The sequence below is a fragment of the Polistes fuscatus genome, unplaced genomic scaffold (genome assembly GCF_010416935.1).
Source record: "Polistes fuscatus isolate 324 unplaced genomic scaffold, CU_Pfus_HIC Scaffold7, whole genome shotgun sequence".
Lineage (NCBI taxonomy): Eukaryota > Metazoa > Arthropoda > Insecta > Hymenoptera > Vespidae > Polistes > Polistes fuscatus.
In genome coordinates, this window is record NW_025113151.1 from 8442458 (window position 1) to 8503405 (window position 60948).

Sequence of the window (60948 nt, forward strand, 5' to 3'; positions counted from 1 at the left end):
ACGGCGGCAGGTATTCCGCAATTAAGTATCTTTCTCTCTCTCTTTCTCTCCCTCTCTTTCTCCCTCTTTCACTCTTTCTCTCTTTCTCTCTCACACCTATACATCGTATATATATATTATGGTACTTACTTACATGCACGACGTTCTCGAGATAGCACGTGCATCGTAATACACACAACTTGCTTCGAAACATCTTTCTAACGCCACTGAGAAACATCTTAAAATAAATATTAATAGATGTTGTGATTGAGAAAAAGAATGATTACGAAAAAAGAAAAAAAAAAGAAATATAAGATAACCTAAAATATTTATTAGGATGAATTTATAAAAGGTTCGCGAGAGTTTGTAAAATTAATATTTCATTTGCGCGTGTAAAGTAATTTTTATTGACTTTCAAACAACAACAAAAAATTGCACTACGATGAAAGAAGATAATAAACGCAGGAACTTTTGATTAACCCTAATAAAAGGGGGGAATGGGGAAAGATAAGAAATAATAGAAAAAGAGGGGAGCAAGAAAAGGAAACGAATGAAGAATGAAGTGATATGAGGGGGGAAAATAAAGGAAAGAGAAAGAAAAAGGAAAGAAACATATACCTATGGTTTGAATCTTGATCACGATGTTAAAAACAAGATTATTATTGCGTCGTTCCACCTTTGGCGGAACGGTTTCTACACGTGGTCGAGATAAATGATAACCGCTTTAAATACCAGTTTAGCGCGTGTCCCGATCAGAGCATCCTTCTCTTTCTAGCACATTCCTTGTCTCTTTTACGCCTTCCGAAGATTCTTACGTGTCGTTATATTACTTCGTTATACTCTTTAGAAAGAGAAAGAAAGAGAAAGAGAGAGAGAGAAAGAAACTGTGTAAGAAAGAAGAGGAGGAGGAGGAGGAGGAGGAGGCAGGTGCAAGCGATTAATAATAATCGATCGAGACTATACGGATCGGTGGTTTAAAGATATTCACGATTTTAAAAAACTCCCGCGCAAAATATAAATGTATATATATAATAGTAAGAATGAGAGAGAGAGAAGGAGAAATAAAAAAAAAAGAAAAAGAAAAAAGAAAAGAGAAAGATAGGTTCGTAATTTCTTGAAATGACTTGCATCTCCGTTTTTCATGCTCCTCCTCATCATTCTCATCCTCGAGCTCTCTCAGCTTCTCATCTCAGTCAGTGCTCATCTCTGAACCTCTCTTCTGCTCTGCTTTTGAACGAAGAGGGGCGTGTAGATCGACTTCAGAACAGGATGTAGATATTCTTAATCGCGTTAACGGTTCGTTCGGGATCCCTTTATGGTCATTAGTCCGGTTTTATACTTACTAATATTATCCTCTCGATGACTCTTTATGATGCATTTTCCGTTCATCTTCAAATAAGAAAGAGAGAGATAGAAACGTATTTATTTATGTGTTATTTTTTATCTTTTTTTTACTATTTATATAATTCTTTAATTAGATTTTATTTAATATTAGATATATGTTTTATCTTCGGATTAATGTTTTTCTTACGAATTAGAATTGATTGTATTTTTTTGTATCCCTTATTTTCTAACATTTTGCATAACAATTTGATTAAATTTGTCAAGAAATATAATACGATATTAATTATATTATTCTTGATAAGTTTATTTCACAGATCAAAAACGACGTTTACGAAGAAGAAACGAAAATGTTTTTTATGACGATGGGATTAATTTCATTTCATTTCAATATATTCGTCTTTTGGATTATGTTTACCGGACACGTTTGAAATATATGTATCATGTGTATATATATATATATTTTCTCTTTCTCTTGCATACTTTCTTAAGATCTTTATCGCATAAGGCACGTTAACGATCGAACATACCTATATGAGATATAAGTATTTAAAAGAGAGATATATTCTCACGAATTTTTTACTCCAGTTTCTCACGGACTCGGGATGATCGATATCTCGTAAAAAAAATATATAGAGAAAATAATAAAAACAAAAAATAATTTCAAATTAATAACAAGAATAAATCATCCGTGTACTACTAATAGAATAAAAATAAAACCAAACAAAAAAAATATATATATAACTGGAACGAATGGTTAAAAAGAAAAAGAAAAACAAAATTGACAAAAAAAAATTGAAAAGAAATAAAAGAGAAAAAGAAAAAATATTGAAGTTTTGATCGAATTTGAAATAATGGATTTTAATGATCGAGAAGAATGAACTCGATTTCTATATTTAAATAAGTAAGCAGATTAAAATTAATTGACGTGCATACGTAATAAGAATACATTTGAAAACCGTTAAGAGTAGCAAGAAATGTGGAGCACGAGAGTTTACTCCCGTGCGCTTTAATTACGCACGATTGGGAGAGCTTCATTACTGATTTAGTTTTTTTCTTCTCGATCAAATGAAGAAGAAAAAGAAGAGGAAGGAAAAACAATGTTTCTACAATTTTCTTTTCGAAATCGCATAAATACGAATACCTGTAAATATATGTGTGTGTGTGTATTTTTTGTATAATACACGCATCAATTATATTTCGTATGTATGCATTATTAGTGTATGTAAATGTTTGTAATTTAATTAAATAAATAATTGTTAATGAAAATATATCGAAGACAATAAACGCGATTTATTCGTAAAACGAAAGTAGGTAATAAAATAATTATTAACAAGATTAATTATCATTCATCTCGTTAACACGAAAGGTCGTTACTATACTTCGGCCTTAGGATTTTAGATAAATTAACTAGCTAGACATTAATTAGAGCTTATAATCATAACGTGAAGTTGTCAAGTGGGACGAGAAACGGGAGGTAATTACTATGTCAAGAAGCCTCATTGAGAATACAATGAAGTCGACAAAAAAACATCTCGAATTAAAAGTGCAAATAGTATGATGGAAGTTTCTCCATGTGTCGATTATAATATTATCGTTAACGATTTAAATGTATATCAACGATAACAACAACAACAACAACGATATTATTCAAAATATTTCTCTCAAAAAAGAAAAAGAAAAAGACAAATCAACGTGTATCCAATTGTTCGTTAAAAGTTAACAAATAAAATAAAAAAAACATATCTTTACTATAAAACAACGAGACGAAAGAAAAACAAACGATTCCTCTACGCTCGTACTTATTTTTCTTACGAATAAAAACAACAGAAAAACAGAAAAACAAAAATAAAATAAAATAAAAGACAAAAGTTAAAATAAAGTATTTCCGGGGTGTAAAAAAAAGAAAAAGAAAAAGCTTCCTGAAAATCCTGACGAGAACTACCGGAGTGTGACCACGTCGAAGCAGGTGCAACAGGTGAGTCCAGGAGCCTTGGTAGACAGCAATACTGTCTGTCCTACCCGCCAACTCGAGTCAACCAATCATCGAGCGAGACCTACATACGCGTTACCCCCACCAGTTTTAACTCTTAGGAACATCCGACTTGAGATATCTTTGACTCGACTAAAGTTCCAATACCGTTAAGAACATCTTTAATTTCTTCATTTAAACTAAACTTCGGTTAAACAAATTTTCATCTATAGATAATTCTTCTTCTTATATATATATTACTCTTTCTCTCACCTTTTTCTATATTTCTCGTTGCTGTTCTCCGCCGCAGCATCCTCTTCTCCTCCTCCTTCTCCTCCTCCTCCTCCTCCTTCTCCTTTCATCCCTCCACGTAACGCTCCGTTTTTTCTCTCCCCTTCTTTGTGTCAGCCGACGCTATTTCTCCATGCTTGGGTGATTACCTGCAACAGGAGCGTCGGTTATTGCGGATGAAAACTCGCGTAGGTATATCGTGTACGTTGTTATTACATGTTAATATACATACTTATGTCTGTACGTAAGTATGTATGTTAAAAAGAAAGAGAAAGAAAGATTAGTCTAACGCAAGAAGAGGAGGAGGAGGAGGAGGAGGAGGAGAAGGAGGCGTTTTAAGTCGGTTCTCTTTATGAGTTTAAAGATTTTTCTCAATAATCATACTTATGAGACAAGGTCGTAAATTTATTACCTTTACTCTATCATTCCTATTTATTTATTTATTTATTTATTTATTTATTTCTTTTAATTTTTTTTTTTATTCTAAATCATAAGTCAATAATGATCATTTAATGTACTATCTGATGTTTAATGAATTACATGCAATGTTGTCATTATATAATTAATGAACGTGTAAAAGATAAGATATACATGAGATTCGTGTTTTAAACAAATGTGAAAAATGTGTGTGTGTATTGGAATTGTTGTTTGTTTGTTCAATTGAAATTGTTAGGGAAAATTGTTTAGAAAAGAGTTATAGCTTTGGTATAAGAGTGAAGGAACTAAAAAAAAAAAAGGAATAAAAGGTTAGTGTTCTTCGATGGAAGCATCCAATTAAAGGAAAGAACTTTAATTGCGTCGCTTAATTGGCCGGATAAACCCTAACGCGAAATTATTCGATCGGAGGTCGAATACACGAGTCGGGCGTTTTGCGTGGGTGGAAAATTGCGAGGGCGTGTGCGTGACTAGAAATCTCGGCGATTCGAAACGTGTTCTCTTCTTTGAGTTTATGTATTTATATGTATATATGTATATATATATTTGTGCGTATGTGTGCATTTGCAGCTGTCAATGGGTAAACTCAACCTGTTGGTAGATTTTGTACTAAAAGCACGGAAGATCAACGGTGGCCCCCGTTGTAATCGATTTCTTTTCAATATAGGCGTGTATACTGGCCAGAAAATACACAAGAAATTCTCAACTGGACGTGAACAAGGTCTACGTTACTAATAGTTGCCGTTATACTGTCAGGAAATACTTATCTTATTGCTTGAATAGTCTTTCTCTGGTTATTTTCTATCTTTCTCTTGCTCACTTGGAATTAGGAATAAATATCTGGAATATCGTTTAACATTCGAAACTTTCGAATGATTTCTTTCGATGTTTAGAAAATTCTTCACCTGAGGGTGGAAGGGGGAGGGTGGGATATCCAATAACATTGTTTTAGAAATGTATATGAACGAATTATTGTTCTCGATGTTTGTTGAAAATAAATGCACGATAAATTCGATTGTTTCAATGCACTCGTTTAACTGAAATATTTTTTGTAAAAAAAAAAAAGAAGTAATTAAAATACTAATTAGAAAGTTTCGAATGATTTGTATTAAAAAGAAATTAAAGTATTCATTCTTCGACAAAATGATTTTCAAATTTGTCGATGAATCGATCATAGAATTTTCCTCGAAATTAATTAAATCGCGTATTATAGAAAATTTCATATAATTTCTATACCTGGATGATTAAGAAACAAACTTTAAAGAATAAATTTGTCGTTTGAAGTTAGTCAAAAAATACATTTAATAATAAACTCGAATAATATTGATATATTCAATCGTGAGAAAGAAAATATATATATAAATATTCAATAACATCATTAACAAATATATAATAAACGAACGAGAAAAAATTGTAATTGAAGGAACTCACGTTAAACGTATAAGAAAAATTCAACGACAAAATAGTGAAAATGAAAGGAGGAAGATGGGAAACCATAAATCAGTCTTATCAAATCCTTTACTAAATAAATGATATTCCCAATAAAAGTTTGTTCATAATCATCAAAAGAGAAGTATTAATTATCTATAATTTCTTATAGAAGCATATCTATGGTTTTTTTTTATGTTTCCTTTTACGTTCTCGACCAAAGAGAAATAGAATAAAAATAATAACAACAACAACAACAACAACAAGATGAAGAAAAAGAAGAAAAATAAAAAGAAGAAGAAGAAGAAGAAAAAGAAGATGAGAACACGTTAGATCGTCTGTCGTGATAATTCCATTCTAAGCAGAAGAGTATTACCGATCCATGAAACTCTGGAAGGTCCATAAATCGAAGTAACGCATACACACACATTGCGAAAGTTTTCCCATAATGAATGTTCAGTACCCAACAACGACCTACTACATAATTGATAGGGAACCGAACACGCTAGTTGCTCTTCTTAAGAGAAACGAATTAAAGGCGCGTCACGAGCAACGTCGTTTAAAATGCCGGCCGGTTTCGTGGCTCACGGTTTGTAACAATTTGCCTATTTATCTTGAGAAAATCACGATCACGGTGCTTCCTTCAATTCCCTACTTTTTTCTTTTTTTCTTTCTTTTTGTTTCTTTTCTCCTATTTTTCTTCTTCTTCTTCTTCTTCTTCTTGGAATATGAACTAACTAATCCGACGAATATGGAAACCTCGTTGTTGAAGTCTCAATGGTGTTTTAATTTTAATATTGAAAAAAAATAAAAAAAAAAAAAAGAAGATAAAAACTTCCACTAATTATAATTGTAAATTTAATCGAAGAAAAAGCAAACGCATCGGTGGAATTTTTGCAAATCTCTTTTTTTGTCTGAATTTAAAACCGGTCCCGGTAAGTTTTATAAATGTTAATTTATATCTCAATCTGTCTTGTTCAACAACTATAATTCTTTTTTTTCTTCTTTTTTTTTACAATATCCAAATGATAAATATCTATAGCTCCGAACACCTGGCCTTCAAATAAACGTATTAATCAGAATATTTCAATTTTTCATATATGTATATATATATATCATTAATCATGGTTGAGAATAATAACTAACGAGTATGACCAAAAAAAGTGTGTGCAAAAATTGTTAGAATGAAAATTATGCATCGAAGATGATTCAGCAAATAACATTGTGCGCTCTACAAAGTTTCTCTCTTACGGTTGCGCTCTACAAAATTGTTCATTTAAGCCACTTGAAGTTTGATCCGTAACGCGATGTGCGATATATAGGGATACAACAATATAATTATTAATCAAATATATTTTCTTGTTTTAAAAAAAAAAAGTCACGTACAATAAGTATATCACGTATATAAATCTTCTTTTTTTTTTTTACGAACAAGAAGAAATATCTCTTTCTAAATTGTTCGCTTATCAAATAATAAATATAATAATCTCACGATTTATAATACGAGAGAAGATATGTTTTTATACCGATGTTCGTGCACCAAGCCGTTTATTTTGAAGCGTTTAAAAACGATACATAAATGCATACATTGTGATATCTTGTTTTAATAAAAAGAAATCGTACTGTACGTACGAATGCACAAGATATAAAGTGTAAGTCACGATTGCAAGCCTTAGACCAGTGAAATATTTTCTTCTAAGTATTTTCTACTCTATTCCTTGTATTAGATGAGAGAAAAAGTAGAAAATAAAAAAAGTAAAAAACAAAATGGAAACAAAAAAAAACAGGATTATGGTCGAACACGTTACGAGATAGCAGTAGTTATCTCTGTTTATTTATCTTTTTACCTTTCTTCCTATTTCTCTTTCTTCTTTTTCTATGTTTGTTTCTACAAGGTAGAATTCATAGGAACGCGAACAGGTGTTTCGTCGTGGCATATCTTACCTTTGACTATCGAAAGTTAACGCGTGTACGATTAATTTGCGACTCGTATCCCTCGTAGTCATCTAATCGATACGAGTTTTAGGTATACTAAAGTGTTGAAAAGTATACTTCATGAATGAATTACTCATTTCAAACTTACAAATTCGTTAACGTGTTATTGCTTAATATTAAAGTAATTAATAATTCGACTGTTCAATTTTATATTTTTGTCACACTTTTATTATAATTATATATTGAATTATTTATATTATATATCTTATTCTTTATATATGAGTTTATAGATTAAAGATTATATCTAGAATAATAATTATATTATGATGGTGATATGTTCAATAAATTATATTTAACTTTCTTTTAATTAAATCCACATTATTATATACATTGAATTGTTATGTTAAATTATTTATTACATTTTATATATGTTATTTTTTTCAAATTGATACATTTTCTTTATTATTCTATTATCTTGTATTTAATGTAAATTTTAGAAATTAAAGATTAGACAGAGATAATATTAGAAGTAATGAAAATTTCTTAACAAATTATTTCTGATAAATGATAATAATTATTATAACTTGTACTTTGTAATCAATTTAATTTATATTATAATTTTTCTTTCTTATTTTTTCTATAATCAAATGAAAGAACTTTTAATTATTTTTATTTTTCATCATTTGATGTGCGTTTGAAGTTTGAAATTAGACACGAAAATCCACGAAACGGATAGATTTATACTTTCATCACAGATACCACCGACGTAATCGAGTATTGCATTAATACACCATTGTTCCGTCAAATGATAGACGCATACGAATATGTTTCGTATTGGTAACTGCAAACTTACGTTTACGACGTAACGTATAACATTCTTTATCGATGTGTCAAACTTTGAACTTTTCTATCAGTTTCTAATATCTATCCGTGACCCGATTCGTAAACATTCAACATATTTCATCTATTTCTCGGATTATCTATATAATAAATATTTATTAATGTATTTATTAAAAAAAGAAATAACTAGATAAGAAAATTCAATGATAACCGAGCAAATGGAATGCAACACGGAAATCACACGTGCGTTTGCAGCTGTCGTTCATACTGCGTTAATAAATTTCTATATATATCGTATAAATCAGCATAAAATAAATATTGAGATACATGATGATGATATATTAAACTATTGAAATATTCTACTTCTTATGTATCGCATAAACCTATACTTTAAATGCATACATATGTTTTTCTACGTATACATATGTATACATGTGTGTACACACATATATATTAGAATGATACGCGTATAGCAAGTGTATTGAAATCTTAGAATAAGAAAGATATCGATTGGATTATGTTAGAAAGAGCCCAGTTAAAGACACATCGAGAATGTTAGCTTTGAGGATTCAGAAGTTGGTGTTAAAATATAACACGATAGTATCTAACATAAGCTAATAGCATTTATCTCATCGAATACATATCGATACAATCGTTGATCGTTATCGATAGTATCCAATCGACGGCTCCTATCATTGAGGGAATTAAATCGATTTATCTGAAAACCATCCTCGAAGGTTACTATTATGAGCTGTTAACTCGTGAGATGAAATTATATAGAGAGATAGGAAATGAGAAAAAAAAATAAAAATACGATAGAAATGTACAATATTTTATACGATGTGTATAGTCGATTTGTCTAACAATTTGTAGAAAGATTTCTTTTTTTTTTTTGATCGGATAAAACTAAAGACATATCGTTTGCGTTTAAAAAAAAAAGAAAAAAGTTGTATAATTATTCGTGTATTAATGTAAAAAAAATTAACGATAAAACAAACTACAAGGAATTTGAAACCGTTCGAATGACACCTGTACTGTGTCTCACTTACAATTACAAGATTTTTATTTAATATATTGTATTAAAAAAAAATATAATTACCGAGACAATAAACGAAATTATGATATTCTAAAAATAAAAATAAAAAATACACAAAAACAATTTTAACAATATAATAAAACGATTATAAATCATCGCGAGAAATCGATAATCTATTTTTACCTAATAGAAAAAAGGAAAAAAAAATCAATGAATTAAACGTATGCAGTCGTAGAATAGTAGTATTACGTAATCAACGTGGAAACCAGAGAGAACCGAGTATTTAATTGGCAATTAACGTTTCGACCTTTGTCTCCGGCGTGAGTAAAGAGACGTCAAAATTTTCTAGAGTAAAATGCTTAAACCGATATAATCGAGAAGATCGTGGTTTACAGTGGTCATGAATATTCATTGGGTGTGCGAAGTTGGATCTGTTAGTGGAAGGTGGAAGGGAAAATATTATGCGAACTTTTAAGAAGACGAGCACCCGATAATAAGAAAAAATAAACAAAACAAAAAATAAAAAAAAATAAAAAAATAAAAAAATAAATAAATAAATAAATAAAGAATGAAAGAGAAAGAGAAGCCCATTCTATACGCTCGGGTAAATATATTCATCCGTAGAAGGTGCCTCTGCACAGATAGCGATATCTTTGAATGCAATGCCGTGCAAGATACGTCCAGGTTAATATATTTATCCTGCCTTACACTTAATGTGGATCGCCGTCATGCGGTCATGCTCGGCTCGAGGTAACAAATATGCTTGCGGGAAGAATTTCGAAAAAGAAAAGAATAAAAAAAGACAACAAAAAATATTAGATTTTCTCTTTCTCTTCTATCAACCGTGTATACAGCAGGATGATCTTAAAAGTATGATTTTTCATCAAATAATTCTAAATTTTATCACGAGAGATCGTGTGATACGTTATTTAAGATTTTGATTTTTAAAAGTTTGTTTTTTCGTCAAATAATTCTAAATTTTATCACGAGAGATCGTGTGATACGTTATTTAAGATTTTGATTTTTAAAAGTTTGTTTTTTCGTCAAATAATTCTAAATTTTATCACGAGAGATCGTGTGATACCTTATCGAAGATTTTTTCCAACCAAACATTTGTATACGTAATTTTGAAGAAGATTCTTTCGATGACACGAATATCGCGTATTTTATTTTTTTTTTTTTATTTTGATAATATTTTAACATACGTATATTTATGTTAGATGATATTAGAAATAAGTATATAAATAATATGATAAGTAAAAGATAGGATATAAAATATAGTATTGATCGAACAAACAATATGATCAATTTTTCTCTTAAATCTTACGTAAAACATCGTCGCGGAAGTTAATTAAAAGCAGCGAATTCACAACCAATTAGCTCAGCATAGTATACTCGTTAGGATTCGATATGATAATGCTCTTGCATAAATTATCTGAAAAACGTAGCAATTCCCTAAAGATCGACTGGCAAGATGAACTCGCTTTTAAACGATTAGAAATCTTACGTGCGGCACACGTGATACACACACATATATACACACACACACACATATATGTCCCCGCGAGTTTGTATTATTTTAAATTTAAAAGCCGGAGTGATCATGATCCTGATTTTCCATATCCGTTTGTGAACGAAGATTAATATGGTTGAATTCTGAGTGACAAGTCGATAACAACTTGCGATACGTTGTTAGATATTAACTATTTCAATCTTTTTACAAATAAATTACTCAATTATATAACTTCTCGATCGTCCGCGCAAATTACTAGATCTCTATTTTAACTATAGATTGTAAATCTTTTCTAATAATATATTCTTAAACGAGAAAAAAAAAAGAAAAAAATTATATCTCGGAAATGTTATTCCAACTCGTCAACTTTTAATAAATTGGCTTTAGATTTGAATTTTTTTCCTTTTTTTTCTTGTAACAAATATTTTTCTTTCTTTTCAATTGAAATCAACGAATAATTGCGTGTCAATTTTCTGACATTATTTTTGATTTTCTTTAATAAATATATATATTATAGAAAAACTTATTCAACCATAAATCGTGGTTGATATACATAAATCTTTCAACAGATTTTAAACCGAGGATATTTATTTTCAAATGAAAATCTCGACTATTAGGATGGAGATGAACATGATCGTTTCGCTTTCTTGGCACGATTTATATCATCGTGAGTTAGCCGTTAACTCGAAAAGACAGGTATACGAAAAATAAAAAAAAATATAATCAAATAAAAACAAAGATAATGAATAAAACCTGTGTAATATATAAAATCACGTATCTTAAAAATATTCACTAGGGAGATTTATACGAATCATACGTAATTTGATCTGTTATTATACTTACAATTGTTTCATACTAATCGTGGAATTTGGTACGCGTAACGTTATCGGATCATAATCGATAAGCTCGTATTTATCTTAAACGCGATCGAATATAAATTGTAACTAGTGTTTCTCATAAGAGACCACAATTACGTTTGTAAATCGATTAATTAAACGAGTTACAGGGCACGGCTTCATTATATTGATTTTTCTAAAGTATTTCTTTCTTTCTTTCTTTCTTTCTTTCTTTTTTTCTTCCTATTCATGCTTTTAGATTTGAAGATAGAAAGTAAACTTAGTTACTGTGTCTACGTAAATACTTGAAAATCTATTTAACATTGTTTACTATAGTTTCAAGTTACCAACATTTGAATCTATTCTTTCTCTTTAGATTTTTATTTTCATTTCTATCCAAAGATAGTTATTCTCTTTATCATAGCACGTAATTAATCACGAGGCATAAAAAAACAAACGTAGGATCTAATTTCGTTTTAGAGAAAAGGCCAGGAGGATAGGTCAAGATTATTATTTCAAATTTCTTTCATCTCTTATTGTGTTTAGTCGAAATAAATAGGAGGAAAACACTTTTCAGTAGATCCTTTCACGTTCCGACAGGTGTGGAGTAATTATGAAAAATAATTAAACGCTTATAAGTCAGTCGGATAGATCTATCGATCTTTTCTATCCGTTAAATTCATTACGTGTAACGGGGATAAAATACAATTTTACGAATTTAAATGTAAGTGATTGCATTCAAATAAAAATAGTCGAGTAAATAAATAAACACATATTAATAAACGGTCAGTATCATAAACATATACAAATAAATGAATATATTATCGTTCAGGATAGGTGTGTTATGTATAAATACTTAATACTTGCAATTGTATATATTTGTCGGCTACTTGCTAGTATTTCAACAAAAGAACTATGATATTCCGTGCGAATAACATAAACTTTGTGTACATACATAGATACTTTATGTACATAATCTATGTACCTTAAGTACACCTCGTGTGTGGAAACAAGAGCGGGGATTAATGTACTCTCATTATAAACTTATCTACAACGGTGTAATAAACGGCTCGCGTGATCTTATGGCCTTTCATTATAATTATAGTGATTTTTCAAATGCTGGATGATCGTACGTACCTCTACTACTCCCAGTAATTGCCGAAAGGTTTAAACTTAACTTTAGTAATATTTACCGATCGTTTATATATATATCTACTTTCTTATTACGCTAAATCTTTATATATATATATGTAGATGTGTGTGTATTTGTGTGTATATGTATGTACAGATGATCCATGTCAACTTGATAGACGAGAAACGATTTTCTTTACGTTTTATTTAACTTTGAAAAAAAAAAAAATTATTTGACCTGGCAGGATCGACTATCTTCCGAGAATTCTGATATCGGAAGAACCTAACGGAATTATGTTCAAAGAGAGGGAGAGAGAGAGAGAGAGAAAGAAAATCATAGTATCATTCCGTTCACGAAGTAATCATCACCTTGGCCCTTGATCGATACTCCTGGAAATCATTCCGATAGTTCTCTCCTAGAAAATAGATTACGTTCTAACGCGTATCCAACGTATACATCGTTTCGATAAAATCATTTTTATGAATCGTCATATTTTTTCAAGGAGAAAAATTAATCGTGAAACGTTGATTTTCATGATTGTTAATACTAGTTTTGATGTTTTATTTGAATTATTATTATTATTATTGTAAATATTCGAGGTTGATTCTATATTATTTCAATATTTCTATTAATCGTTCATTTTGATTTGCAATCATTTATTTCGTTTCATTATATTCAAAATTAATTATTTACGTATTGTAAACAAGAAAATATTCACTTTCGTTAACATAAATTATCGTAATAAATTTTTTTCTAAATCGTTGTATATTTTCTGTTTATAAAAAAAGAAAATTAACATAGAATAAGAGAATTTAACAGTTTTCTTTTCTTAGTAAATTTATAACAATCGATATAATTTTTGCGTTAGGATCGTATCATTATGCACGAATCTTAAAAGATATTAGAAAATGGGTATATTCGTGAGATCATTATAAACGAGAAATGCGTAGAAAGGTAGCAGCTTCTGAAAAGAGGACTCGCGAGTGTTTTGAAAATGACGACAGGTCGATTCGATCGATCGAATGCAACGGCGGACTTGTTGCACGTAGTTGGATTGCAAGGTAGAAAGAGAATTAAGTGAGAGAGAGAGAGAGAGAAAGAGTTAGACGACGTGGATCTCGCGTGGTTAAACCGTACGAGCACGAGCACGAGCACGAGCACGGAACTTTCTAATGCCTGCATTAATATTTTTGTGCCTTCGAGCTAAAGCCGTTGCGTCAAAAGGTCGGCTCGCACTGTTTCTTCTCGTAGACGGCGTGAAACCACCGGATATATGGACAAATATTTGGACATTATTATAATTCCAATTATTTTATTTTTATATATATTAAATATTTCATTTATTATATTTAATTATTATAATTATACAATATTATATATATATATATTTAAAATATAATATTTATATTTAATATATACATTAAATATTTACTATACAAAAGAAAAATGTAGAACAGAAATATTCTCTAGGGAAAATCTAGGGATATATCTAGAATATATATAATTTTGCTTTATGTATTAATAATAAATATATAATAAGCTAAAGCAATGTATTTTGTGTCGAATTATATTGCATAACACACAAATAATTTCTAATTAATAATAACATTAATATATATTCATATAAAAATATGAATTTTGACAATAGTATAATTTTTAAGTATTTTAATTTATATATAAAATATATTATAAACGAACAAATAGAAAACCTATTATCCTATTATATATTGTAATTTTTAGTTAACACAAATCCTACTACTACTAATAATAACAATAACGTTAATATACACATTTAATTTAATACCATGGAAGATGATATTTCGCTGAATAACGTTGTACCGATCGTAGTTACAATGATGCCCCATGACCTCAACTTTACATTGTCATTATTCTCAAATCTATTCTATCTCTAATCTATTCCAACGATTTCTATTTCGAATGTGAAACAACTCAACAATATTTTCTTTTTTTTTTCTTTTTTTCCAATTGCAAACTTCATATTACATTTATCAAGAAAATAAATTATTTATTACAAACAAAATAAACTATAGAAATATATCGTGAAAAATTACATATGGATTCGTTGTAAGTAATGGATCGTCGTCGTAACATTCGAAATACATTTATTCGGTAGTATGTATCAACCATTTACGAATGAATTACGAGAATAGATATCCGATTTGCCGATTGGATCGTCACGAACGAATGAACGAACGAGCGAAGGAAGTTCCACTTTAACGCAATCTCAGTTTGGAGATCATCTTTGTAGTTTGCATCTAGTATGGCAAATAAATAACTTCTTCGAGTTAATATTTCCTTCTCTCTCTCTCTCTCTCTCTATTTATTTCTCTTTTACTATTCTCAGATAGATATATATATACATAAAATCGAAACACGAACTTTGTACCAGATAACTCTTGATCGGTATTACTACTTTAAAATATACATTGAAACTCGCGGTTAGGATGATTTCAAAGCTCGATGGATATACACATACACACATACATATATATATAAACATGCATACATAAACATATATTTGTAATATTGCGAGTTAAGATTCTTAAGAATCAAGAATCGGATGAAAAAAGCCGATTGTTCCGCAAGAAACTCGAGAAAGAGCCTAACCGAGATCGAGATGAAACGAGTAGATCTCATTCGCATTTGTTCAGCCCCGCGATCATGCTAGGTTGAGTTAAACCCAAGCCGAACCGAACCGAGCTGAGCTGAGCTGAGCTGAGCTGAGTTGAATCGAGTTGAGCGAAATCTCTTTGCGAGTAACCATTGAATTAACAGAGAGAAGAAGAAGAAGAAGAAGGTGGGAGAGAAAATTACACGCTTCTTGGTACCTATACTTGGTACCAACACTATTACAACGATAGAAGAAGAAGAAGAAGAAAATGAAGAAAACGAAGATGACGACAAAGACGACGAGTAGGACGTTTCGCGAGCTTAGATGAGGAAGGTCGTTGTTAGAAAGAGTTAGAAAAGAGGGAGAGGGAAAAAGAGTGAGAAGGAGAGGGGGTACGAGGGAGAGGGAGAGTCAAACTCTTCTCAAGAACGATCGTTTCATTTCAGATATATATCTATCGGTCTACACATAATTGTCCTTGATAACGGTACACGATGCACCTACATAACGGCACGTTACTATAATATATATATATATGTATATATATATATTTATACTTACGTCTAGCTTTTTAACATATTATCGCTTTGTTTTGCCCATGACGACTTCCTCTTGATATCTTGTTCCGTTTCGATTAACTATGTTTAGATTCGCCTTTTTTTTTTCTTTTCTCTCCTATTGGTTTTTTTTTTTTTTTATTTTTTTTTTTACATCATATCGGTAAACATCGATGATGTAAAATTAATTGCAACAGATATAACTGGTGATGATTTTTCCTCGTAGTATATCGTTCTTTACAGTTTCCTGATTCTAATTAAAGAATATATTGTACGAGAAATTTGTCTTCATTATTACATCATACACGAGTGATATAAATAAAGTGATTGTTTTTTTTTATTTAGACAGTAATTTGCGTTACGTTTCTTTTACGATTTATTTTTCTACGTAAAATCATCCCCTTTTACGGATGTATGTGTTTATAGAAAAAAATATCTAAAATATACAATGTATCGTAATAACGACAGTTGAATAATTTCGAAAATTCGAGAAAACAAAAACATTTATTCGAATAATAATATAAAAAATAATTTCAATATCAAATATCAATCGTCGAATACATTAAATTTAAATATTTCTTACTTTATCCACTGTCATAATTAACGTCACATATAATATATTACATTATATATAATTTTTCGTTAATTAAGCATACACGCTACTGAAATTTGACAATGATGGTGAAAGAGAGAAAAAAAAAAAAGGAAATAAGCAAAAAGTAAATCGTATATATACCTTACCGAACGTTTAATTAACACAAGAAGAGTCGATAACGTTTCACCTTTCGGACAAGGCAAACACGTTTCTGAAGCTGCTAAAGTTACCTGCCTCGTTATTAATCCTCGAGAAATGTGACTCTCCTACGCTTTAATTCACGATGTATTTGAACTCATGATCATTAATTATTAACATCGATTCCAATTTACATTTCAATATTATTACCATCGGAAGCTAAAAGTTTTTCAATTATGATCATCGATGTGTCGTCGTCGTCGTCCCGCTTCCGTTTCTTATTTTTCTCTCTTCTCTTTTTTTATTTCTTTCTTTCTTGCTGCATGAAACTCGTAATATTCTTTAACTATTCTCGAATATCAGAGAGGTGTACGGTGATTTGAACGAGCGAACAGGAGACACGCTTCGACGGATCTTACGAACAAGTCTTGCTTCTACATTGTGGAATCCGAACAAAGTCGATTCTTTCGAACCTTTAAAAACTTTTACTTACTTTATTCTTATTTCTATTAATTTTTCTATTTTTCTTTTTTTTTGTGACAGACAGTTAAAAGAATCGAGCGGTTAAATTTTCTATATCGTTGTATTTTTATCATTTATTTATTTATTTATTTATTGTTTTTTTCTATTTTCATTTCTCAGATCTGTAATAGGAATATCGTACATTTTATAATTACTGAAAGGTCACCAATAAACCACCACTGCAACTACTATTTTATTAAATAAAAATAAATATATTATTTTCATTGAAATGATATCATTGTGAATAAATAATTCAATGCATGGATGATAATTACAAAACAATTTTTCTTTCAAAGTAACTTTCGATTTAATATCATCATTTAATATGATAATCATTAATAAATGTCATCATTTATTAATATCATATTCATCTTTTGTATATTTTGATATTAAGTCTCTTTTCTTTCCTTTTTTCAAATTTCTCGTTACATTAATAAAGATATTTCCGATGAGAAAAACGTCGTGTACACTTATGTAAATGAAAAATAATCAAATATATAAAATCAATATATCGTAAAATAAATATAACATATACGTGTATGCATATAAATATAATTCAAATGGTATAGTTTCAGAAAAATTACGCGTGGAAAGATCACAAATTATGGGACAGTATTCCTTATCAGTAATTTTGATTTTTATATCACTCATCTCTCTCGTTTTCTTTCTCTTTCGCACTAACATTAACTCTTACTCTCTCGTCATCCGAACGTTTATATCTTTAGCAAAAGAAAATACGATATAAAATGAAGATAAAAAGAAAGAAAGAAAGAGAAAGAGAGAAGGAGAGAGAGAAGGATAGAGACTTAATTTATTTACTTCTGTTTACATGCAAACGTACAACGCGTATTCGCATACTAATCGAGCAAGTATCGTTGGTCCGTAACGATTTTACTTCTTTGCTGTATTGCCGCAACCGTGGTGAAGAAGAAGCAAGCAAGCAAGCAAGCAAGCAAGCAAGCAACTGACGTGCAGTTCTCTTCTTGGTGAAATGAAGGGAAGACAAGAAACAACAAAACCAAAAAACCAAAAAAACCAAAAAAACCAAAAAAACCAAATTGAAGGAAAAAAGAGAGAAAAAAAAACAAGAAAATCAACAAGAGAAAGAAATGGAAGAAAAGATAAAAAGGATTCAAACGGAGAAAGAGAAAGAAAGAAATAGAGAGAGGGGCAGGGGGGAAGGAGGGGGAGAGAGTGAGAGAGAGAGAGAGAGGAACAAGTTACCAAGTTACGTTCTCGTTGTAATTTCGATATCGTCGATAAATTTCTCACCTTGAATCACGATCGTACTTCGAGACTGCAACTTGTACGTCGATAACGAAACGAGCCGAAAAAGATAGGGGAAAGGGGGTGAAGGGGGAAGAAACGAAGTTCACGATCACGTGCGTATTATTATAAACGAGAAGAGAACTATTTTTTTCTATATAAATATAATATAATATAATATATAATGTTATAATATATAATTATTATAATATAATAAATATAATAATTTGTTGTTTGTTTTAATGTTTTTTCTCTAGTTTAATAATAATCGATTATAGAATAATTAATTAATTAAATCTCAAATGTATTGTTTCTTATGCGTTATCTTTTAAAAAATATAATTTGTTTTGTTGTTTTAATTGGCTTTCTTTTGTTCGAACGAAAACAAGATTTTCTTGTTTGTCTTATCACTTTTTCATTTGATTTTTGTTTTTTATTTCACAGAAAAACTTACGATAATCCATGCGATTAAGAGAGAGAATTGTTCGTGCGTGTGATCATTATGTTTATTTAAAAATATTATTCTCTAGAAGATTAGCGACATATATTTTAATCATAAAAAAAAGATATATATTTATTTGTAATAAATAATAATCACATGTGCACATCATAATTATGATTTCTCAGGCTTATAAGTATGATATATGAATTAACGTGTAACTCGACGATTTCATGTTTCCGATAGATGTTTAATCGATATCTTTGTCGATAACTTCGATTGGACCACCTGCGGATGTTGCACATCGAATCGTCGATCTATCGAACGATTTCATACCATCTTGTAAATACACAGACACATATACAGACACATATACAGGTACACGCATTAATACAAGAGAGGAACTTGTAATCTCAAAGTTTTCATCACAGTTTAATAATTTATCATAAATTTCTCTAAGATTAAAAACAATACGAGAAAATGAAAAAAAAGAAAAAGATTATTGCAAAATAGAAAATTTCAACATGAAGCAATAAAATAAATGTGAGCCCGGTGAAATCTTATAAAATACATTTAAAAAGACGAAAAATTAATAAAAAAATAAAAAAGACATTGTAGATTAACACACTGGTTAGAAATAAAGCGAGAAAGAAAGTGAAGGAATAATAAAAAAATAAAAAACAAAAGAACAACGTCGAGAAGATATAGAAAATTTAATAAAAAAAAAATGTGATCGGTGAAATCACAAAATAAATTATTTACAAAAAAATCAAATAAAATTAAGATTAACTTATAAAAGATGTATATATACAGAAAGAGAGTGAGAGAGAGAGAGAGAGAGATATTTGATGATACTTCGTCGTCGATAAATTATGTCAATTTCATTTGATTCCTCGTCTCTTTAAATAACCGTAATTATACTTGTGTTCTTTATCGTTTGTTTAGTATCGTGGCTCTTACAGCAACGATCATCGAGAAAACCGCAGAATCTTCTTTCTCTCTCTCTCTCTCTCTCTCTTTCTCTCTCACACACACATACACTGTTAGCCACTATTTCTTACTCTCTCGATTATGCAGCATCTCTCCGCACCTTCTTCATCGTCTTCTCGCTTAATGTTTTTTATCGGTGCTCCTTTTTTCTTAACGCGAGATGGCAATGACTATAATCGTAGAAAAAGGAAAAAAGAAAATGAGAGAAATAGAGAGAGAGAGAGAGAGAGAGAGATGAACGATCGAACGATCAACTTTTTGCAATACCGGCAAATGTCTTCTCTTCTACAACAATGTCACGAATCTCATGAAACTCCCACGTGAATACATACGTGTATATACAAGGTGTCCCAAAAAGTCTCTTCACAAAAAAAGATTTTTTTTCTGGAAAAAAGATAAGAAAAGAAAAGAGAAAAATAAAACGAAAAAGATGGTGAAGAAATTAACACATTTTTTTTATTAATTTATCGTTAAAATGATAATACTTTAATTTTTATTTCAACGTAGTGAGTCTCCGTTTTAAACGATATTATTCAACAAAAATAGATTATCACGAGATATAACTAATAATTAATAATTAATAAAATTATAACTAAAAATTAATTGTAACTAATAATTAAAAGTGTAAAGAAAACATTTAAAAAAAAAGAACAAAACAAAAAAGAAATAATAATTTTTCTATTGGTTAAAGCGACTTTTGGCACATCCTGTACACGTGTGCATATATATATATATATACAGATGATACACACATTCAAAGATACGTTCGCGAATCTATCGATTTCTCTAGGAGTTACGGAAGATGCTTTTAACGGCTCGATCCAAAGCATTTTGCTCTCTTGGCAACACTGTTGGGTGAAAGAAAGAAAGAGAGAGAGAGAGAGACGCATAGCGAGCTAGAAAGTTCGTCGATGCTACAAAGCAACTTTTACGAGATCGCTATCTCACCGACCTAATAACAACAATTTCGTCAAATCGATAAAAGAGGTCGATATAATCGGATCAATCTATCGATTGTCTCAAACTTACCTTTATACATACATATATATATATACATTTGTATATACGTATATGTACGTGCATAGTTTGTGTTTGTGTGTGTGTGTTTATACGTTAAGGAGAAGCTGCACTATAGTTCGTCAATTATCTCGAAACGAAGCAATCTTCGTGAAGGTCGTTAATGAGCCGATAACAGGGACTTCATTTTGCACCAATTCTTAACCGATCTCGAACACGATCATCATTTTTCTTTTTGTTTTGTTTTGTCAGATATTTTCTTTCTAATACACATTAGTTTTGATCTATATCTAATAAGACGAGGTATATATTTTTTTGGTTTTTTTTTGTTTTTCTTTTCTTTCTATTCTAACGAATTTTTACTCTTTAATCGTTTCAAATCGAACGAACGTACGATCATTTTTCATTTTTGTGATGATCGTTCTTGGATATAAGTAACACGTTGCTTATCAAGTTGATAATACGATCGTTCTACTAGATGATTTTTTTTAACGCGATCGAGATTTCGTAATTACCTGTTTTCTGTAACATACACACACACTCACATATATATATATATTATATTTTGATTTATATTTAATAAGATCAGGTGTTTTCCTGAGTTTCTACTTTGTATTATTTCAAATCAGGATGATTGCTTTTTTCTTTCTTTTTTTTTTGCAACAAGTAACGTTGCCAATCAGGTTGATGATTTTTTTAACACGATCAAAATTTCATAATTACCTACTTTCTATAATATATATATATATATATATTTTTAATTATGTTCAGTAAGATTCATATCTTGTGTTCTCTTTGAATTTCTACTTTGTATTACTTTCAATCAGGATAATAGTTTATTGTATAAAACAACATTGTCAATCGAAATAATATACAAGTGATCATTATATAAATGATATTAGTAAAGAATGAAAATTTTCTAAAACATATTTCGATCAAGTATAATATTAATAAGACCAGCTCGCATAGATATATATATATATTACTTGTTCTCGTACATTTCTATTATTTTCTATCAGTCGAAATCAATCGATCATTTTTATTGCGACGATCGTTCATTGTAACAGTTAACGTTGTTAATCGGGTGATCACTCGTTCGATGATATTTGATACAATAATGTTCTAATTATAGTAAACGTCAGATTAAATTGGTAGTTGGTTGTTAACTTGAAACGATATTGACGGGAATAAAACGTTATAATATTAAATAATGTATCCTAATTTGTTCCAGAAGATACATTACTCATTACGCGAATGTATTCACGTAAGTGTACGTGTATGTGTATGTATATGTTTATTCTGCGTATTCGAATGTGTGAAAGAAATTAAAGAAACAAGAAGCTCCAGTACCTTTCTCTTTCTTACTCGTTAAAAAAGAAAAAAGAAAAAAGAAAAAAGAAAAAATAAAAGAAAAGAAATAACGTGTAATATACTAATCTTGAGTAGAATTTTACGAGCGAGTAAGAATTAGCGAGAGCGTTTAAAGGCATGAGATCTAATCGCGAGGAAAGTGATGATGAAGTGGACACTCGCCGAGCTAGGGAATTACGATCATCGGGTCATACAATCACGAGCACCGGTGCATCGCGATGAAAGAAACAGAGTGAAAGATTCAGAGAAGGAAATTGGGATTGGGTGGGGGAGAAAGAAAGAGGGAAGTTAAGATAGATTGTACGAGATGATCGTTAAATCTTGAAACGCGAAACCAGTCTTATTTCAATTGTAAAATTAAAAAACAAGAAAATAATAGATAAATAATCTAATTCTATTCTCGAATCTCGAAGATTAAAGAAAAAGAAAAATAAAAAATACGCGCGTTATTGTAAACAATTTAAAACGCTCGTTTCCCATTCGTTCGTGTATTTTTATTCGAAGTAAATCCAGACAAGACGACTGTCATTATACTATTTTTACGCTTTTACGCGCAATTTATTGAAATGAATATGCGAATAAAAATAAAAAATAAAAATAAAAATGAAAAAGAAAAAACGGAAGAGAAGAAGAAAAAAAAAAATATATCCATCGGCGCGATATAACGTAAGCGTTATAAAGTATTCGATTTAATAATTGTAATTAAAAATCCAATGAAATGTTCTCACGCGGTTCTCATTAGATACTTGACCAACACAAACCAAATGTGTTTACAACATTATCAAGTTGGAAGATTTTCTATTCGTTTTCTTATTAAAGGTCGTGAAGAATATGAAATGTCCTCACAAATTTGTCAAACTTTCAAGAGAATTTCCGAAATTTTTCTCACTTTCTAAAGAATATTTTATAGTCGTCCACGGAATATCTAATAATAATAATAATTAGACGAGTTGGATAGTAGTTAACAAATATATATATATATATATGGATAAAGAAAGAGAGAAGGATTCTCGAATTACGGACAATATTTTGTCCTTACGAAACAGTTATACACCGTGTAAACACGCTCACGTTAGCTCGTGGACAAACGAAAATTGCAATATGTGCACCGTGGAGACCGCGAGGGTCAAACGCGATTATTAGTCGAATTTATAACCCAAGGATCGGCGTGAATATGTTAGCGATGTTCGAATGAAGAAAACTCTGCTTGCAATCATCCTAAGAAGAAGTTCCTAAAGTTACTATTACTAACGATTCTTACGTGTGTAGCCTGGTAGCATGAGAGAACATTTGAAACAAGTAAAAAAAACGAACTCTATAAGGAAAAGAAAATTCCGCGCTAGCGCGAACGTCACTTCAATTCAATTATCTAACTTTTATTTTGTATCTTTAACTTATTTATTAGACGGGTATTCGGTAAATCGATTTTATCCTTTTGTTCACATTTTTTTTTCTACTTTTTTTCAAAAATTCAATTTATTTATATTTTATCGTCCCGGTGTCTCTTGATTTTGTTAAATTATATTTTATTTATTCGACGAGTATCGGTAAATGGGATTATTTTATTTTCTTTTTCTTTTTCTTTCTTTCATTCAATTTGTTTCGTGCAATTTTTTGTTTTTAAATTCGATCGGTTCGGTTTTCCTTCTTTTCTTTTTTTTTTTCTTTCTTTTTCTCTTTTAAATTGTGAAACAGGAACGTGTTTCTTCCGTACTTCTGAGATAACCGCTTTCTCTGACCTAAAGGAACGAGGGAATACAAAAACGAGGGGGCTAACGAGCTCACGCAAAATTCGACCTTTGTCTAAGAAGAGAAGAAAAGGTAGGAGGGAGAAGGAAAATAAAAAGAAAAAAAGGGTTTTTTGTCGGAGAAGATCGATAGAGATCCTTCCTCGAAGTTTTTTAGCCTCGGGTTTAAACTCACGAGGTGGTACCACCTCGTTGATTGTGTGTTAAGCGAGAAAAAGACAGGGAAGGAAAGAGTGAAGAAGGGGAGGAGGAGGAGGAGGGGGAGGGGGAGGGTGAAAGAGGGTATATACGGAAGAGAAGCATTACCCCACCCAGATGCGAGTTGGTAGAATCGTGGGCCCCCGAGAATATCCAGTTAACAGGGTCGCCGACCGTATAGGCCACTTAGGTGGCCTAAGCACATTTCTTAAGGACAAAAGAAAGAAAAATTCGAGAAGAAGAGGGTCACTCATTTCTTTCTCTTGTCTCTTCTTCTTCTTCTTCTTCTTCTTCTTTAGTTTTCTAAGAAAAATAATAAGAATGAAAAGAAATTTGCTTAAGTCTACCAACAGGTAAACAAGAAAACGTGAAGCGAGCAACAACAACGCAAAATAAAAACGTAGTCATCAGAAACTATTCTGAAACTAGTTATGATCATTAATTACATTGTCATACAACCGCGATTTTCATTTGTTATTTAATATAAAATCTAATTGAACATTTTTGTAAATTAATCGTCAAAAAAAAACGAAATCAAATTTATCCGACTTTATTATTATAAATAAAGAAAAATTGTGTCCACGCGATTTAGATTATTATTCAAATTTATTATACTACCACGATATACCGTGTTCATAAATTAACGATAAATATAAAAATGATTGAATTATTGACAATATATAATGATTAAAGGACTTATTATTTAAACGAATCCAAGTAAAACAATTCAGCCGAGCGTATACTAACTTAGATAGCCTAAGCGCATTTCTGAGGGATTAAAAGGGGATAAAAAAGTCAAATAACAGAGTCACTCTCTTTCCTCTCCCCCCCTGTTCCCCTTCTTTCTCTTATTCTAAGAAAAAGGAATAAGAGTAAAAAAAAGATTTGCTAAGGTGAAACAGCAGGAGCAACAGCAGCAGCAGCAACGAGCAGTTGGATTCCTGGTCACCAGGAACATCCTGAATCAGTTAAGTGTGACCGCACGACCGCTATCGATGCTTCTCCTTGCGTTTTCGATTGTTCAAGTTAGTTCATGCTTGATATCAAAGGCCCAGATACTACTCGAAACACAATGGCAAAAGACCGTTCCTTTTTCCCGTCACTGTCTTCTTCTAAATATTTTTTTTATTTTTTATTTATATATATATATGTATGTATACTATATCCTTTTTAATTTTTTAAAATTATTTTTTCAATGTTTTTTTTTCGCTACTATTATTACCATTATGATTAATCTTATTTGTGTTGTACTATCTCTATTATTTATTTATCTTTCAAACAGGTTAATGGTATTGTGCTATTAACGATCGAAATCGAAGGCTTTTACAAGTTGTATGTGTATGTGTGTGTGTGTGTATGTAAATTGATGTAGTTTAGAAAAGGAGACTTCAACAAGTCACCATGTTGCCATTGGCGCCAACTTCATTGCAAGGTGCACACACAACATGTCTAGATTAACTTAGGTAGATTATAATCGAACTAGAACTGCTTCAAGCTGTTTACAAGATTTTTTTCTTCTTCCTCTTCTTCTTCCTTCTTTATTTTTTTTTGTTTAAATTATTTCGTTAAGTAGTAGGAGAGAAAGATTCGAAGTGTATTCGTGTATTCTGATTGATTGTACAATTTGATTTGTCTTCTTTTGTCTGATTTTTTTTTTTTTTTATAAATATACTCGAAATTATAATAATACTTTCTATTTATTATTTATGTTCGTATAGTATTTACATGCATATATATATATATACATGAGTTGCTAAAGAAATTAAATAGAATGAAGAAACGATAAAAAAAAAATGAAATGAAAGAGAGGATGGGGAACGGGGAAGAGAGGATAAAAATGTGTATAACCGAGTGGACCAGAAGATTAGCATAATTTTGTCATGGTCGATGAGCAAACCCGACGTTAACCAATGAAGTTTAACGTTCGACCAGTTAGTATCAAGTTCCTTATATAAAATCTCGTTGATTTTAATTCGAACGACAGTTTACGATTAATTATTAATTCGAGATAACGTCATACCTATGAATAAGTAGCCACGATTAATCGATAATATATTGAGTTTGTGTTAAAATCATTATAGCTTAGTAAACATTTCATGGTATTTTCGATGTAATTCATATTACATTTATTACATGTTTAAATGTATTTAAAGATTTGTATGATTTAAGTCTGAAATAACATTAATATTTGTAATACCAATGTTATAAATGATCATATAATTACCAACAAAAAAATAACTAGACAATTATTTTCACTATCAACGTACTAGTATAGAAACCTTCTAAAATTCTATGAAAATTATAATTATAATATTTATTCAATATTTTGAACCAAACCTTCATTCCTAAATATATTTATTTATTGAAATTAATAAAACCACACATACTCGATAAAATCGATTGCATTCCAAACGTATTTTTAGAGTAATCCAGAAAAATAAAAAGAAAAATGATAAGATTTGTAATTCGATCCGTTAATAATTCGAATAACGTTCAAGTTCTTCCTTCTTGGTACAAAATAACCATGGTGTACAACCATGCTCGCTGAAGGAAAACGAAAAAGAAAATAAAAAAAAAAATAAAATGAAATAATAGAAACGGAAGATGAAGTAGCAAAGAAGAAATCTCGATAAACGTTTATGCAAGAAGTTCCCGTTTACCAAAGCATTCGATTTGTTGCTGCCGCCTATGGATGAGACGGCCAATATATGGGGTTTATAGAAACGATCGGATTAGGCAAAGCTAGCAAACTCATTCTCTTGGAGCATTACTCGATTCTCAGGCGTGGCTGAACAAACACAAAAGAGTCTTCCAAAGGTTGAATAAATAAATATAATATTGAAGAGACAAACTTACATACAAAACGACGTTTGTATTCGATTCCGTTCAAGAGAAAGAGAAAAAGGAGACGAAAAATTCATGGGGGGAATTTTTAGAATTTTTTTCGTTTTTCTTTTTTTTTTTTGTTTTTAATCGTTTATACCATTTCAGGATAACTAGAACGTTTAGTATTGCATTGTAACGTCATTCGTGGTAACCTGATATGTTCTAGTTTTTCGAAAGAACAACGAACTATTAAGAAAAGTATTTCGAATAAATCAAAGTTATTTATTGTGCAAATGATTATTAATTGAATCTTACTTTTAGATTTTTCGTAATATTTAAATGAAACCGAAGTTGCAGTAAAAAAAAAAAAAAACAAGTACTCCAATAAGAAATTGGAGTCTATAAGTAATTCTAAGTTTTGTTTTGTAACATTTAATGGTTAAGTTGTACAAATTGACAAGTGACAACAAAAAACTGTTCATATGCACAAACTCTTACGTAAACATATTCAAGCACAATTATTGGTTTCTTGGAAATATTAAACAAATTATACAGAAAATATATTTGAAATTATAATTGCATATCGACAACACTTTACAATTTGCATTGATAATTATGACATTAGACTAAGTACAAGAATTGATCAATATTTGAGTCTTTTATTTGTAAAGTGGTATGAATATCCATTTGTTTAATCTTTCTTATTTCTTGTTAAAAGTGAACATAGATCACCTAATCAGCTAACACTTTTCCTAATTTTGATTGAAATTATTTATAAATTAAACAGTTCATACATAACTATTTCTAGTTAAGTAATTAGTTATGCAGTTTTATGATATTAATACGAAAAAGGAATAAAAATAATCGAATTCTTATATCACGCAAAAAAGTAATCAAGTTTACTCTCTCTCTGTGTTTATATTCATCTTTACACATTCCTCCCACGTGAAATCGATTTTGATATTAAATAAATTATCAATCTACACCTACATTTCATAATTTCTTACCCTTACAAACTATCAATTTAAAAGATGATAAGAGAAAGTTGTGATAGCCTGAAAGAAGAAGAAAGAAAGAAAAAAAAACAACAAATAAAAGTGAGGATAAAATATATTTAAAATCAACTGCGCGTGTTCGAACCGTTCATTACGAAACGCTCTTGGGAGGAGGGGGGGGGAGAAGCTAGGGTTAGGGGAATAAAAATAAATACAAGTCAAAAAAAGAGAAGAAAATAAATCAAAATGAATAAAAATCAAAGCATCAACCGTTCATTACGAAACGCTCTTGGGAGGTAAGGGGAGGAGAAGTTAGGGTTAGGGTAATAAAAATAAATACAAGTCAAAAAAAGAGAAGAAAATAAATCAAAATGAATAAAAAATCAAAGCATCGGGGAAAGGTTCATAAATCGAATAAGTGGAAATAAGTTGAAGACTAGAAATAAAAGTTAAAAAAAAAAAAGAAAGGCTAAAGAAGAAGTAGAAGTAGAAGTAGATGTTAGAAATAAAAGAAAAAGGAAAAAGTAACAGAGAAGTAAAAGTAGAAGCAGAAGAGAAGAAGCAGAAGAAGAAGAAGAAGAAGCAACGTCGACAAACGTAAATTTACGTTGGTCTATGTTCTATACGCGCGTTTCCTAATTAACATGCGTGAGCTGGCTGCCTATATACCCTGTATAAATTCGCTTTACGATAGAGAAAGTCGGAATGCGTCTCTGATAAACGTCTCTCCTATCTTGGCTTATATCGAACGAACTCGCTTAGCTTCTCGTTCGGCTATAAAATCGAGAATGCCCCCAGGGAGGATCGTTTTTCACGTGACTCTCAAGCTTTTCTTCTTTCGTATCGCATTCGGTTATCTATCTCTCTCTCTCTCTCTTTCTGACTCTAGCACGTAAGTATATATCTTTCTCTTTCTCTATCTCATTCTATTTGAAATGTAATTCCTTAATGTGTTCACTCGAAGGATCGGCCGGCCCCCGGTTGCTTCCGATCAGCCAAGAAGTAGCAATGAATTAGTAAAACTGCAGTTTGAAAACGCACCGATAATTCGCGTTCCCGCTATTCATTTATTTTCTTTATTCCCTGACTTATTTATTTATTTCTCTAATATTCCATCTCTCTCTCTCTCTCTGTCTCCTTTTTTATTTGGATTTTTTGTTGTTCCTTTATTCGCGTATTTCTCTTTCTCTTTCTGTTAGCGAGTAGTCTCTGTGAAATCTGCGAAGACGACGAGTATTTATGGGAACGAAGAAACTCGCTGACGGCGATCTCCTTCGGTTCTCTCGTTACCGTAAACTCATATCATTACCGCATCTCGTAATTATGCCGGCGAGGTAAACGTCTCTAACGAACGGCCGAACGTACAGACTTCGATTACGACAGCACCGTGGAAATAACGCGCGTGCGAGAGAGAAAGATAGATAGAGAAAGAAAGAAAGAAAGAGAGAGAGAGAGTGAGTGAGTGAGAAGATGGACGATGAGCTTTCGCGTCTGCCTTCGGATTATTTTATTTTTTTTTTGTTTTTTGTTTTTTTGCACTTTGTTGTCGGTTCAAATACCCAGACTTTGCAATACATCGTTTATATACACTTTCCAATATCTTTTAACCTAAACAACTATGATATTCGATATCTTGACTTGTACTATTAAAGTCAAGAATTTTCGAAAAAGTTTCATTGATAATTAATCGTTATTTGTTATTTCATTGTTGTTATTATTATTAAATTTGTCTGGAGAAATTTTCAAATAATATTTCATTATTTTCCTTTTTTCTAATAAAATTAATTTAAATTCTCGCAAGAACATTATATGGGAAATATCGGTTTGTGGGTTTAAGATGATACGATGATTCGATCGTTGAAAAGAATTGTTGACAATATTTTTAAGTAAAATTATATAATTATCGTTATTGCTTTTATTTCCCTTCAACGATCTAATCAAAATTATACCAATATACTTCGTTCGTTATTTACAAATTCGCTATATAAAATATCAAAAATAATAATCTATGATTAACAATTAATATGAAAAATTTCTTATAAAAATTTACAATTAAAATCACACCATATACATATATATATAAATAAAATTAAAAAAAATAAAATAAAAATAAAAATAAAAAATAAAAAATAAAAATAAAATATATATAAATAAAAAAAAAATATATATATAATATATATTATTTTTCACTTATCAATACCTATAACTATACTTTATACTCCAAATAGGTTCGATCTGAATGATTAGAAATTATTCGTATTTCTAAAAAAAAAAAATATTTGACGAGATGACGTACTGTAAGGGTGGGGGAAGGGGGAAAGAGGAGGAGAAGGAGGTAAAGAAAGTAGGTTATTTTAACTAAAATATTTAAACGTTCGTATCATCGAAATGTCTTGGCCTTTTGAAAAAAATAAAAATAAAAAATAAAAAATAAAAATCCCTAGCTTGTTTTCAAGAGCACGATCTATAATCCGAGTCTTATCGAGATTCCATATCGACGTGCGATCCGATAAGCGATCACTTTCGAGAAGTCGAAGAATCGGTAGGAGACCATCCGGAAGAGGTCGACCTCTATCTCACCATTTCATTCTTTCTCTCTCTCTCTCTCTCTCTCTCATTCTCATTCTTATTCTCTGTTTCTTTCTCTTTCTCTTTCTCTCCCTTTCTTTCATCGGCAAATATCCAGCACCTGTCGTAACACAGTGGTTGCAGTTACAAACCTTCCAACGAATGTACACTCGATACATATACAGGGTGATTAACGGAATAACAATCTTTCAAACAAACAAACAAACAAAAATAATATCTTTACCTTTCTCAACCTATTTCTATTGTACATTTTATTTTTATTTTTTTCTTTTTTTTTTTATATTTATTCTACCCATTGCATTTATAAACGTTCCACAAAACGATCCTTTTTTCAACGAACTTATGATATACAACACGAAAAGAAAGAAAAGAAAAGAAAAGAATAGAAAAATATAATAAATATAAAACGGAATGAAAGGAAGAGAAACATTTAAAAAAGGAATCTCTCCTCTCACTTATGATTCGAGATTAAGAGAAAATAAACTTGCTAAGATCACCCAGTGTATACAAAAGTGCGAGACATCGAGTTGAGCTGAGGTTAGGCTGCAGGTGAGCCTAACAGACGAGTATCGTTAAACGATTTTACCGAGCCGATTGCATTAGTTATCGGTCACGGTTCGACGAAGAAGAAACGCCCTGCACGAGCGAGAAAACGGAGAAGGATATAAAATAAAAGACCAAAAAAAAAGAAGAAAAAAGAAACTAAAAAATAAAAAAAAAAAAGATAAAAGAAAGAGAAAGAGATTGGATAAGAGAAAAGGCTTTAACGTTTATAATGTGTTCATGAAATTTTTCTCCCCTTTTTCTCTCTTGTATCCTTCTCTTTCTTCTTTAAATATATATATATATATATAAGTCATGTTCTTATCTCTCTCTCTTTCTTGCTCTTCTCACCATGAAGAGACCTACTTTACAATAGGGAAAAGATTGGCTTTCTTTCTTGATTTACCAACAAATCCTCTTCCTCTCTTTCTCTTTCTTTCTTTCTTTCTCTCTTTCTCTACTCTGGACCTCTTTTCACTCCCCCTACCTACTTATTCACCCTTTCACAATGACCAACAAAGTAGAGAGAAGATTATGAACCTGAAGGCGTAGGCCTTCATACATACAATCGTTTTTTGTTTTTTTGTTTTCTTTTTAGATATCTTATTGACCTAAATTGTTATTTTTCTTCTAAGACTGGAATTGAGGATATAAATTTATATATGTGTGTATGTGTGTGTGTATGTATGTGTAGTCGAACTGTTATAATAGATAATTAATTTCTTATAATTTAATACGACTCTAAAGATATTAATTATACATTCTTATATTTTGATTATACATTAAAATTGTTTTCGAGAGAGAATGTAAATTAAATCCTGTTAATGTAAATAAGAATAATAATGCATTGCAAGTGAGAAAAAAAATTATATGCGTTGTTTATGGATACGTCTAATGAGCAGTGCCAAAATTTTATTGCAAAAATAAAACAAACAGAAAAAGAAAATAACGAACAATGAGAGTAATATCGAACGAGCAAACTTTTCGTATAATTCTCTAAGCTAAATTAATCTTTCGATTGAAATTATTAATAATTCGTCGAATGAAATATCGTATTCGTTACGTAGTAAAAGTGAAAGATAATGGAAATTCAAAAAATAAATAAAAAATAAAAAATGTAAAGAAACTTCACCGAGACCTCTCTCTCTCTCTCTCTCTACTCAGAGTTAACACATTCTTTCATAAACATACTTAAAAAAAATTATATGCGCTGTTTATGGAAATATTAAGTGAGCAGTGCCAAAATTTTATTGCAAAAATAAAACAAACGAAAAAGAAAATAACGAACAATGAGAATAATATCAAACGAGCAAACTTTTCGTATAATTCTCTAAGCTAAATCAATCTTTCGATTGAAATTATTAATAATTCGTCGAATGAAATATCGTATTCGTTACGTAGTAAAAGTAAAAGATAATGGAAATTCAAAAAATAAATAAAAAATAAAAAATGTAAAGAAACTTCACCGAGACCTCTCTCTCTCTCTCTCTCTACTCAGAGTTAACACATTCTTTCATAAACATGCTTAAAAAAAATTCACGATCTCGAATTTCTCTGGCAAGCATACCTTGCGTTCCTAGTAAGGAAGTACGGCACGCGTAAAAAACGACATTTCGATGTTATTTCCTACGACCCTACCTAGCCTTTCAAGAAGAGGTCATATCGATAAATCACTGTCAAGTTTCAACGATAGGTCCATTGATAACATGACGATCCGCGGATACGAGAACGTTTCTTTATTTATTATATTAACGGATACGTTGAATTATTTTCAAAATTGTTCGTCTATTATCGTTTAGCTGTTTAAACTAGCTTAACAAATTTTGACTATTCACTGTTGTTCTATACTATAATATTTCACTCTTTATTTATTTCTTTCTTTCTTTCTTTCTCTATCTTTGTCTATTTATCTTTTATATCCATTTGTCTTCTTCTCGATCCCACAAACGAGCAATTAAACGTAACACACCGTATCGACGAAACGGAACATGCGAACTTCAAACATTATTACCTGGTTAAATCTTCAATTCACGAGCTTGTATACGAATCGCCCACACGCTTCTGTATTTTCTGTTATTTCATCGTAATTTCACAACAGGCAAAACGTGACGCGTGGTCGTAAATAATGAAAGGAACACCATAAAAAGGAGAGAGAAAGAAAGAAACACACAGAGAGAGAGAGAGAGAGAGATACTATGGGTTTTAAAAACGTCTCTTCATTTCCTGCATCCACCAGAACGTCGTAAATTAATCGATTTGTTAATGAGATCCCTTTTCTTTTCTTTTTTTTTTTTTTTTTTAATTATTGTCATTATTACTATTATTTATACTTGAGGACTCACATAAACAGGGTGTACCGAAGATGTTCCTTTAGATCGTAAAATGAAAAAGCAACAAAAATCAAAGTGACATACAATTCGAAACGGTAATAAAATATGTAGACATTAATTTTTGCACGAAGAAACAAAAATACCGATCAATGTTTTTTTTTGTCGTAGATTTAATAAAAAAAGGGTGTGTCCTATCCTCAAAACCTTAATCCATAGGAAATCTCATTAACTATCACTTTTATGTTTTTCTTCTCGCGAATGAAATACGCGGTCTTCTTCGAAGGATGAAATAATTTGTAGAAAATATGTATTAGGAACGTTCCATAAATATAAAAATATGTTATAATTAATAACAAATATTTTAGAATGAATTGTAAGAACACACCAAAAAAATGAATATATCATTAAAAATGAAATCAAATAATATCGAAAGTAGATTATTCGAACCCGGAAGGATCAAACTTTCATCCTATTCTCTACAATATAGAAACTCTCAGTGTGTGTGTGTGTGTTGCTAAACAAATTTAAAGGATCCTCTGATATCTTTCGAAATTTCACGTTTTTCGTTTACTCTCTCTTTCTCTCTCATTCTATTTCCATCTCATTCTTTCCTTTACCCGGTCCCGTTCTTTCTATTTCTCTCTTCAACTAGCTTGCGTGCAGGAGAATCGTGACGGTTAAGAAAAGATTTGTATCTCAATGGAAACGAAAAAATAAAATAAAATAAAATAAAATAAAATAAAATAAAAGAAAATAAAATAAAAGAAAAAGAAGAACACACTATTCGTTTTCAAGGAATTCAATATTATCTGGACGTAATTAGAAGAAGAAGAAGAAGAAAAATAAAAATCTAAAGTAAATACTCCTTTTTAATAACAATCATATACACTTCATCACCTTTTCATTTTGTTTTTTTTTTTCTTCGTAAAATCATTATCTGTCCAACTGATATCATAGTGGTCGGGGAATGACCGGTGGAAAATTTGCGTGTATATATCCTTTGGAAAATAAAGAAAATAATGAAATAAAAAGGTAAGAAAGGTAAGAAAGAAAGAAAGAGAGAGAGAGAGAGAGATAGATAGAAAGAAAGAGTAAGAGGAAACGATCGTAATGAGATTCAAGATAAAGAAAGGATTCTGGTCGGTTTAATACACGAGGGTACGAATTAGGGGAACATTACTGTTACAGGAAGGGACGAGGAAGTCATAGCGACAGAGAAACATAATGACGGTTGCCGAAATTGCAATAGCCGCAGGTATACCGTTAGCTATGGAAAATGATCGACAAATGAGGAAGGAAGAGTGGTCGTGGATATCATTCAAAATTTAACTTAGAACAAAAATGACGATCTTTATCTTTCTTTCTTTCTTTTATTAGGTTAGGTTCATATAAGTATACTCGAACATTAGATTTACTCGGCTAATATCACCATCATTATAGTAACTGTCCCTAATATGGAACACCACCTTATATGGAACAACTGTAATATCATGGCAAGTAAATAATGTAAACTATCGAAATAATGTAATCATGCAAAATATTTTCAGTCTTTTTTTTTTCTATTTTTTATACAGAAAATAATCGTATTAACGTTTGAAATTTTTTCTGGTTTTTGTTTTTTTGTAAGTCGACCATGGCACAAATGAATTTACCATTCTATTTTGTTTTTATTGGGATATCACGAAAAACGTAATACTTACGGTAAATATCAGAAATAATTTATACGAAAAAGATCGTTTTCTTTTTTCATGATGAAAATAATGGTTTCTTGAATATTCCCTTTATTAAATTTTTTAAACGTTCCCTATTGAGTATCTAATTTTTAATTCGTCGTTATTATTATTGTAAAAAAAAATTCTATCAATTTTGTTCATATATTTTTTAATACAAATTATTTCATACGTACATCGTAGAATCATGCAATCATAGATAAAAATGAGGTAGGAAGGAAGGAAGAAATTAATCGAGGATTATGAATTGATGTTTAAAGAAAAAATCAAACATAACTTTCTCACTCTCTCTCTCTCTTTCATTTTTTCCTTTACGAACATACTCAAACATCAACTATATTCTGTTAATATCAAAATGATTATACATTGTAAAATTATAATACTGTGCTATGAGTCATATTGATTTCTTTCTTTCTTTCTTTCTTTCTTACCTTGCTTTCTTATCTATTTTTCTTCTTCATTATTTTTCGTTTTCTTTTAATCTCATTTCACACACAGAGGGGGTTTAAATCGCGACAAGCTTGAATGCCTTACACGTTGGAAATTATTCCGCTAAACGAGCGAGAGGCTCTAACGAGCGGATTAAAGCGAACTGTAATTATATACTCTCGTAGTTTAATAAATGAAAGGTGGATAAGAATATGCCGCTTTTAATGATGAAAATATCGAACGGACACGCGAATCATTTGAGAGAAAAAGAAACAGAAGAAGAAGAAGAAGAAGAAGAAGAAGAGAGTAGGATTCATCATCGTCCTCTTCTTCCCTCCCAACCCCCCCCTTCATCCTTTGGAAAGTTAGAACACTCTCTTTATTGTTCCTTTGCAAATGCTTTTTAAACGACACTAATACACACCTAAATCGTCTACGTAAATAAGAAAAGAGACATAAATAAATCCATGTTTTTGTATAAATGGAATGTAACGTATGCACACAATTATAAAACGAAAGAATTATAATCGTGTGACACGTATATAACTTTTATAGATAATTTCATGCCTAAAGATCGAACGTTAAACGGAACAATTTCGTTTAAATGATGAAATAATGACAAATTGTTTCCACTTCGTTTCGATACGATATTCTATGCGCGAATTTCGAGGAATTCATTTTATTTCGTTTTTTCTTGTTTTTTATTCGATAAAATATCTCTAAAGATTGTTTTATCAAATAATATTCTTCTGAATCCTTTATTGTTGTTCGTTCTAGACGATGAGAGAAAACAGAGACAGATGGATTCTCTCTCTTTCTCTCTCTTTTTCTGTAAAATATATCCAATCCTGAAGGTCGTCCACCTTGCGTTGCGCTTTTATACCGGGTGTCTCGAATAACCGGTCCCGTTCGTTACTTCTTTCATTATTTCTCTTTCTCTCGTTCTTTCTTTTTCTTAATCCTTATCGAGTTTATGTAATTCTAATTGGAGTACACATAATATATATATACAGGTGCTAGCAAAAGTTTTAGTACTATAGTATTATTTTTCTTTTTTAGTAAATTTACAAGAAAAAGAAAGGAAATAAAATTTAAAATTAATTATCACATTTTTAGTGTTACGTAAATTAATTTATATAAGTATTCATCTAATTCGAAAATCTTTTTTTGTCACAAGCTATATTTAATGCGAGTAATATAATTCAATTTGATATAAATACAAAAATATTTTCTACGAATTTTTGTATAAATAGTAGATCACGAAATAATTGAATTTGTTTTTATTTGTACGATAATTAAATTTGATCATCTTTCGGAAACTTTTGTACGCAACTGTATAAATATATATGTATATATATTTAACGTAAATGCATGTGAAAAGAGGAGAGACCCGTTTATATAGAAATTCGTGGCCGAAAATGGCGTCACCGACGAGAGAATAATCGTCCGGCAAGGATAATCGTCGGAGAAAATTGGCCGGTACCATCTTGGCAAGCGAAACGTGCTGTTTACGGATATTAATGGTAACTCGAGAGAAATATTTTTCCTGTCTCATTAAGCGCGAGAATGGATTCATTATAACGACGCATGGTATTTTCGCTTACATGTCCTACGTTTTATATAAGACACAATAGCATATAACAATACTTGAAAGTCATTATACTTTACTTACGTGAAACTCTCTTTTGCCCTTAATTACTTATGAACAAAACTATGAAATTTTAATATACATAACTTACGTATGATTAAACACACAATCCCACAGACAAATATTTTTATAAATTTTATTTTAAAATTATAAACGTTTAAATTTCATTATTATTTTTCTTTTTTTCTTTCTTTTTCAATAAAATAAATATTTAAAATATATACACACGCGTGTGTGTGTGTGTATGTATAAAAATATGTGATCCTGTTAAATATTTATTAAAAGACTATTTTTTTCAGCTCGCAAAATAAAATAATAAAATTTAATATACATATATAAGACTATAATAAATTTATTGCATTTATAAACGTTTAAACCAAATTATATATAAAACATAATAAACGATAAAAAATATTTATACGATGTGTATAAATATAAAAAAATCATACCGCGAACGGTCAGCAAGGTGTCGAGAAGTGGTAAATAAATATAAAAATAAAAAATTTTCACGCAAGGTCGGAACGGGATATTCGATCCACTCGAACGTTCGTTCACGTATTTCCGTAATAAAAAAAAAAAAAAAAAAACAGAAAAAAAGAAGTGTAGGAAAAAGAAATTCTCCAGTCATTTCGTGACACTCCCACGTAAGTATGCAGATACTCAGAACTAAAATATTCGTCATAAAATACTCATTGTGAAAAAAATAAAAGAAAAGAAAAAAAAAACATAGAAAGGGGGGGGAAGAGAAGGACGCAGGAGGATTGGTGTGTAGCCTTTTGAAGGTCGCGAAGTAACCGAAAAAATGGCGAAGAGAAACATAAGAGGGGAATAAAAAAAAAAAAGAGAATATAAAATGCAATAAATCCTTCTTTATAAAACGACTCTCTTGCTGGGAGCAAGAAGATGTGGTTCTTTGTTTCGTTTAGTTCGGTGTCATCTTCGCATAAAGCTTGGGTATGAATGTATCTGAATAATCTGGTGGTTCTTCCTGGTTCCACCAACGTATCTTTCAGCTAATCATAAAAAATGAAAAAAAAAAAAAAAAAAATGAAAGAAATGAAAAAAGAATTCATTCAAATTTCGCGTGATAATCATAAATGTTGGGTGGTATATACATTTATCTAGAAATGTGTGTATATATATAATATGTACAATTGCTTTATAATACAACACGTAGAAAGTATGTCAAAGGTATACGTTTCAATTCTTTCGCCTGACTTTTCGTGGTGAACGTTCCATGGTCATGGAACAGGTGATTAATAGCGATCCTTGGTACCCAAGTAACGAGCATTAAACGCAGATACAAAGCGTATCGCAAGGAACGATCGATTTTCAAGACATTTAAGTATTTATACATCTACTCGTTTGTGTACATAGATATGTGTATATGTGTGTGTATGAGGATACAGGTTTAAAAAAGAAATCTTAAAAAGCCAAATTTACTCTACCATCTTTCTATGATAATTATTTCTCTCATTATTAAAGTTTTATCGAATGAACCCTAAATCCTTCGACGAACAAAACTCGTTCCTTCGATCGCCGATATCGAAATTTCGTCTCACATATTTATTTATTCTTTGGTTTGTGAAACTTTCTCAAGGTAGTGTGCATACAGAATGCGAGGGTTATCTCGAAAATGAGATGTAAAATATATTACATACAGGAGAGAAGGGATCACGTTGAAGTATAGGCGTTGGCAAGGTAACAATTTCATTCTCTTTTCTTAAGAAATGTGTGAGAAAATTGAACGCTTTTGTATGAAAAGATATAATTTCGTGATATCGTTATGGATATGTATGTCTATCAAAAAACGATATTTTTTTCATCGATCGATATTAATTTGAACACTTCGCGTAATCGATCAAATATTATTCTCGTAATGTTCACTCGAATAAAAATAAAATGTAATATATGTATATATACACGTCAAAAAATAATATCATGTCAAGTATTAAATATAACGAGAGAATTTTATTATACACTTAAACTAATTGTTTTTACGAAATAATTAGGTAATATATGAATTCGCTAATGAGAAATAATATATATATATACATATTATACATTTTATAGAAAAAAACATTTCAATGAGATCGTACTATGTATATGATTAGTTCATTGATAAAATTTCATATTTAAAATGCATACACATACACATACATACCCTTTAATTACTCCAAACGAAACCACGTTGAAAATTCCACTTTAATAATGCGGAACACATTGACCGACTAACGTTTTTACTAATGCTAACTTTTCTAAGAAAATGTTCTTATTGTCGATAATGAAAAAAAAGTAACGTACGAAAGGAGACCGAGTGTTTAAAAAAAACAATTTAATAAAAATATGAGGTAGAGAAAAATATTACAATACGTAAAACAGGAACACATCTAAACACGTCTCGTCAGAAGCTAAGAAGAATGACAACTGAGAAGGAAAGGATGACAGAGGTTAAATTAATCGATAGGAACGGTTTCTCGGTCGTTCGATATTTTGTTTATACATACATACGTCACTCCTCGGCTAGTATCTATACTCTAATGTTGTCATTTTTTTTCTATTAAGAATCTCGTCGTCGTACTAGTAAACACATTTACCTCCGTGTTCGTTGAGAAAGTAATTTAACGTTCGTTTAGTGTACTACGTTGCATTTTTCGTAATATCACGTCGAAAAATTTCAAAATATTGTAATATTTTGAAATTTTCTAATGTATTAGAAAAGTATGAAATATTGTAATATTTTAAAATTTTCTAACGTATTAGAAAATGATGAAAAAATTATTATATAATTTTTATATTATATATTATATAATTAAAAATATGAAAATATCTTTCGCGAATACGTGTGCATGTTTTATTGTTATGCAAATGATATATATATTTGTGTGAGTGTGTAATATTACTGATGAGTGATATATATATGTACATACGTGTAAATGCCGAATTTAACTAAAATATATATGTATATATATAATATCAAATTAAATTTATATATTTTTATATAAATCTTTTTTCTTAATATTCTATAAGTCAGTTGACAAAAATCAAGTTATACAGATAATATTTTCTATCTATCAAATATCATAAAATCATTTTAATAGTTACCACTCCTTTAACAATTACTGTTTGAATTAATTACCTACTATGTGTGTTACTATGCTAATTACTGTAAAAAACATAATAAATATCATAACATCGGCTGACATATGAACTCGTACATATAAATAATATCAAAAAAAGATCTTAAAGAGAATTTCAAAGAAATTAATCGTTAGAGTATTCATTGAATAATGTTTTACTCGGAACTAATTTGATATAAGTCACGTTAGAAGGACTAACCAACAAATAACTTCCTATATAATACCTCTTCTCCCCTCTTCTCCCCTCTTCTTCTTTTTCTTCTTTTCTTCCTCCTCTTCTTCTTCTTCTTCTTCTTCTTTTTATTCTTAATCGACGACACAATGATGCGATTCAATTATCACGTCGACTCGGTTACGCTCGGAAAAGGAAAGAAGTGAGGACGAGGGTGGAATGATCGAGCGAAATTTCAACGTCATGTCCTATTAAGATTGTAAATCATCTTGAGGCGAGACTCGAGCTACACGAAACTCGCATTAACGCTCGATAACCTCGCGATAAATCTGAGGATCCATCAAGTACAAATATCCAATGGCGTGCGTTCGATTCTTCCGGGCGTCCGTTCATTTTTATCATCGATTATTCCAACCTGGTTAATTATCACACACATATACGTATATTTAAACTGACAATATATTATTTTGAAAATATTTTTATCATTAATTTTTTTAATAAAGTATAAAGAAATATATATATATAATAATTTATTTTTATAATCGTTTTACTTTTTATATTAAATAAATAAAGTTACATCAAATTGTGAGATATTATTTTAAATCGATATAATGTATTTAATATTTTTTATTAAATTAAAATACTTCTTTTCTTTTTTTAATATTATACGAAAAATTATTATTAATAATAAAAAATTAATAGATCAAAGGAAAGATATTTCAATTAATATTTCTTTCGTAGATTTCCAATATCCTATTATCAACATTCTCTCTTTTTAAATATTCTTATTATTATAATATAATAGCACGAAAATATTCGAATTTTAATGAATATTAATTCTCCGTTGACTTAAGATGACCTTGAAAAATAATTTCAAACTTTATTGATCATTACTATTAAATATCGATGCACTTATATTATCCATTATATCAGAATTTTATACTTTACAATTAGTAGAGGTAAAAACTTTCAATTATGTGAAACACCCCATATGTATATAAATCGAGCATGTTACGTTTCCATAAGAATGTTTACTCGGCATTTAAAGATCGTTAATTTCGATAAAATGAACGCTTTCTCAATCTCAAATTTAAGTACCTATTCCTATCTCTCTGTTCTTTTATTAAAATCTTTCGAATATTATAACAACAATTCGATTGGTGTGTGTATGTGTGTATGTGTGTGTGTGTGTGTGTGTGTGTTCGGCGTCATGCTAGAAATAATTAGATTTTTAAACGTTAGTGAAACGGATATATCTTTTTCTTTCTCTCTTTATTTCTTTCTTTCATATGGAAGAAATAGAATAAAAACGTTAATGCATTTGCTCCAATTTTATAAAACGTTTGCCATAACTCTTCTCTTCTCTTCTCTTTTATTTTATTTTCTTTTTCTTTTCTTTTGTTTGTTTCCTTTTTTTTTCTCTCTCTCCTCTCTTAACTTTTTCTCTCGATAATTCGATTCCTGCGATTCCCCTCGAAAAATGCAGGGCGGGGCCAAGGGAAAATGACTCAATGAGAAACGCATGTCTCTTTCGAAGCAATTTTTTTGGTAAAGAATGTGAACGTACTTCTCCTCGTGGGCTCGAAATCGTTCACTTTGACCCACTTTAACACTGACGATCTGCCAACATTGTTCAAGTTTTTTTTTTGTCAGAATTTCTTTCTCACATTCTTGGATTAAGCCATATACACATATACATACATATGTATTTATTTATGTGTTCTGTTTTTTTTATAAATATAAATTTGAAAATAATAAACATCTTTTTTGTTACACATGTGAAGAATAGTACAGTTCAAAACTTACATTATTAATTATGCAAATTATTTTTTTCTCGATGATAATCTTTCTTCTCTTACTGTACTTTTCATAAATTATAAACAATTTTTATACATGTATATATATATATGTATATTAGTATACCCTTATTTTTCTTTATAAAAACTAGCTTAATTTTATCAGTAATCATTTTGAAGTATATACAAAGATTTGTCAAGCGAATCGTATGAATAATTACAACGATGAATTAATTTAAAAAAAAAAACAAATTCGTAAAATAAATATTACCATTTATTTTCTATTACATATGATTAATAATATAAATAATTTACGAATCATAAATATATATTTATATAATATATATTAATAATAAAATTAATATTACTATTTATTTTCTATTACATATGATTAATATTAAAAATAATATTAAAAATTAAAATAAAATTTTAAAGTAAAATTAATATTAATATTTATTTTCTATTACATACGATTAATATTATAAATAATTTACGAATCATAAATATATATTTATATAATCAAACATTTGTCAAGCGAATCGTATGAATAATTACAACGATGAATTAATTAAAGAAAAAGAAAACAAATTCGTAAAATTAATATTACGATTTATTTTCTATTACATATGATTAATAATATAAACAATTTACGAATCATAATATATATTTATATATATATTAATAATAAAATTTTAAAGTAAAATTAATATTAATATTTATTTTCTATTACATACGATTAATATTATAAATAATTTACGAATCATAAATATATATTTATATAATATACATTAATTTATATTACGAACAAAATAATTATTAAATAAATTAAGCATCAAATTTTGTCTCTTACGATCTATATATTTTGATTATTATTCTTTTTTATTGTTTGGTGGTAATGTCAAAGATCGAGAAAGATCGGAAAGGAAGACTGGGTGGTACGAAAGTCACTTCAGGACAATTACGAGCACGTTAAGGTATCTCTCTCGGTCTCTAACGTGTAATCCGATCTACTCAAGATCGGGACAAGAGTGTTAACGCGTGTGGTTCTCCCTATACACACACACACACACACATACAGAAAAATACTTATAAGTATAGAAATAAATATATAGGTAATATAAGCAAATACGTAAGTACTCGTTAGTATTGGCGTTAAATTTATAGAAGCATGGGGTCCCCCAGGTACGTATAAACGACTTGCAACACAATCAAGACAAATTAGCCGCGAGGCACATAACGTGAAACACCGTACATATGTATGTCGGAGTGGCGTGAGCGATCATGTTCGAACGATACTAATACCTACGCAACGAAAAGACACTTATCGTGTCCGGCGCTCTTGAATGATTTTTTTCTTCCTTTCTTTTTACCCCGTTTCCCTTCCCTATTCTTTCTCTTTTATCCACATTCGAGTATCTTTCATTTCTGTCACAATTTTTGACTTACGAAAGCTGAAAATTGTGACAGAAAGAGAAAGATCCGGATTATTCTGACACGAGTGTGCGCGTATTGACACACGCGTCTCAGAGAAAGTTTCAATTTGTTCGAAACGATATGATAAATTTTTGATATATATATATATTATTTCAAAAAGAAAGTTCGAATAAACGTTGGAAAAATTTATTATTAAAAACTGATTAAATTTGTCGGAACGTTTTTTCGTTTATAAAATTTCTTTCAAACAGTTCGATTCTAATCGTTCTAACGTAATAAGAATAATACCCGATATCAATTTATATGATAATAAATAAGGTAAATGATAAAGATCGAAATAGACGAAGATACAAATACGTATCACCTATTACGAGTAATATACGCGGTGCGTTTATAGGAACGTTGTTGATCTAATTAAAAACGTCTAAGGAAAATGCGTAAGTAATATACGTGATACACACACACATATATACACATACACGCGCGTATATACGTACGTACATTACGCATACGCATTAATAATATTTATGTTAGATAGGAAAACTTCCTGGGAGATAAAAATCATACACGATCATATACGAAGGGGGCCACGCATGATTAACTTTTCGCGCCACTTGTTGAACCATTCTCGTTCTCTAAAGTAAATGCAATTATCCACCTACTTATATTCTAGATGGCAACTACCGCGCGCGTATGCCAGCATAAATATTGCGTTTAAAGATAAAAATACGAAAAAGAGAAAAATGGGAAAGAAAAAAATAATAATAAAAATGAATAAAATGAAAAAAAATAGAATAAAAAGAAAGAAACAAATGTACGCATACACACATGCGAACACACACACACACACACACACACATACATACACGCGTATACTGAGTAAAGTTAGAAATCGAACTCTGGCCAATGCAATCTTATGGGCTTGCTCGTACCATCGACCAATCGTAATCGTTCTCTCCCTGCTTTTAATATATGTATATGTATCTTTCTTGCTTGTTACAAACCATTATATACTATCGATCTATAATATACATATACGTATTTATGTACTTTATGCACGCCTCTAGATCGTAGAAGGACACGCCGAAAGGGTACGGCGGTCTCCGTGACTGCGTTATTAACGATATTCAACGGTATAGTAGTTGATAAAATATTATGCTAATCTCTTGGCCAGTAGTATATACGGGACCTACTTTAAAGTCCCTGAATATATACGTCAGCCACAGGGCGCACCTCAACTAAATGTGCCTCTCCGTTACCATTTAAATCAACGCCAGATTTTAATCGGATTATTAATATAATAGAAAAAAAGAATAATATAAAAATGGAAAGTAAAAAATGAAATAAACAAATCGTCAATTCTCCCCTTTTTTAGTTGTCGACGATAATAAAATATGTACGCGTGCGTGATAATAGAATACAATCGAGTTTAAGTTCTACGATTAGTTTCGTTTGATCTTGCCGACTCTAGAAAAAGTAAAAAAAAAAGAGAAAAAAAATTCTTTTCCGATCTTGGAAAACATCGGGATTAACGTAATATCGTGACAAAAAAAAGAAACGAGACGAAACCAAGTAAAAAAAAAGAAAAAAAATCATAATTCCTGATAAGCGTGGAGAGGCTCGTTTAAATTTTAAAAGAGTAGAGGAGAACGTATATGGCCGGTTAATGTATCCCTCCTGCGTATTTTGCCTTGAAGGAAGGCATAAATAAAATTTGACGAAAAACACAGGGCGCTGGGTGAACGTAAATCAAAGCTCGCGCACGCGCGCGCTATCATCTTCCTATTAAATCATTTTCCTTCTTTCTCTCTCTCTCTCTCGCTATGTTTTTTGTCTTTTTTATTCTTTTACCTTTGCGAAAGGAGAAAGATCGAGAGTTGAGGTCGGTTAGAACGATTTCCCGGTGTAAAATAGGGACAACGAGATCTCGTCAATACCCTCGGGAGACGGCTAATAATAATCGCTGCTTGCGTTATACTCTCCACGTTATGGTCGCTTTCATTGGACCACCTTGATAAGTAGGTATACTTAGATACGATAATAGCATATATCTATCGTCCTATATTTTTTCTTTCTTTTCTTTTCTTTTTCTTTTCTTTTTATTTCCTTTTTCTTTTCTCTTTTTTATTATCCATTGTTTGCTATAAAACCTAATATTACGATTGTTTATTAAATATTTTATTACTATTATACTATTGTCTACAAAAGGTTTATTTATTTGTTAAATTATATTGGCCGTTCGACACTGACAGATAATTTTCATTTTTTAATATAAAAACAAAAAGAAAGAAAGAAATCTTTCGAATTATTTTTTTACGATAAATAATTATATATACACATCAGATAAATTGTATAAAAAGATTCGCAAAATAATAACCAACAATTTCTGTATTACTTCTATCCCATATATTATGATGTTACATGTATAATTTATTCAATATATATATATTATGTGTATGTAAAAAAAGAATCAAAAAAAAAATAAGATTGTAAAAACCATATCCACAAATTCTATTATCTTTACTTAACATTCAAAAAAAGAACAAAAAAACCCCATAAATTATTATCTACAAATAAAAGAAAAAAGAAGAAGAAAAAAAAAACCAAGTTATGTCCACATAATACTATTATTTCTTCAGATTACACAAAATTGCACGTAGTAATCGAGTTTGTTCGTAGTTGGAGAACCATTGGCACATTACGAGTCAAGAAAAAGACAGAGAGAGAGAGAAAAAAAAAGAGATAAGAAGAGTCGAGTGCATTCGATGCAATTACGATGTACCCGTCGATCTGCTGCCTTTTCGTTTTTTTATTTTATTTTATTTTATTTTTTTTTTTTTCATTTATTTTCTCCCTCCCCCTCCCCCCCATCCCCCGGGATTTTTTTCGTCTCCTTTTTTTTGCTTACTTGAGCCCGTCCATCCGTGAGAGGAAGATCGCGCGCAACTGAGGTGTACCATTCATCATTGAAATACACCTCTCGCAGCAAATACTCACGCACCCAGATTGCACCGATGCAACAAACATTTTCGCTCGCTCATGCGACCAGCTGATATTCTCGATCGTAAAATACTGCTGTTGCTCGAAAGCTTACACTTTAATAACGTTCTAGAAGAGTCATGACAGAAAACAGACGTTTTTCAACTATCATGCTAAACACACTAACGAAATATTTTATTACCATCACTTGCCGTAGATTACATTTTTTTATCTTTTTTTTCTTATTAAATGTTTTCTCAATGCTTTACGCATTTTTGTCAGATATCTTACTGTCATTATTTTTATATTATATCGTTTTAATAGTAAATTAAAGCTCATTGTAATATTTCATTTTTGTCTTTATTCTTGTTTTATTATTATTATTTATTATTATTATTATTATTATTATTATTATTATTATATGTCAAATATAATGACGATTAAGTTCAATCTTTATGTGTTCGCATTATTTCAATAATAATAAAGTACGCGTCGCGTTTTGTGTATATTAAATTTTACAGTTTATTACGCTTACGTTTATTTTTATTCCTAATTTAATTATTCCTTATACGTAGCCCGAGAAAAAAAGAAAAAGTAATTATTATTAATTACTATTTAACATTTTCGCGTGTTACAACATATTGTGTATTTATTATACAACCACGCTAATAAACCAATTAACGTTCAATAAACTGTCACTGCAATGATTACTTGCAGCAATTAATGTATATGGTAAATTTGATCGAACCGGATTCCGTAAAATCATCCAAAGATATTTCATCCACGGATATATTTCTATCTTCGTTCATTTTTTTTTTCTTTCTTCTTTTTTCTTCTTAAATAATTTTATTTTAATTTTCTAACGTTCTTATATAAGAATATAACGTATAAGGTTTAATCTAATTGATAAGAACACACACAGACACACATACACATACACATACACATATATATAAATATAAGTACATATGCACAGACAGACAGACAGACGTGAGGAAATCTCGAACGAATCGGAAAGTCGAATAGATAGACGTTACTTCTTTGAGTTGTTAACGCAAAAAGAAAACACACCAAGACGATTTACGTCTCGTTACTGTAAAATGAGATGAGCAGGAAGAGAGAAGCCTTAAGCTTCAATTTATCAAGAGATCGCTATCGTAACTGTGCGAATCGATGAAGAAAAAACGAAAAAAAAAAAAAAAAGAAAAAGAAAAATCCCTCCCCCCTTCTTCTTCTGGTGCTTCGCGATTGGTTCTCTCTCTCTCTCTCTCAACTTTAAAATTCATATAAACTGTACGCCTTCTTATTCTTTTCATTTTTGATTTATTTATTCTTATATATAAATATATTTTTTGTTGTTTTGTTTTTTGATTAAATCGATAAGCAAATTGATGGAAAAATCATTTCTAAATCTTGACTTTTTTTTAGCTCAGAAACTTCGATTAAAGGATCAAGGTAAAGGTGAAAAGAATGAATGAGTATGTGTGTGTGAGAGAGAAAGAGAGAGAAAGAGAAAAAGAGATGTTGCTCTCGATTAACATACCCCGACTAAGAAAATAAGAGTATAATTATAAAGCAATATTATTATTGTTATTAAACGGCGGAAGATCGTTCGATATTTGTCGACTTTTTATCATTTTTCCTTCGGCCGATCGTCGAACCGGTTTTTTGTAAAAATCAATAACGTTATATCTTTTCAACCAGGATGATATTTCACCAAAAAAGGTACGCTAACGGTAAAACTCTTAAGCCTTTACATCGTTCTCGTCGTCGTTGTCGTTGTCGTTAACGTTCGAATAAATTTTCAAATTTCTCAACTTGATTGACAATTTTAACGTTACATCGGACACCTCTATATATGCGTTTTAGTTTCATTTATTGAAAATCAAAATTAAGATCGAACGAATATAATTAAAACGATCTCATCTAACGAAGAGAATTAATTGATCTAAAATTAATCACAAGAAAACAAAAAAAGAAAATAAAAAATATATATAATATATATATTTTATATATATTATATATTATAAATATTATATAATTATTATATTATTATTATTATATAATTATATCTTAAAAATATATATACATATATATATAATTAAAGTATTTAAATTATACAACACGAAATATAAAAGGACCTTGAAGAATTTTCAATGTCTGTAATATATTCGTAACGATTGATAATTACAAATATTTTCATCCTTTTCATTCCACCGTTTTAACAAAAAAAAAAAAATAAGAGAAAATTAAAAGTTCAATTAAATTTAACTTTTCAAGAACAATAACAAATGAAACAGCACATTTCGATTTATCATTTAGACGAATGATACGACCCAGATCTTAGTTCAGGTACTTTACAAACGCATCTTAAGTTTCTATCCTTCTAAAATTACTAACTCTTCGAATGAATATCTCTCGATGAAAATTACAAATAACCACCGATAGAAAAAGAAATAGTAAAATAAATAAAATAAATGAAATGAAATAAATAGAAAAAAAAACAAAACCAACAAAAAAATAGAAAAAAAAAAAGAAATAAATAAATAAATACATACACAACGATCGTAATAGTAGATAAATGTTGTTAACAGTCGATAGAAGATTTATCTATGAAATCGCAACATTAGTTTTCAATTGGTACTCCTTCCTTTTCTCGAGTTCTCGGTATTAGACTGAATGCTGATTTTTATTTTACCTTATTTTACCTTACCTTACTTTACCATATCCTTCGTTTATTCCTTCCTTCATTGGTTGGTTGGTTGGTTGGTTGGTTGGTTGGTTGTTTCATTTCTTCGTTCGTTCGTTCAAGGAGATACGTCGGCAATAATTTCAATCGAGCAGACGCGAAAGTTTCTCTTTCGCGGTGGCTGACATTCGGCGTACCTGTACCTGCGTTCAGGAAATCCGACACCCCGCAATCCTCGTTGTCGATGATCGAAAAAGGGGAATCCCCCGAAGTGCCGCTGCCCACTTGAAGCTGACTCTGCGGTAATCGCACCCATGTTTTATTTCTTATTATTTATTTTATTATCTTTCTATCTCGCTTATTTTTCTTCATTTTTCTTCGAATTATTATTTTTCCCTTTTCCACTTTTTCTTTTTTCCTTCCTCGGCTCGAATTACGAGGCCGAAATGTTTAATAAGTTATGTAAACTTATTACATCATCGATGCCATAAATATTCAATGAAAGAAGAAATAAATTGATTTATAAACGGTGATGGTGATGCTGATGGTGTTTTTTATTTTCTTTTATTTTTCGAATCGGTGTAATAAATCAATTGATGCACAATATATTGTCGAATTTTGTTGTTTTATCGCATTTAGCAAATTCCATTGGTGGCAATCATTTAAAGGGCCTCGAAAAAATCATCTTTTATTTATCATTGAAAAAACGAAATATTTATAATCAAATATCTGTAAATGTAAATGAAAAAAATTTAAATATACGATCGGTACGATATTTTTAATAAAATATTAATTTATCCTGTTTCAACGTATAACATTGACACAACTGTACTTCTATTATAAATACTAACAAATTATTATTTATACTTAACGAAATATTCATATTCAGACTACGATCATACATTCTACAAAATATTGATCAAATAAATAAAAGTGATTAATAAATCTGATAATTATCATTGATCAAATAATCATAATTGACAATACATTTTAATTCTTAAATTACTCTCGAGCATATAATACGTCCACGTGTCATACACAAACAACTCGATTTTTCATTTTAACAACACGAATTACGTTGAGTCGAAATCTCGACAAGTATCCACACGTGAATCGTCATGAGTAATTTATTACGAACGATTAATTGAAAATAATTACAATTAAGTTTCGTATAGAAACGTGATAGATTTCCGTTTTAAAACGTTCGAGTAAACGATATTAATTAATTAATTATAAAAAAAAAAAAGATGGTGTTTAATCGATGAAAATTTCATTGGATCCTATCGAATATTATATATATATATATATATATTAAATATATTTTTACGAGTCATCGTCTGTTCACGATCATCATCATCTCATCGTCAATATTTCCCCGTCCACCTTCTTTTTTCTCCCTAACTTTTATTTTTTTTTCCCAACTGCACGCGTTAATAACGAAGTTACGTCGTGACTTGATTATGGTCGGTTTCGTTGCAAACGCAAAGAAGAAGAAGAAAGAGAAGAAAAAGAAGAAGAAGAAAACTTTTCGTTGGACGATGATGATGACGATAAAAACCGTGCTAAATGTCGTGCGTTACGCGATGATACAAACATACCGCGTATACGTAGTACGTAAGTGCCACAAAAAATCCACACACACACACACACACATATATTTACACGTATAAGTATGTGGTACTTATATTATGTGCCACATGGGGTTAATTAGAAGTTAAATCAACTGGAGAAAACATATGAGTTCTCGTATGGTGTAGGACCATTCGATATTACCTATTCCTTCCTTTTTACAAATTTTTCCTTTTTTTTTTTTTCCTATTTTCAATATTTTTCTTTTTATTTTTTTTTTCTTAATTATTATTACCACTCTTCTCCCTCTTATTTTTGGTTTTTTCTTGTCATCGGAATTATATCGGAAAGTAAGTAAGAATGCACTTAAGAGCAGTATTAACGTAATTTAACATAAAATACATAAAATACGTAGTTTAAGAAATGATCGTAAGAGAGAAAGTCGGATCACTCTTTGAAGTCGTTTAAGGATCAAAAAGGCTACACACTTTGGATGCTATGAGACGTCATAAAGCATCTGTCCGTCTCTTTCTCTTACTTAAATAAAAAAATTCAAAAATATATATTCAACACGTTTTCAACATTGTAATATTCTAAGTGGTTATGCAGGTATTGTCCGACTCGGGTTGCTCAATCTTATCACACGAGTAGAAAATAAATTTATCTATCCATTTAATCTATCTTTCTCTCAACATTTCTAATAGCAATTTATCTTCCAATGGCAAAGTACATTTGAATTATTATATTACCATTATTATTATTATTATTATTATTATTATTATTATTATTATTATTATTATTAATATTATTAGAAAATAAAATGAAAAATAATTTATAACTATAGAGAAGAATATATTATGAATTATATTATATTATATTATATCTCGTGTTATAAGATTTATGTATTTTGTTAATAATAATCTAGCGTAAAATCGTTTAAATACACGAATTTAAATAATACATAAGTGTATCTATATATATATATGTTATGTACGTAGATAAAGATGAAACGATCGATCGTCGATTTCACCTCTGGCAGTTTGGTTTTACTAAAGGACTGTTTGATTAATGAGGAATCACGATAATACGTAAGAAGATGCATTCGGCAAAACCGGAAAAGTAATTTATTACGACATACATATTTACTCGCCTGTAAATAACGTGTCCATGATCATCGTCGACGATTCTTGGACAACGTTGATTCCTACCAAGACGACGACGTCTGTTTAACGACAACCTTTAGGATTTCTAAGACGATCGATAACAAGGCAAGCACTCATACCAGTCGTCGTCGTCGTCTAGAAAATCATTGCGAAATCATCACCGACTAACCGACGACGACGAAAGGTACTACTACTACTTAGATTCTAATCTCTTGAGAGTTTTTTTCTGTTTTATCGAGAAAAAGAGGAAAATTTAAATTAAAAGAAAGAAAGAAAGAGAAAAAAAAAATGTCAATTAATTAGACAGGTGTTTGTTTTATCTTCTTTTATCGTCGTGAAAATTGTCATCAAAAAAAAAGAACTGATCGTTTCTTGTGTGATTTTTTTTTTTTACTATGAGATCTGTTATAGAAAATAAAATTGAGAGAGAGAGATAGAAAGATATATATTAGGAAAAATTCAAAATTAATATTTTACTTTTATAATATTTGACAAAACTATAACCAAGAACAATAAATATAATTGAAATAAAAATCTTACAATAATTTTTTTTTATTATACAATCGGTTGGATAAAAATTAATTAGAATAAGTAACGTTAAATCTATAATATTAAACAATCTTAATCATTTTTAAACCACACAGTAGTAATTTTATTTCTTTTTTCTAATAAAATTTATCTTCGGTAAGAGAAAAAGAGAAAAAGAAAATTATTGGCATTGGAAAAATGAGATTACACCGATTTGTCAAATGCTTGGATTAGGAAGAATTATCGAATTACGAAGAGGAACGAGAGATTTGTAATCGTAAAAATAATATACTCGATTAATAAACACTCCCGACCGTCATTTTCATTCCAGAAATCTTCTCTTCGTTTCGATCTTATTGTTAAAGATGAATTAGATCCATCTGTCTTCGTGTTTCTTCCTTCGGTCAGTCTCGAATTAACGGTAGATATGTAAGAGAGAAAAAAAAAATAAAAAGGAAGATCGATAAAAAAGATCGCAAGGTAAGGTAAGGCTCATTAGATTCTTGCAATCGTGTGATTTAGATCGATTAAGCGAACATGCGATTCGCGTGAACGCGTTAACGCGTATCTATCGAATTAATTGAAACGAATCTTGAATATTCATATCCCCCCATAGACTATCCCCCTTTCTATATTCCTATTCAAAGGATTATACGTTCAAAGAAATATTATTCGTAAAAAAAAAAAAATATTTATAAAGTAGGTCGATAATAATGACCATCTACAAATTTTATGATTATATATTTTTATATTAAACGAATGAAACCGATTCAATTAAAAATTTTTATATATTTTTTGTATAATACTTTACTTTTGTCAAAATCAATGTTCTTCTTGTTTTTAATACCACGTTGCTCTGCCGATGGAAAAGCTGGTAAAAGAATACAAAGTATATAAATAAGAAAATATAATTTTTTTAAAAAAACGTTGTTATTTATTTTTTTATTATTTTTTCTTTTTTTTCAATTTAATTGAATCCGATGGGTCGTTAAAAATACAGCATAAAATTTTGTTTATTACTAATTTATAATATACGAATTATTTTGAATAAAATAATACTCTTATTGATTCACCCTGTATAATATATATATGTATATCTATAAATATTATTCAACGGAAATGAAGTCGTTTAAATAAACAAATGATCTTTCTTTAAATAGAAAAAATTCAACATAAGATTAGAAGAATTCATGGCTAATTATCGGTAAAGATAATCTTATTACTCTTCTTTATAGGAAAATAAACTAAAGATAACTTTTCGAATCTACGATTATTATTCGAAGATATCAAGATTTTCTAGTAAGCAAACGCGTGAGTTATGTTAAGTAGCTGATTCTCTTAACGATAATTCGAATCGTCTAGAACGTTTAAATCGTTAGCAAAGGAGGTCTCTCTTTCCATTTGGAATAAAACTTTCAAGCATCCTCTCTCATCTCTCTTACTTTAAAGAATTATTTCGATTATGTTGATTAATCGTGAATAATTTCTAACACGAGCTACCTATATTACGATCCTTATCAAAATAATATTATATGGATTTAAGGTCAAGCAATCTTGTTCTTAGTTTTCATTAGAAAATAGGATTTCTGTAATGTAGGATGATCATCATGAATTTGTTATGTAGTTGTGTAGAATCGAAAGGTAAATTATGTATAACCATAGTAATCCAACGTATTCTCATTTAAAAAGATATCTTAACAAATATGAAACTTTATCGTCGCATTTGGACGCTGATATATGTGAGAAAGTTTGCTCGCTTTTGAACATCTTTTATTACTTTTTATTTTCTTTCACTTTATATTTTTATTTTTCTATTATCTTATTTTCCTTTAATTTTATTGTATATATATTTCTTTTATTGTTTTTCTTTTCGTTCACATTTTTTATCTAATCTATATAATATACTTTAGTTTAACAACCGAGAAGAGAGGAAAGTGCGAATCAATTGAATCGTATTTGTATGCAGGTATAAAGGACGATTTTAGATAGCCAAATAAATCGGATACGGTCAAGAAAATTATCTTTCTATTCTTTTATGGAAAAGTAACGAGCGTTTTAAAGGAGTCAGAGGGAAATCGTTGTTGAGAATTCAAATAAAATTCTCTTTTAACTTATAGAGTAGATTTTCTTTCCTTTCTTGTTTATCTAATTTATATATAACGAAATATTATTCGCACGATATATGCTACGAACATCGAATACAATCGAATCTGAATACTGAATCTCAACTGGATTAAATATAAGTAGAATATTTTTATCAATTTCTATTCTGAAAACCTTTCTTAGTAATAAATTGGAAAGAGAAACAAAGTATCAGTTAAATAAAATACAAAATAAAACGTTATGTTAGTAGATGAGATATCAAAATTATTTTATATTAATTTATATTTCTTTTTAAACACTTCTACTCACTAAACAACAAAACACGTCAATTACGAAAAAAATAAGCAATAAAACATACTTTAAAAGTATTCTATTGTAATAAATCGATCGATTGAGTACACAAAATAAATTATTATTTAAAGATTAAATTGTTAAATTAAATTAAATTTTCTATAGGTATGGGGGAAAATTAGCGTAATCATTACACGAGCTTTAATAAAATATTAAATAAAAATTGCAAATAACACGAATCTTATGACAATAAATCAAATCCCTTCTGCGTCATCAATTAAGTAAGATTAAAAAATATATCCTTTCTTGTTTATCTAATTTATATATAACGAAATATTATTCGCACGATATGCTACAAACATCGAATACAATCGAATCTGAATACTGAATCTCAACAGGATTAAATAAAAGTATAATATTTTTATCAATTTCTATTCTGAAAACCTTTCTTAGTAATAAATTGGAAGGAGAAAAAAAGTATCAGTTAAATAAAATACAAAATAAAACGTTATGTTAGTAGATGAGATATCAAAATTATTTTATATTAAATTTATATTTGTTTTTAAAACACTTCTACTCACTATACAACAAAACACGTCAATTACACGTCAAAAGTATTCTATTGTAATAAAATCGATCGATTGAGTACACAAAATAAATTATTATTTAAAGATTAAATTGTTAAATTAAATTAAATTTTCTATAAGTACGGGGGAAAATTAGCGTAATCATTACACGAGCTTTAATAAAATATTAAATAAAAATTGCAAATAACACGAATCTTATGACAATAAATCAAATCCCTTCTGCGTCATCAATTAAGTAAGATTAAAAAATATATATATACATAGAATATCAAATGTCAAAAAAAGGTATGGTACAGATGATAAATATAATATAAGATAAAAAGAAAGATAACGTTTAAATATCGATTGAACTTAAAAGAAACACGCTTAAAAGGGGAAAACTCACGTAAATACTTGTTAAGAATAACTACAGTAGAAGGATAATAGACTCTCCATGTAAGTTATTTACATCTTCAGATCTCAGCAATAACTCGTCAAAGCTACAAGCGTGAATCTTTTTAAGGAGCCTGTTTGCACCGTACTTACACACACACACATACAAATACACATACTTCTCGCGAGTAATCTTACATCGGGCTTAATTATCGAAATGATAAAGATTCCGTGACGCTGCTGCGATGAGGATGGAAAAAAAAAAACAAAAAAATAATTATCGTATAAGGAAGGTTTAAGAAAGAGAACTAGCTAGAAAGAAAAATAGAAAAAGAGTGGTGGAGAGAGAAAGAGAGAATATAAACGAGTAAAACAGCATGGGCCACCGACCTGGCACTAAAACCATGCGACATGCTCGCTCGTATTAGCGTGCACATTCGCTCCCGTAGCGAATTCTTCTTAACACTAAACCTAACAACTATTTATGTATTACCTATTTATATTATAACCGGTCAAATAACATATCTTTAATAACATTTACAATTTCTTTTCTACAATGAAACGTTCACTGTAGATAATACGTTTCTTTAATCCACTTCTTACACCTGTTTTAATAATAATTAAAATCATTTTTTTTTTTTAATATAATATTTAATAAACAATATTTCCAATCATAATGATATATATATATAACATTAAATATATTTTTTATATATTAATAAATAATAATATTATATTAATATTATTATATAATTATAATATTATATATTTAATTTATTACATATTTTATATATAAAGTTTAATTAAGATTAACAATTAATATTTAACGACAATATTTTGATTAAGAAATTAAAAATGTATATATGAGTATTATTTAGAAATGTAACAATCATATGTTATTAGAAGTTTTATAATAATAATCGTTAAAAGTAATTAATATTTAAAATCGTTGTCTGGAATATTTAACTGCTGTTTGTCACGTCCCTTTATACAGTTCGACTGATGAAAATAGATTAAATATATTAGAAATAAATCACGTACGGATAATTGAGAAACAAAATGTAAACATTACAGAGAGAGAGAGAACGGTACATTCGAAAACGTAAACGGAAACAAACGTTTATAACTGTTAAGTTATTAAAAAAGATAATACGATGCTTGTACGCGTACTTCGAAATAATATTTTCGAGCGTAGAAAATTTTGATAATCGATGCGTGTCGAACGAAGACAAATGTTTTTTTTTTTTATTACATATTCTTAACAAGTAAAAAATCACTTTGTACATAAAATACGCATAAATATTATTAAAATTAAACGAGACGAGAGGATGTTAACTTTATGCACGCAAAACGTTAACTTATTATACTTTTGAAATGGAAACTTGTGATTTATAACATTTTTTCTTGTGAAAAGAAAAAAAAAAAAAAAAAAAAAGAAAAAAAAAGTAATTGTCAATTTTCTTCTATGTGAGAGAGAAGAAAACGAATGAACGAATGGAGCAACAAAAAAATATATTTCGTCTTAATTTAAAACTCTCATATACTCTCTTCCTTGAGTAATTTACGTGGGTATCGATGCGAGGTGCGTAAGATAAAGAGAGGAAATGCGTGTGTCCGGACAATTTCACGCTCGAAACACGTTTCGAATCGTTCGAGCTTCACGAAACGAAGAAATATAGTATATATATAAGTTTATTTTAATATCATGCTCGTTCATGTGTGTGATATATGTTACTCGTATTTTCATAAACTCGAATTCATAAACTATTTCATCGTGTAAATAAAGTATATACGTTTATTATTAAATTTATACGATTGATTAACCGTTAAGAATAAAGTTAGTTAAAAAAAAAAAAGAAGTTGTTTGCGTACTTTCGCGTGGTCCGATTATCTTATTTATTATATTATATAAACTGTCCCCAGTACGTTTATGTAAAATTTTATCAGCATATTTTATGCGTATATATGTATATATATGAAAAAAAAAAAAAAAATAAAAAGAAAAGAAAATAATATACTAGATAATGCATAATGTACTCTAAAACTGAACGACCGAATTGGTTCGATAATTTGATTTGCAAATGTGAACATTAAAATAATAATGATGATAATAATAACGTATATCAATTTTTTTACACTGCAATTCATTTTACTGGGGAAATCTTAAAATGACTGTGTTTCATGTTACATTTCGTATTTTGATTATAACCATTTCATTAAAAAAAAATGATTTATTAACTGATGTTTAGATGGAACATTTTTTTTCTCTTATTTTTATTCATAAAATATATTGGAAAATTTTTTTGGCGAGAACAAAAGTTTAGGAATCCTATATATAATATAATATTATCTGTGTGTGTGTGTGTGTGTGAAAAAAAAAAACTCGGTCGCGAGAAGACACAAAAGTCCGGCTAAATATATTTGGACTTTTTTTTTCTTTTTTTTTTTTCTTCTTTTTTCCTTTTTTTTTTTTGCCATGACAGAAAAGCGTCATTGAACTTGACGAGAAGCTTTCACTTTCCTCTCGTTTAAACGAAACACCGAGAAGAGAGTCCGCGGTATGAATAATTTATAAGTGCACAGTTCCAAAGGATGAGTTACTTAATGTTTTCTTCGGTTTTATTTTATTTTTTATTTCTTTTATTCTTTCCATACTTTTTACTAACTTTGGTTACCTCGTTAATGCAATTTATTTGATCGTACAAAAAGGTTACTTTTAAATTTATCGACAGACGTCGATTATTAACATTCCTATTTGAAATTAATTCGCATATACATAAAAAAAAAAAAAAAAGAAAAATAATATACATAAAATAACGTATTAATAACAACGATTTTTCTAATGAATTGATAAAAAAATTAAAAAAAATAACAAACGAATTGTATTATAAATTTAATCATCAAAAATCCAATTACTTAATATAAGAAACTTTTATTGCTATTTTTTTTCTTTCAGTACTTCTTCTCATATCACCGTTAACACGCGTGTCTCATTTGATTATTAATATTCTTATTATAAATGAATTAAAATACAATACCTATAACGAAAAAGAAAAACCACATAAAAAAAATGTTCACATATTATTTCAACTCTCGTTAAGAAAATATTACATATCATTGGATAAATAAAATCTAAAAAACCAAAAAATCAAAAAAAATTCTAATAATCCAATAATTCCAGGAAAAAATATAATAAGATCAAATATACAAGGTAACCATGAAATTGTCTTCCCCGTGTGTTGCTCTTAATTGCACTACCATAGAATTCATGCGACAAGTTAGTATACACGAGTGTGTATAGTAAACGTCGTAGTAATAGTAGTAGTAAATACTAACATACATACATACATACATACATACATACATACATACATACATGCATATATATTACAAGTATACACACATGCATATATATACCTATATATACACATCCTTATAGAAATAAGCATCGAATAACGACGAAGTAGTAACTGAGGTAGGAGGAACGCTCGTATGTACAACATCCTTTAGGTAGGTAAAGTTTCTACGTAAATAAATGGCACTGGAAACGTCTTTCTCCTTAAGAGGCACGTGCGCAAAGCGCATAATATATGGCGTCTATCCGTGAACCGTCTTCTTGCAGAAGTCAAACGTATGAGATAGGAAGAAAAGGGATAGGATAGATAGATGCAAGTAAAGAAAGATAGACAAAGAAAAAGAACATTTCTAAGCTTCGTCAGAATTAATGCGGATTCCGCGTTTGCTTTCCTTTCTCTCTCTCTCTCACTCTATCTCCCTCTCTCTCTTGCTCACACACTTACTTTTTCTTTCTCTCTCTTCTCTTATTTGATTCTACGAATGTAACCGACCTCTCTCTCTCTTTCTCTCACTGATCTGCGATACCGATAACACGCCGCAGGTGATAACACTCGCATCCGTCATTTTTCGAAAATCCCACAAGCTGGTAACGTTTATTTACTATTATCTTATACGATCCAATGAAATTTGTAACGCTTCGTAAAGCGCACGTGCCATCATCATTTGAGATCGTCATCAAGTTAAACACGTAGACAGGGTTTATTAATTTATTACATTATGCTTTCGTTTCAGATATATATGCTATGTATGAATACTTATATATATGAGTGTGTTTAATGTTAAACAGAAGTAACGGAAAAAGTGAGATGAAAATAAAATAAAAAAAAAATAAAAAAATCAAATCTAAACGTTAGTTTGAAAGATCTTTCTGATTAATTGGAAAGAAATATTCACTATTGCTCTTCGCGTATTAAAGCTTCTTACCTTTAGGCTTGACGTTTTGACATAATTCCAATGGTTTATCCATCCTATCGCTAGGCCTTGAGAATTATGTTGCACGTTTGGAAGTTTGTATGTATATGTGAAATATAACGTCGATTATCTGAAATATTGCAATGAGAGAGAGAGAGAGAGAGGTTAGATTTTTGTTCGATTAAATACATAAATGTGTACTTTATAGAATAATTGACGTCTTACAAGTATACTCGTTAAATTGTTTCTTTAATGCACACACTTAGTCGTATTTATTTAATTTATCAATAATCGCGAATGCTTAAAAATATTTTAACATGTACGTGCATACAGAAGATTGAAATTAAAATAAAAGAAAAAAATAAATAAACAATCTAATACGACATTTATTTACACGAGTATGAAAATTTTCAACGAGTAAGTGATAATACGGGTAATATTTATAATACGAGTTAACAAGTATCGATACTCATTTTTTTAAAATTGTTCGTACAATAATTTCGCTTGATTATATTTACTTAACATTTTAATTTGAATTTATTTACATAAAAATTT

The 60948-nt window shown here is 29.6% G+C and overlaps 1 protein-coding gene and 2 long non-coding RNA genes across 3 annotated transcripts in view; all 3 read right to left on the reverse strand.

The window, feature by feature from the left end:
- The window catches only part of LOC122524247 (uncharacterized protein DDB_G0283357-like), a 79250-nt gene extending 75632 nt beyond the window's left edge, over nucleotides 1-3618 (reverse strand). The window contains exon 1 of the mRNA XM_043646396.1: nucleotides 3566-3618. The gene's annotated coding sequence lies outside the window, so the exon portion shown is untranslated. The remainder of the gene's footprint in view (nucleotides 1-3565) is intronic.
- A 72-nt stretch (nucleotides 3619-3690) lies between these two features.
- Nucleotides 3691-16001, reverse strand: LOC122524248. The gene is made up of 2 exons (XR_006305499.1): nucleotides 15932-16001; nucleotides 3691-3732 (listed from the first exon to the last, which is right to left on the reverse strand). It is a non-coding gene; the product is annotated as an uncharacterized LOC122524248 (long non-coding RNA).
- A 24711-nt stretch (nucleotides 16002-40712) lies between these two features.
- Nucleotides 40713-60551, reverse strand: LOC122524162. Its single transcript, XR_006305487.1, has 3 exons — nucleotides 60406-60551; nucleotides 49536-50240; nucleotides 40713-41028 (listed from the first exon to the last, which is right to left on the reverse strand). It is a non-coding gene; the product is annotated as an uncharacterized LOC122524162 (long non-coding RNA).
- Between the last annotated feature and the right edge of the window lie 397 nt (nucleotides 60552-60948).